General features: G+C 48.4%; 1 long non-coding RNA gene across 2 annotated transcripts; it reads left to right on the top strand.

The window, feature by feature from the left end:
• Window positions 1-267: 267 nt before the first annotated feature.
• LOC141215268 (uncharacterized) lies at window positions 268-33,774 on the top strand. 2 transcript variants are annotated; one of them, XR_012284339.1, is made up of 3 exons: window positions 268-545; window positions 5,211-5,308; window positions 32,237-33,774. It is a non-coding gene; the product is annotated as an uncharacterized lncRNA (long non-coding RNA). The 2 variants fall into 2 exon arrangements; XR_012284338.1 differs by having other exon boundaries at window positions 268-982.
• Window positions 33,775-61,015: the final 27,241 nt, after the last annotated feature.

Raw genomic sequence — 61,015 nt, 5'->3', positions numbered from 1 at the left:
TTGCTGGGGGGAATAAGTATTTTGGGAGAGTATGGACATTTTATGTTTTATGCTGGACATTTTTGCTTTATGTATACTGGACATTAGAATTTTGGACTTGTTGGGGTTTCTTTTGGTTTGTGATTTGTTGGGGTTTTCGCATTTTTGTTCTTTGTAATGTGTATTTATGGCTTGTTTTCTACTTTTATAATAAAAAGAGTTCCAGTTCTGTCTGCTGCAGCTTCTGACAGGAAGGAGAGGAGGCGGAGCCTGCAGTGTGCTGTGTGCTGAGTGTGCTGTGTGTGGAGAGAGCTCCTGGGAAGGGAGGTAATTTTTTTTTCCATCTGGGACTTTTTGTCTGCCCCCTTCCCGGGAAACAAGGCTCATAGTGGGACTGGCCTCCGGGGCTGAGCCCCTGGCTCCCACCTCCCAGTCTAAGCCAGCGGGGGGTGGGAGGAACACCAACCCGGCTAAGGCTGCAACATCAGGCCGAGGCAGCAAGGGATCCGGCATGAGGACCCGGAGGACCCCCGAGGCTACGACCGCGTCGGCTCCTCCCTCCGGAGGTAGGTCGAGTGCCAGCAGAGGTGCTGCAGCAGTGCCCCTTGATTGGGGTACCAAGGTGGCGAGAGAGGCAATCGTCACATATGCCTCCCGTATCCATGCGCACCTCTGCGAGTATGAGGACACCTCAAAAAAGCTAAGTTCCCTCTGGGGGGAGTTGAGGGTAGCTCAGGAGAGGTCCGAGAGGGCCTCTGGCAGCAAGAAGCCTGAGCTATCTGCCGCGGTCCGGAAAATCAAACGGGCCATGCAAGAGCTGGAGGACCGCAGAAGTACCATCTTGGCGGGCAGTGGACCCTTTCGGGAGAAGCTTGTGAACGATGACCGGTTCAGAGCCATGACCGGTGGGGCTCTGGAGGGGTCGCAGGGCCCCGGCCAGGCGGTGGAGGAGGAAGAGGTATGCGTGGAGGAGGTTGCGCCCTACCCACCGCCTGATGGCCTGGTAAGTGATCTCCAGGCATCGCATAGCGGGATAGCCCCTGAGCAGATGGCTCTCCCGTCTGATTCTAGACCTTAGGAGGGCAGCGGGAGCGAGGGGGAGGATGAGGAGGATGGGAGTAGTAGTGAGGGGGGCTGCCTTATCATGCAGCAGATCCAGCAGATCGAGTCCCCGGTACGTTTTGGTCAGCTTACATTCGGGGATGAGATCTGCGAGGATGAGGCACCTGGGAGGGGGATGAAGAGAAAAGCAAAAAAAAAAGAGGAGAAAAATATCTGTTGCACACAAGCTTGTGTATGTCCCCCTCTCTGGGGCCCCCCTGTCCCATTGTGCGGCACCCGCCACCCACCCCGGCTTGGACTCTGTTGTGGGTCCACAGCGGAGAATATAGGCCATGGCACGCTGCCTCTGTTTGTGGTAATGGAGGCAGTGGATCAGAGGTGTCTGATACGGAGCATGGCTCGGAGGGCGGCCCGACTGTGGGTGTCATCAGTGGTGGGGCTCGGGCTGGATCCCCTGTAAGAGGAGGATCTGGCCTGGCACCTGGTGCGCCTGCTGGCATGTGGGGGGTGGCGTGTACATCTGCCGCTGCCTCCTGCGCTGCCGGCGGCGCACCGACAGCCGGGGCCGCATCTCCGGCGGCGTGTGCTGGGGTGTCTGGGTCCCTCACACACAGATCCGTTAAATCTGGATCACTTTTAGGGACCCAGACACCTGGTAAGGTAAAGGGCTCGGGGCCTGCGGCTCCGGCAGAGCCGGCTCATAAGGGTAAGGTGGGGCTTGCTCCCCTGGCAAAATCCGCGGCGAGGTCAGGGCCCCCTGCGCAGGGGCCCAGTAATGGGTCAGCGCGGGGGGCTCCACCGCCGGTGGGTGCCGAAGGGGAGTGGCCTAGCCTGGGGCCGGAGCTGGGGTGGCCAGGCTTTTTGTGGCTGTGACGGTAGGGGGTGCTATGCCCGAGAGCTGGTCCAGGGGTCCCTGTGAGTAGACCCGGTTCCGGGTCGGCTTCGGGGGTCCCGGCGCAGCCAGCTAAGGGGGGCGAGGCCTCCCGGCCGTCCACGGCGCCGGTGGGAGTGGCCTCTGGGGTCCCCACCGTGCTGCCTGGTGTGGGGGGCGAGGCCTCCCGGCCGTCCACGGCGCCGGTGGGAATGGCCTCTGGGGCCCCCACTGTGCTGCCTGGGGCGGGGGGCGTGGCCGCCCTATCATCCATGGCACCGGTGGGAGTGGCCTCTGGGGCCCCCACCGTGCTGCCTGGTGCGGGGGGCGTGGCCTCCCTGTCACCCACGGCACCGGTGGGAGTGGCCTCTGGGGCCCCCACTGTGCTGCCTGGTGCGGGGGGCGTGGCCTCACATGTAAAACCCACCCCCAGGTGGACGTGGCTCCACCTGAAAAGGGGCGGGGCTTAGCGCTGGCAGCTGCTACTGGGAGCAGTAGTGCCACGGCTGTGGCAGACAGCAGAGGGGGTGCCTGCCTGTCGGTGTCCACTGTGCCCGTGGGCTTATTTGGGGCAGGGGCGCCGGCAAAAGTGTCAGCAGCACCTGCCTCCCAAAACCCCCTGGCAGGAAAGGTGCTGCCAGCAGGTGGCAGCAGTAGTAATGCCGGGGAAAAAACTGCTGGCAAAAAGTGTGTGCAGAAAACAAAAAACTGTGACCCCAGTGTGCATGTGAATGGGAGTGGGATGAGTGGGGTGACTGTGGGTACGGATGTGGCTGTGGTTGAGGATGCGAGTGTGGGTATGTCTGTTGGTAGTGGGGGGAGTGGGGACAGGGCTGGTCCATCTGCCCCCCTGGCTGCTGGTCCCCGGAGTTTTGCGGGGGTAGTAGCCGGGGCCTCGGGGTCATCTTGGGGGGCTTCCTCACCTCTGGACCTCAGGGATGGTGACTTGAGACGCCGTTTCCTGGAGGCCCTCAAGAAGGGAGAACGGACGATCCAGGTAGAGGGAAGAGAGGTGCACCTGGCCTTTTGGCTGGATAGACATGGCTTGGCCACCTTCCAAGATAAAAGGGAGGGGGAGACAGTGTGGTCCCTTCCGACAGCCGGGCAGGGGGTGGCCAGGAAGAATGTGGTCCGTCTTCAGTGGAGGGGCAGTGAAGCGTGCCCGCCAAGAGCGAGGGTCATGGAGCTCCTCCTGAAGATGAACTTCAGGGCGACTGACATCTTTGCCCTGATCCATCCTTTTGGTACCCCCATCTTCGACATCAGTTTTGTTCTGCCAGAGGGCCTTGAGCTTTTCTGGTCGAATTTTGAACTGGTGAAGGGGGAGCCCGGCTGGCGAGACTTTGCCGTGCAGGCGGTGTCTCGCCAAAACGGAGTAAAGAGAGTGACCGTTCTAACCAATAACGAGTCACTCTCTGGTATTGACATTGTGACGTGGCTTTCTCGCTATGGGGAGGTCACGGACGTCCCAAAGAAAAACAGGGACGAGTTTGGTATTTGGTCAGGGTGCTGGACCTTCATGATGAGGTTCAAGGTCTCAGGCGGTTCTGTCACCCACATCCCCTCCTCAGCATTTCTGGGGAGGGACAGGATCCTGATCTTCTACCAGGGGCAACCGAAGGTCTGCCACAGGTGCGGTGATCCCCACCACTTCAGCGCGGGCTGCAAGGTGCAGAAATGTGCCTTGTGTGGCGGGGTAGGTCATATTGCCGCGGCCTGTGGTGACATTAGGTGTCACGTGTGTGGTAACCTAGGTCACCCGTATAACCGCTGCCCCCGCTCCGTTTCTAACACCATCTCTGGTCAGGCGAGGTAGAGCTGTGGGGGGGGTCCCCGGTGGTGCATCCTCTGCTGGAGGTGGGGGAGAGGAGCTGAGGGGCCCTCACGGAAGGCGAGGCCAGTTCATCTGCCCACCAGTGGCAACAGGTGAGGCGCCGTGGGGGTAGGGGGCAGGATAAGCCTCAGGCGACTGGTGTGATGTCTGTCCCCACCCCAGAAGCAGCAGCTGGAGCCCCTGAGGCCCTGGGGGAGGAGGCGGTGAACGAGGAGATCAGGAGGATGGAGAGGGAGGAGATGGCTGCTTCAGATGACTCCTCCCAGTATGAAAGTCTGGACGAGGAGGTGATGGAGCAGCCTAAAAAATCAGGTGACAGTAAGACCAGTAAGAGTCGGAGGAGGAGGAACCGAAAAGGGGCAAAAACATCTAAAGCCCCCCTCCGGCCACTAAGGTGCCTACGGAAGGGCTCACCGGCTCCCCTCTGATCCCCCTCTCCAACCGGTTCCATGCCCTCGATGACTCTGCTGTGTCGGAGGTCGGGGGTGAGGGACCGGCTGTAGCATCTGAGGTGCCTTCAGGGAGCGGCGGGGTCCGTCCTCCCGGGGGGCTCACTTTCCTCTGGGGGGGGGGCGGACTTTCCCGGGGTCCAGAGGTGAGGAACCCAGTACTGGGAAGGAGGTGTCAACTACTATGGACACCTCTGTATCACTGAAGAGGAGGGGAGAGTCTGGCTCCTCCTCTGAAGGTGAGAGAAAAAAATCGGGAGGTACGGTCAAAAAGAAGGCCGTCTAACTCAATCACCCATGATGGCGGAACCTACCCCGTTGACTCTGGCGTTGATTAATGTCGCCAGTATAAAGTCAGATGCGGCCAGATTTATGGCCTTTGATTTTTTCAACCAAGTTGAGCTTGCCATTTTATTTTTGCAGGAGACCAGACTAGCGGACATGGGGGCCATTTACAAAGCAAGGAGGGAGTGGAGGTGCGGGCCCTCATACTGGTCTCTTGCGGCCGAGCCGTATAGCGGGGTAGCGGTCCTTTTTAAGGCCGCTTCGGTGGAATGCAGATGGGTGATCGAGGTAGAAATGGGGAGGTGCTTGGTCCTTGACGTCTTCATGAGGGGACAGGAGCTCCGGCTCATTAACATCTATGGTCCACAGTCAAAGTGGGACCGTAAATGTCTCTTCCTGAAGATCAAGCCCTATCTTTTTACGAGCCGGCAGGTGGTCTTCAGTGGGAACTTTAATACTATAACTAGATCCCGTGATAGGGGAGGCCCCAGACACCGAAGGCTGGCTTTTGATAGTAATACTCTTAATAGCATAGCAAGCGAAGCTCGCCTGGTGGATGTCCACATCCGGCACACCCCAGGTCACGGGGGTTTCACCTTTCATAGGGGTAGTTGTAGGTCTAGGATAGATAGGTTTTTTTTAAAGGAAGAAGCCGTCTCTTCTGCAGTGTCTGCTGTTAAGGTGGAATTCTCCGATCACTGTTTCATTTTCTTTTCCTTGAATGTTACAGAGACTCCCCGGATAGGGAGAGGCCTATGGAAGCTGAATTCGTCCCTGTTGGAAGAGGCGGATGTAAGACAATCCTTTGAGGAATTTCTTCAGAGCCAGGTACCTCTCTTGGGTCTCTGTAGCAGTAAGTCTGAGTGGTGGGAGATCTTCAAAAGAAGGGTTGCGGGGTTCTTCCGTCAGCTCTCGAGCCTCAGAGGCCTGAACAGGTACCGCCTGTATCGGGAGCTGGGGAGGAAACTCGAGCAGCTTGTCTCGACTGGAGGGGACCGTGAGGAAATCTCCTGGGTGAAGGCCTTGCTCAAGGGGTGCCAGTATGATAGGCACACATCCATAGTTTTTGAGAGGGATTTCGGGAGGTACCGCTCGCCCGACCCCTACAGGAACTGCAGGATGTCAGTGAGTTGCAAGATGGTAACAGGACTGATCGACAGTACGGGTTCCCTGAACAGATCCAAATCAGGGATCCTGGAGGTGGTCAGATCCTTCTACTCGCACCTCTTGGGAAGGAGGGATCCAGATCGAGATGAGATGTCTGCTTTCCTGGCTGAAACCATCCCTGAGCCAGGGGATGACCCCTCTCTTCATGTTTTGGCAGAAGCAATCAGGGAAGAGGAAGTGAGACGGGCCATTGATGGGCTCCGGCCCAAAAAATCGCCCGGTCCAGATGGCTTAACATCCGAGTTTTACAGGACTTTTAGGGACTCTTTGGTCCCCCTCATGACTGAGGTTTTTAATGAATGTCTCTCCTCGGACATTCTGCCCGGTTCAATGAGGAAGTCCGCCCTGATTATTCTGTCGAAGGGTAAAGACTTGTCCCGTATTGAGATTTGGCGTCCCATAGTGCTTCTCAATACGGACCGAAAGGTTCTGGCAAAGGTGCTTTTTAATCGGTTGGTGAAGTTTGCGCCCCGGCTCCTTTCGGGGGCCCAGCACTGCTCTGTTCCAGGCCGCAGTACTTTTAGTGCTGTGCTCGGTGTCCGAGAGGCAGTGGAGCTGAGCAGGGCAGGTCACTGGAAGGGGGTACTTGCTGTCCTTAGACCAGGCGAAGGCCTTTGACCGGGTTAATCATGAGTACCTCTGGTCCGTCCTTCTGAGGTACGGTCTGCCCGGGAGGTTTGTTGATTGGTTGAGAGTGTTATACAATGGGGCAGAGACTTTTCTGCTTGTGAACGGTTGGGTCGGACACCCTTTTGAGGTGAAGTCTGGTGTCCGCCAGGGCTGTCCACTGAGCCCACTGTTATATGTGTTCGCGATCAACCCCTTTCTAAGGAGAGTGGAATGCGGACCGTTGGTGGGAGTCGGGATGGACCGGGCGGAGCCAGAGGCCACCTTGAGGGTAGTGGCGTACGCCGACGACGTTTCCCTCTTTGTGTCCTCGAGAGAGGAGGCAGACTGGGTCATGTCTGAGGTTGAGCGCTACTCGGTGGCATCTGGGTCCATGATCAACCGGGACAAGTGTGAGAGTCTCTGGCTGGGAGGGGGAGATCCAAGTTTTGATCTCCCGGACACCCTTCCAGGGCCTCAGGCTATCCCCAGCAAAACTGGGAGGGCAGACTTAAGATTGGCGCCCAGAAGGTGGATCAGTGGAAGAGTTGGTCCTTGACCCTGAGGGAAAGGGTTAACCTGGCCAAGGGGTATTTGCTCCCTTTATTAATATACCTGGGCAGCGTCTGCATCTTGCCAGAACCTCTTTGGACACGGGTCTACAGCCTGTTCTTCCAACTATTATGGGGGAATAGGCTGAACCTAATCAAGAGGGAGGTCACGTACCGCACGAGGAGACTAGGAGGGTTGGGTATGGTCAACCCAGTGGTGTTTCTAGTAAACACCTTTCTTAAGGCAAACATCGCCAACCTCTTGTTAGAGAGGGCTCCTCCGTGGGTATTCTCCTGTAGGGGGTGGTTTCGGCCTTTCTTCCAGGAATGGGAGACAGGAGGGCGGGTGAAGGACCTTCGAACGCCTCATGGGCATCTTCCGGGTTATGCTACCCTCGTTGTGAAGGTGATCCGCCTGTGGGGTCTGGGAGTGTAGGAGGTCAGGACCTTGTCAAGGAGGTTACTTGACAATAAGGTTCTGTTGACCCACTTCCAGAAGCCCCTGGCCCTCAAGGATTGCCCAAGCCGGGATCTGGAGGTGGGGCTCGGGTTATTAAACTCTAAGCGGATCCCCTTGAAGTTTTGGGACTTGTCTTGGCGCTGCTTCCATGGGAATGTGAGGGGCAACCTGAAGTACAAGAACTCTGATGACCGGGATTGTCCCCGCGAGGAGTGTGGCGGCATGCTTGAAAGCATGGAGCACTTCCTGCTTCAGTGTCCCTTTAATACAGAGGTCTACAGTAGGGTGGGTGCTTCCATTGGCTGGCCTAGGCTGGCAGGCCTTTCCTATGCGGAGTGGGCCTATGGGGCATTCAGGTCCCTTGGTGGCCGAGATCGGGGCACTGTTTTCTTAGTTAGTTTAGTGACTAGGTTCTACACGTGGAACGCACGGTGTTTAGTGTCCACCCAGCAGAAAGTCCTCCCCCGGGAAGAGGTGATTAGGAACATCCTGGGTGACCTGGCAAAAGTGCGCTCGCTGGAGTATGAGAGGCTGGGTGCAGGGAGGGCCTCCCTTCTATGGAGGGGGTTCTCATTTAATGTGCCCTAGGGAGAGTTAGGTTCTGTGTGCTTGTGATAGGGTGAGTTTAGTCTTTTTATCTTTATTTGTAGGGACAGGGAGGGACAGATAGGGACAGTCTTTAGGGACAGGTAGTTAGTATTAGGTTGGTAGTGAGGGACAGGTAGGGACAGGTAGGGAAAGATTGGTAGGGTGGTAGGGACAGTTTTTTCTTTTTCTTTATTAGAGAGGGATAGGGTGCTGTGTGGTATATTGGGGTGAGAGCCTCTGTAGTCTCCAGTTCCCGGTGGTGGGCTGTTACCCTCACGTGTAGTTTTTTGTTTTGAGATATTGGAAACCGGAGTATGGGGCTTGCAAGCACCAAACTTGGGTCTGATTTTGGTTATAAGATTATGTTGTCTAGATATATTGTTTTGTTATGTTGTCTAGAGATATTGTTATGTTGTGTATTGTACTGTTATGTTGCATATCGTTTATTGTATGTTTTTAAGTGGTATGTGTATTATGATGTGTGTGGGGGGGTTCGTTTAGGTTGGGCGGGGGGCTTTAGGGGGGAGGGGTTGTGGTGGTTTTTAGGTGTGCAAAAATTGGACTTCCTGCGGGATGCCCGAAAAGGCAAAAGGACCTTTTAGTGTGTGAAATGGCCACAAACTTTAGTGGGACCTTGTTGTGGTAAGGCCACAGACTTTCGTGGGACCTTGGGTGTTAAAAAAAATGGTGGTGGGGGGAAAAAAAAAATAAAAAATTAAAATAAAATAAAAATAATTAAAAAAAAAAAAAAGGGTGAGGCTTTTTTAGTTTTTCCTATTAGGGGATTAGGTGTGAATGTGAGCGAATGTTGGGGTAAAGTAAGGAATATATAAGGTATTCCCTTGCCGGGGGGGGTCCTTGGAAACGTAAGGACATTTTTGAGTGCGAGTTGTTTGCTGGACTCTGGAGAGTCTTGGACTCGCTGGGGTTCTGGGACTATATTTTGCTGGGGTTTTAGTTGTTCTTGTACAGTGTCTGTATTTGTGTTGTGTATCTGTGTTTTTGTACTTTTTATAATAAGAGTTCCAGTTCTGTCTGCTGGTACTTTTACAGATATTTGTATCAGGGGCCAGGAATAATTTATTTTTTATCTTAATCCTGATTATTTTCTTAAAAAGCAATCCAGAGAACACCGTCTATCTGCGTCATTTGCTTGTTGGCACTGCAGAATACAGCCAGGTCCTTTCCATATTAAAACGCTAAAAATCCAGCTATTTAAAACTGTGGTTTGTCCGTCACACGGATCACATATAATTGCGCTGAATATACTGACATTTCTGGCCTCCATTGAAATTTTGTTGCAGTGTGTCAGTGAACTTATTGACACGAGGTCGATGCTGTTAAAAATAGTTACCTACAGGCCAGCAATTTAAAACTGTGGTTTGTCCGTCACACGGATCACATATAAGTTTGCTCCAAATTCAGCCATTTGTAGTGAGCGTGGAAGATATTGTCCTCCATTTAAAATGGGCAAGGCACGTGTCAAGGGACGGGGAACTGGAAGTGATGGTGCATGCTGAGGCCGTGGGCAACGTGAAATTGTGCCACAACAAACACCCACACCTTCTCGCTCGACCTTCTTGTCCCAATTAATAGGGGACCGCAATACACCACTATTGAACACAGAGCAGTGTGAAAAGGCTATTGGTTGGATAGCAGATAATGCTTCCGTCACTTAGCCACCACCACCACCCTGTCTTCTACATGGTCAAGTCTCAGTAGCTGTGAGTCTGGACCGCATATTCCTCACCCTGAACCTCCTTCCTCCCACCATGCCGAGTGCCCAGAGACAACTGATCCCACACTTGGACACGCCGAAGAGATGTTCACTTTTCCATTTATAGATTCGGACGTCTCGCCTGGTCAACTTTAAGCGGGGCAAGAGGAGATCGCATGTAGCGATGCCCAAATATTTGAGCAGCCACGGTCATACGAAGGTGACGGTGGGAAAGTGTCGCAAGAGGTGGACGATGATGAGGCACAATTGCCAGAAAGTCAGAAGGAAGACCAGGGTGCGGAAGTGGAAGACAAGGTGGTGAATGATATAGTAACTGACCTAACCTGGCAGGAGGACATGCAGAGCAAGGACAGCAGCACACAGGAGGAGAGAGGCAGAGCACCCCAACAGGCAGGAAGAAGCAGTATGGTAACCACAGACAGAAGGCGAGCAACACCAACACGACTGAAGTTGCCAGTACAGCTGTTAAATCTTCCCGAGTCTGGTTGTTTTTTAAATACTCTGCGGATAACCCCAAAAAGGCCGTTTGCACCACCTGCCTGGCCAGCATCAGCAGGGGTAGCAAAACTACCAGCCTGACCACCACCAGCATGATCGGGCACATGGCAGCAAAGCACCCGACATTGTGGACCGAATCCCAGGGTCCAGCAACAGTGTCTGCGGGTGACACCACTGCTTCTTCTGCTGTTGTGCGTGCAAGCCAATCCCCTGCCCATGGCGCATGCCATGCGAAGATGCCTCCTGCCCTGCACCTGTCGTTGCACACTCTCAACTAGCACCATCAGCAAGCATGTCCTTGTCCCAGCGCAGCGTTCTGTTGTCCATACCCCAGTCCTTGGAATGTAAGCGCAAATATGCAGCCGACGCCCCACAGGCCACACTACTAAATTCCCACATTTCACAACTGCTTGCGCTCGAAATGTTGCCTTTTAGGCTCATGGAGACGGAAGCTTTCTGCAACCTGATTGCAGTGGCCGTCCCTCGGTACTCGGTCCCCAGCCGCCACTATTTTTCCCGGTGTGCCGTCTCCACAAGCACGTGTTCCACAACATTAGCAGTGCCCTCAACAATGCAGATACAAGGAAAGTCCACCTAATCACGGACACGTGGAAAAGTGCTTCTGGGCAGGGACAGTACATGTCGCTGATGGCACACTGGGTTAACATAGTGGAAGCCAGGACCCAGCCAGACCTTGGGACTGAACACATCCTCCCGACACCGAGGATTGTGGACCCTAGGTCAATCAGGGTTGCCCCCATAGTCTACAGCTCCTGCACCTCATCCTCCTCAGCCTCCTCCTACTCTTCAGCCTCCATCTCCGAAATGACCACATCAGTCACAAGCTGGAAGCACTGCCTCGGCCAAGCGGCAACAGGCTGTGCTGAAGCTAATACGCTTATGTGACAAACCACACAATGCTGAAGAGTTGTGGACAGCTCTGAAAGAGCAGGCAGATCTGTGGCTGACACCGCTGAACCTACAGCCAGGCATGGTCGTGTGTGACAATGGCCGGAACCTGGTGGCGGCTCTGAGGTTAGGCGAGCTCACACATGTACCATTCCTGGCCCATGTGCTTAACCTCGTGTTTCAGCGGTTTCTCAAAAGCTACCCAGAGCTGCCGGATTTGCTTGTCAAAGTACGCCGCCTGTGTGCCTATTTTAGAAAGTCGGCTACAGCTTCCGCTGCCCTTGCCGTGCTTCAGCAGCGTTTGCAGCTTCCGGCTCACTGATTGGTGTGTGATGTCCCAACGCGTTGGAACTCTACACTGCAGATGTTGGAAAGGATTTGTGAGGAGAAGAGGGCAATTGTTGACTACCTGCATCAACAAGGCCGTCGGTATTCAGTTCAGACTCCACGCATAAGACCTCAGAAGTGGACATGGATGTCAGACATCTGTACCATCCTCCAAAACTTTGAGGACTCCACCAAGATGGTGAGCGCAATGACGCCATAATTAGCTTCACCATCCCACTTCTCTGTCTTCTGAAACGCTCTCTGCTCACAATCAAAGAGAATGCATTGCAGGCGAAGCACGATAAGATGGAGCAAGGAACCATACAGGGTGATTACACACAGCCCAGCCTCATCTCGTCCCAACGTCGATTGGGTGACAATGAGGAAGAGAAGGAGGAAGAACAGGAGCTAGTTTCATGCGCTATAGACGGTACTACCTGTACAACTGTCATACCGTCTGTTCAGCGTGGATGGCCTGATGACAGGGAGGAGGAGGAGGAGAGCATGGTCAGTCGTCCGCTTGGTGAGGACATGGAAGTCTTACCTGTTAGCAATTTGGCACGCATGGCTGAGTTTATGTTATGCTGCCTTTCCCATGACCCTCGCGTTCTCAAAATTTTGGGTGACAGTCATTACTGGTTGGTGACACTTCTAGACCCATGCTACAAGGAGAACTTTATATCTCTTATTCCTGAGGCGGACAGGTCTACAAAAATGGGGCAGTACCAGAAGGCCCTTGTTGCGGAACTATTAAAAAATTTCCCATCTGAAAACGCTGGCGGCAGAGGTCACAGTTCATTGGACAATCAAGGAGTACAGTCGAGAGAGACACAACTCCAACAGAGGCAGGGGAACACTGTCAAAGTTCTGGGAGAGTTTTCTCAACCCCCTCCTATCGCACAGGCCCTGAGGCGCTGGTTACTCTCAGAAGGAGTGCAAAGTTTGGGAAGATGCTGAGGAAGTACCTTACCGACCGTACCAACGTCCTCCGTGATTCCTCTGTGCCTTATAATTATTGGGTATCCAAGCTGGACACGTGGAATGAACTGGCTCTCTACGCCTTGGAGGTCCTGGCCTGCCTGCTGCTAGCGTTTTATCAGAGCGGGTTTTTAGTGCCTCTGGTGGAATTAAAACTGATAAGCGCATCCGCCTGTCAACTGAAAATGCTGACAGGCCGACTCTTATAAAAATGAACAAGGGCTGGATTGGGCCAGACTTCTCAACATCACTGAATGATAGCAGCGTAACATAAACTCAAATCCAGTGTCTTTTTTTGGAAGGTGTATTCCCATGCACCTTTTCACACCCACACATGGGTATACGCTTCCTGATTTTGGCTATTTGCTCTTGTCCTCCTCCTTCTCCTCATCCTCCACCACATATCACCAGGGTGACTGTGGTCCGTGATGCAACAACCATCCAATTTTTTTAAAGGGTGTTTATGATGCCTGTAAAAAAAATTTTTTATACAGTATGTTCATTTATACCCCCCAGGGGTAAATGTTTGTCAGCCCACACACTCATACACTTAGTGCATAGGCATTACAAGTATAGGAGACCCGCTCCATTCTAATGGGAACATTTTTTTATGAGGCCCTCCTCCGCGTCTCTTCCAAGAGGCATTGGAGTGCTTCCCAATTTTTGGCAGCCCTTGCATTCACTGCATAGGGAAACACAATGGGAAACCCACTTCCTAATAATGGGAACATTGTTTTGAGGAGGCCCTCTGACCTCCGCGTCTCTTCCAAGGGGCATTGGAGTGCCTCCAAATTTTTGACAACCCTTGCATTCACTGCATAGGTAAACAGTATGGGAGACACACTTCCTAATAATGGGAACATTGTTTTCAGGAGGCCCTCCTCTAATTTGCTTCAAAGGGGTATTGGGGTGCGTCCAAATTTTGGGCAGCTCTGCCACTCACTGCATACGCAATAACAGTATAGGAGACACACTCTTTAGTAATGGGAACAACAAAGCATAGCCAGCTGATGGCTCTCAAAGAATAGTGAGGGCCGACTGCTGGCCCTTTAAGAATAGTAAAGGCCGCCTGATGGCCCTATAAAAATAGTCTTTGTGACTTTCAGAGTCCCTCCTTCATAAATGAAACAGGATGTGTCTGATCATGTCTCACACCCCACATGGCCAGATAATGTTGTAAAATGTTAAAATGACATTTACTTGTGAATGCATATGTCAAGGTTGAAAGCAATACAAAAGTGCAAAAACGCATCAAAAACGCTACGTGTGAACATAGCCTATGGTGTGGATGAGTATTTTTGTTTATGGTTATTTATTTTGCCTTATATACAAGTCATTGTAATGGGTCTGGGAGGTGGAACCTCTGAGCTACTATACAAAGGGACAGTCCTTGTAAGGAAGCGGGTGGCTCCCAGGGAAGGCGGGCAGGTAGTCACAGCAAGTGACAGGAACAGTCTCTGGGTAGAAGGGCAGGAGGTCACGGCAAGTAACGGGAACAGTCTCTTGACAGGCGGGTGGTCACGGCAAGTGACAGCAGGGTAAGAGTCTCTAGACAGGCAGGTGGTCACGGCAAGTGACAGCAGGGTAAGAGTCTCTAGACAGGCAGGTGGTCACGGCAAGTGACGGCAGAGCCTCCAGGTAGGCTAGCAGGCGTGTAGCAGGTGAGCGCTCCCAGGTGAGTGGGTAAGAGTCTCTCGGCTGGCTGGCAGGTGGTCACGGCAAGTAACGGCACAGCCTCCAGGTAGGCTAGCTGGCAGGTAGCAGGTGAGCGCTCCCAGGTGAGCGGGTAAGAGTCTCTCGGCTGGCTGGCAGGTGATCTCAGGCAGGTATCAGGCAGGTGCTTCCTGATCCGCAGGCGGACTGGTCCATAGACAGTAGCCGTCCCGGGTGTTGAATGCAGTCTTCCATTCATCCCCCTGACGGATACGAACCAGGTTATAGGCCCCATGGAGATCCAGCTTGGTGAAGATTCTAGCACCCCTCAGACGGTCAAATAATTCAGGAATGAGCGGAAGGGGGTATTTATTCTTCACCGTGATCTGGTTAAGGCCTCTATAGTCTATGCAGGGACGGAGTGAGCCGTCCTTCTTTTTAACAAAGAAGAAGCCTGCTCCCGCCGGGGAAGTAGATTTCCGGATAAATCCCCGGGCCAGGTTCTCCTCGATATATTCAGACATGGACCGGGTCTCAGCAGCGGACAAAGGGTAGATACGCCCACGGGGCGGAGTAGCGCCAGGTACCAAGTCGATAGGGCAATCGTATGGTCTATGAGGAGGTAATGTCTCTGATTCCTTTTTTTTAAAGACCTCAGCATAAGACCAATAGGGTACCAGCAGGCCAGGTAGATTGGCTGGGGGAGGAGAAGGAGAGGCAGGACGAACGGGAACTAAACAAGTCTTATGGCAGTCCTGTCCCCAGCGAAGGACTTCTCCGGTCTGCCAATCAAGCACGGGTGCATGTCTCTGGAGCCAAGGTAGGCCAAGCAAAAGGGCATGAGAGAGACCAGGTAGAACATGAAAGAAGATGCTCTCAGAGTGCAGCATTCCCACCTGCAGAGTTATGGGTTCGGTGATAAGTTGGATGGGATGCGGTAAGAGACCCCCATCCACGGAGGTGACAGATAAGGGTTCGGCCAGAGGTTTGGTGGGAATGCGGTATTTCTCTACCAGGGACTGAGAAATAAGATTTCCAGCAGCTCCAGAATCAAGTTGAGCTAGTTCAAAGTAACGGTTCTCCCCGCAGATGATAGAGACCGACAGCATCAGAGATGGAGAGGGTTTATTCTTGTCTAGGACGACCTCTCTGAGCGATCCTAGACACAGGCGTTTCCCGACCTCTCCGGGCAGGAACGGATCCGGTGCTCCTTACTGCCACAGTAGAAGCAGCTCCCCTCGGCACGGCGTGACTCTTGACGGGATTGACCATCTAGGTCTGGTCGACCTGCATAGGCTCGGGTGAGTGCGCCTGGGGAGTAACCGAGGAAGTGACGGGATTCTGGAAGGTAGGAGCAAGGCGAGGAAACCTCCTCTCACGGGTGACCTCTTTGGTACGCTCCTGGAACTGGATGTCAATCCGGGTGGCAAGTGTTATTAAATCATCGAGAGTGGTAGGAATGTCCAGACCGGCAAGTTCATCTTTAATCCGGCCGGATAGACCTTCCCAGAAGATGGACACCAGGGCGTCGTTATCCCAGGCAAGCTCAGAAGCAAGGGTACGGAACCGTATGGCATATTGGCCCACGGTGAGACTCCCTTGACGGAGGCGCAGCAGAGATGAGGCGGATGAGGTCTTTCGTCCTGGTTCGTCGAAGACTTTCCGGAAGGCCGAGAGAAAGGCTGGCAGGTCGGACACCAGGGGGTCTCCTCTCTCCCATAGAGGATTTAGCCAAGCCAGCGCCTCCCCAGTGAGATGGGACATGATGAAGGCCACTTTGGCTCGGTCGGTGGAAAACTGGTGTGCCAAAAGTTCGAAGTGCAGGGTGCACTGGTTAATGAAGGCCCGTGCCTGACCGGGATCTCCACTAAAACGAGGCGGGGCGGAAAGGCGGGGACCGGGAAGGGATGCCATGGTATTGATGGGCAGCGGCGCTGCCGGGGTAGTAGTTGTGCGAGTGGAAGCAGCTCCCGACGAGGCAGTCAGTGTGTCCAGGCGGGAGTGAACACTACACAGGTGGCCCAAGATGGAGTCTTGTTGGGACCTCTGACGGGAAAGTTCATGACATAGGTCCGAGAGCGAGGGAGCTTGGGTGCCACCGGGTTCCATGGCCCGAGCAAACTGTAATGGGTCTGGGAGGTGGAACCTCTGAGCTACTATACAAAGGGACAGTCCTTGTAAGGAAGCGGGTGGCTCCCAGGGTAGGCGGGCAGGTAGTCACGGCAAGTGACAGGAACAGTCTCTGGGTAGAAGGGCAGGAGGTCACGGCAAGTAACGGGAACAGTCTCTTGACAGGCGGGTGGTCACGGCAAGTGACAGCAGGGTAAGAGTCTCTAGACAGGCAGGTGGTCACGGCAAGTGACAGCAAGGTAAGAGTCTCTAGACAGGCAGGTGGTCACGGCAAGTGACGGCAGAGCCTCCAGGTAGGCTAGCAGGCGTGTAGCAGGTGAGCGCTCCCAGGTGAGCAGGTAAGAATCTCTCGGCTGGCTGGCAGGTGGTCACTGCAAGTAACGGCAGAGCCTCCAGGTAGGCTAGCTGGCAGGTAGCAGGTGAGCGCTCCCAGGTGAGCGGGTAAGAGTCTCTCGGCTGGCTGGCAGGTGATCTCAGGCAGGTATCAGGCAGGTGCTTCCTGATCCGCAGGCGGACTGGTCCATAGACAGACTGGCGGATGCAGGTAGACAGACTGTCGGACCGCAGGAATGCAAGCAGGTAGACAGAGCTGGAAAGCAGACTGGCAACGGGACCTGAGGGGTGAAGCAGAGGTGAAAGGCTTTGCAACAACTTTGCTCGGGCACCTCCATTTTGGAGGAGGTGCCTTATATATGGGAGCTCCACCGGCAATTGGCCGGGGACTCCTTAGGACGGCGCGCGCGGCCCCTTTAAGAGAGAGGGAGCGCGCGCGCCCTAAGCACAGTGCCCGGGAAGCGGCGAGCGCTGCCAGCGGGAAGAGGACGCCGAGGACGGAGCAGGGAGGTGAGAGGAACGGCATCTCTGCCTAGCAGGATGCAGGGACGCCGACGCTACAGTCATTACCCTGGAAAGGATGTTCCTTAACATATTTCCCAGGAAAATCCATTTTGGTTTCGCTTTTGTTTTATTGTGAGTCCGTAAAAGTGGCATAATACCTCTGACAACATTGTTGACAGCAGTGACCTGGGAGTCATAAAGGCTTCCAGGGGTCTTCCCCATGCTTTTCCCATGCCATTTGAGCACTGTTCCCATCGATTTGGGCAATTTTTAGGCCCTCTGCAGACCGCTGGGGGGAGCCGCCTAAAAAATGCTCAAGTTTCCCATAGACTTACATTGGGCTCGTTGCTCGGGTTGAGCACCCGAGTATTCCAATGTGCTCGACCCGAGCAACGAGCACCCGAGCATTTTAGTGCTCGCCCATCACTAACATTCATGTCTGTTAATTTCCAAGAAATTTTAACTTTAACCGGTCAGGTTCTCCAATCTGTAACCACATATTTATTGATCCCTTTATACCCTTCTTACAATGCTTTTTTTGGGCTTATTAATTGCTGCCTATGCATAAAATCAGTTTTATAACAGGGCTTGCAATTTGCTAAGTAGTGGGGGACTAGTTGTGGGGGTGTTGTTTTCCCAGACTAATTGTCCCACTAATCACGTTATACCCCTGTGATCATGAGTCACATTATTTACAAGAGCGTTGTTACCACTGGCTCTTTGACATTGCGCAGTAAGACAGGCGTATGCACCCCAACTTTATCAGGGCACAGTGTATTAACTGCAGGCAATGATGACAGGACCCGGCATGCTCAGTGTTCCGATGAAGCCAAGGTGCACACCTGGCTTATTGTGCAATATCAGAGATGCTGAAATTACAAAGAGCTGTTATTGGCACCGCTCTTGCAAATAATGTCACTTAAACCCACAGGGCATGATAACATGATTAGGGGGACTGTGGAACAATTAGTCTAAGGAAAACAACGCCCACCAGACCAGTCACCCATTAGTTATCATATTTCAAGTCCAGTTACAAAACTGATTTCTTGGGTATGCAGCAGCAGATAAAAGATATAAAGGTGTCATTGGATTTAGGTTTCAATGACCTGCATGCCTATATATGTGGTTTGGGCCAGGTTCTTATTATTAAACGATTACCTTTAAAGAGGAACTAGTTACTTCACATTCAAATGACTGAAGATATGAATAAAACATAGTTTCTTTTATTTCTCATCTCCATTGCAGAGATATTTACTTGTAAACTTTACTCCAATTTCCCCTTCAACTAAGGGGGCATTTACTTTTCCCCTGTATGACATTGTCCAATAATATGCAGGAGGTGTCATGCAGAGGATAAAGAGCACACCCCCAGAGAATATCAGAACTGGCTTTCTCTGTATCTGATATAATACAAGTCTAACTAGTTAAAAAAATCTCACTTCCAGTGATTACTATGCAGAGATGTGAGATTCCATATACTGCTCTGCATCCGTCCCAGGCTTTGGGGAATAACTTCCTGGTATCTGGGATAAATGCTGATCGCACACTACAGCTCTAGTCTCACAGCAGCAGGACAGGACTGAGATGAGAGCTGCAGTGTCCGATCAGCACCTGTCACATACAGCGCTCAGCGTTTACCCCAGGTCCTAGGACATTATTCCACACAGCCTGGGATAGATACAGAGCAGTACATGGAATCACACTCCTCCGCTCTCCTCCCCTGCACAGTAATCACCGCTAGTGACAGTTTTGTGACCTGGTTAAAGCTACGGTCTAGTGTTTTGTTTTTTATTTCAGTGCTGGAATGGTGCAACTAAACGAAGGTCCTGGAGTAGTGCTTCAAACACGAGTCTTCTATTACACAGGAAAGGTCAGGTCTTACCTAATCTGGGGGGGGGTTTCTTTTTCCCTCCATGTTGCCTCCAGTTTATGATTGGTCAGCATCATACAGGGGAAAAGGGTAACGCTTCCAGAGACAAATCTCTACTAAGTCCCCTTGGGTGAAGGTCAAATTAACCTATAAAATGTAACAAGTAACAAACCCCAAACTATCTGCTGAGCTTGAGCTTAGGCTTAGTGAGAGGACACTTTCTACAGTTTATGGTCCTGGCAGCTTTATGAAATATATATAGATTTATTTTACATTATACATTTGACACTTTATTATTGATATAATGACTGATGTTGCTATTGTAATGGAAATGTGATAGTGTAAATGTTTTCTACAGTATTATGTGTTTGTGCTGCACTATCGATATGAAAAGCTTGTGACAATTGGAAAGAGACTTGTTACATATTACAATTGGTCTGTTCAATACTATGGCTTCAACAATCCTTTAACTGTAGGTAAATTTTATGTTAATTGATTTTTTTTGGGTTATAGTTTCACTCAGCAGCTATTTTTTCAGAAATAATCTGTTTCAGGTATATGATGACCCGTCACGTGACCCCTCGGGGGTCCACACAGTCTGAAGTGCCCAGGGCCTGGCTATCCGTAACCCACCCCTGGATATATACATTTGAAACCAAAAGTTTCCATACACTATATAAAAAGACACATCTGCATGTTTTACTCAATATCTGACATGAAATCAGAATAAACCTTTCCCGTTTTAGGTCAATTAGGATTACCATCATTTTTAACCCCTTTACTACCCAAGGTGGTTTGCACGTTAATGACCAGGCCAATTTTTACAATTCTGACCACTGTCACTTTATGAGGTAATTACTCTGGAACGCTTCAACAGATCCCCCTGATTCTGAGATTGTTTTTTCATGACATATTGTACTTCATGATTGTGGTAAAATTTCTTCGATATCACTTGCGTTTATTTGTGAAAAAAACGGAAATTTGGCAAAAATTTTGAAAATGTAGCAATTTTCAAAATTTGAATTTTTATGCCCTTAAATCAGAGAGATATGTCACACAAAATAGTTAATAAATAACATTTACCACATATCTTCTTTACATCAGCACAATTTAAGAACCAACATTTTTTTTTATTGGGAAGCTATAAGGGTTAAAAGTTGACCAGCGATTTCTCATTTTTCCAACAAAATTTACAAAACCATTTTTTTAGGGACCACATCATATTTAAAGTCACATTGAGGGGTCTTTATGACAGAAAATACCCAAAAGTGACATTATAAAAACTGCACCCCTCAAGGTGCTCAAAACCACATTCAAAAACTTTATTAACCCTTCAGGTGCTTCACAGGAATTTTTGGAATGTGGAAGAAAAAAATTAATATTTAACTTTTTTCACAAAAATGTTACTTTAGACCCAATTTTTTTTATTTTCGCAGGGGTAACAGGAAAAAATGGACCCCAAAATTTATTGTGCAATTTCCCCTGGGCATGCAGATACCCCATATGTGGGGAAAAACTACTGTTTGGGTGCACGGCAGGGTTCGGAAGGGAAGGAGCGCCATTTGACTTTTTGAATGTAAAATTTGCTTGAATAATTAGCGGACACCATGTTGCATTTGGGGAGCCCCTGATGTGCCTAAACAGTGGAAACCCCCCACAAGTGACACCATTTTGGAAACTAGACCCCTCAGGGAACTTATCTAGATGTGTGATGAGCACCTTGAACCCCCAGGTGCTTCACAGAAGTTTATAACATTGAGCCGTAAAAATAAAATTTTCACATTTTTCCCACAAAAATGTTTTTCAGCCCCCACTTTTGCATTTTCACAAGGGTAACAGAAGAAATTGCACTATGCAGTTTGTTGTGCAATTTCTCCTGAGTTAGCCGATTCCCCATATGTGGGGGAAAACCACTGTTTGGGCGTGCGGCAGGGTTCGGAAGGGAAGGAGCGCCATTTGACATTTTGATTGGAAAATTTGCTTGAATAATTAGAGGATGTGCCCCTGATGTGCCTAAACAGTGGAAATCCCCCACAAGTGACACCATTTTGGAAACTAGACCCCTCAGGGAACTTATCTAGATGTGTGGTGAGCACCTTGAACCCCCAAATCCTTTACAGAAGTTTATAACATGGAGCCGTGAAAATAAAAAAATCTAACTTTTTCCGCAAAAATGATGTTTTAGCCCCAATTTTTTTATTTTCACAAGGGTAACAGGAGAAAATGGACCCCAAAAACTTTTTTGCAATTTCTCCTGAGTACGCCAATACCCCATATGTCGGGAAAATACAGTGTTTGGGAGCACGGCAGAGTTCAGAAGGGAAGGAGCACTGTGTGACTTTTTGAACGCAAAATCGGCTGGAATCGAGAGCGGACGCCATGTCGCGTTTGAAGAGCCCCTGATGTGCCTAAATAGTGGAAACCCCCCCACAAGTGACCTCATTTTGGAAACTACACCCCTCAAGGATTTTATCAAGGGGTATAGTGAACATTTTGAACCCAGAGGTATGACACAGAATTTGATGACATTAGGTCATCATATTGAATAAGTTGTCATTACTCTTGAGTGCAAGTGCTTACTACTTGAGTTTGCATCGGGTACTCAGGTATGCACCATGTATCACGAGTGCTCAAGTGAAATGCTCGAGTCCCCGCCCGCATGTTTCACGGTTATTAGACACTCCAAAAAAAACATGCGGGGATCGCTTGTGCATGGCAGGCAACCCCCGCGAGGTTTTTTTGGCCGCGAAGCATATGGGGCAGAGACTCGAGCACCCACGATACTCAATGCATACCCGAACACCCGATGCAAACTCAAGTATCAAGTAGCGAGCACTTGCGTTCAACACTAGTAACCATATCGTCATCTTATTTATTTATTTTTTTAAAAACCAACCCTAACCCCAACATTAGCACAACCCTAACCCCAACCCCAGCCCTAGTGTTTATTTTTTACGCCGTTCCTAGTGCGGTATAAGTGATTAGACGACCTTATTCTTTGGGTCGGTGCAATTACAGAGATACCAGAATCATATCGGGGTTTTATGATTGACAGCTGTCACACACTAAAAGACACATATTTTGTAAAATCTAGTTTTTGCATCGCCATATTTTGAGAGCTATAATTTTTCCATATTTTGGCCGACAGAGTCATGTGATGGCTTGTTTTTTGCAGGATGAGTTGACGTTTTTATTGGTGTCATTTTCAGGCACGTGACATTTTTTGATCGCTTTCTATTCCAGCTTTTGGGAGGCAGAATAAACAAAACCAACAATTCAGGAATTGTTTTTTTTTTTGATTTTTTTTTATTCTACTCCGCGTGTGGTAAAATTGATAAGTTAGCTTTATTCTTCGGGTCAGTACGTTTACAGCGGTACCACATTTATATTGTTTTTCTATGTTTTTACACAATAAAAGCTATTTTATAGAAAAAAAATATTTTTTTGCATCGCTTTATTCTGAGAGCTATAACTTTTTGATTTTTCGGATGATGGAGCTGTTTGGCGGCTTATTTTTTGCAGGACAAGATGATGTTTTCAGCGGTACCATCTATATTTATATTCGTCTTTTTGATCGCATGTTATTCCATTTTTTGTTTGGCGGTATGATGATAAAAAATGAAGCAAAAAACAATGCTTTATTTTTTTTTTTTACCGTGTTCACTGAAGGGGTTAACTAGTAGGACAATTTTATAGGTCAGGTCGTTCGGACGCGGCGATACCAAATATGTGTACTTTTATTGTTTTTTTTTATTTTCATAATAATATTTATTGATGGGTACATTATATTTTTATTTTTGGTGGATTATTATTATTTTTTTTTTTATATTTTTACAATTTTTTTTTTCACTTTCTGACAGTTTTTTTATTTGTTTACTTTGTCCCACTATGGGACTTTCACTTTTTTTTATTCTGATCGCCGGCATAGCATAGGGATGGAGCACCATCCCTGTGCTATGCAGGCTGCCAGTGCTGCACAGTGAGAAGATAGTTTGGTCATGTACTGCGCATGACCAAAAAATCTTCCTGCTGTCTGGTGACCCGGATGTTGTCATGACGACATCGGGTCGTCATGGCAACATCGGGGAAGCCGCGGCAGACAGCGCTGGAGGCCGGAAGAGGAGGTGAGTATACCGATCACCTCCCCTTAGCCACCGCAATGCTGCGATCGACTTCGATCGCAGCATTGCAGGGGTTAATGTGCCGGGAGCGGTGCGGGACCGCACCCTGCACATAGTACCGGGTGTCAGCTGTGACAATCAGCTGACACCCGGCGGCAATCGCGCCCGCACAGCCTGTGTGCGCGCGCGATCGCCATGACGTACTAATACGGGTCAGTCTCTTAAAGCCCAGGGCACTGACGCGTATTAATACGTCATGGGCTTTAAAGGGGTTAAGAAACACTAAAATGAATCAAGATTAAAAATGTGGTACTCAGTAAGGGTAATTTTTTTCAGACCAAGCAGAGGGAAAAAATTATGGAATCACTCAAGTCTGAGGAAAAAATTATGGAATCATGAAAAACAAACACACAAAAGAACACTCCAATACATCACTAGTATTTTGTTGCACCACCTCTGGCTTTAATAACAGCTTGCAGTCTCTGAGGCATGGACTTAATGAGTGACAAACAGTACTCTTCATCAATCTGGCTCCAACTTTCTCGGATTGCTGTTGCCAGATCAGCTTTGCAGGTTGGAGCCTTGTCATGAACCATTTTCTTCAACTTCCACCAAAGATATTCAATTGGATTGAAATCCGGACTATTTGCAGGACATGACATTGACCTTATGTGTCTTCTTTCAAGGAATGTTTTCACAGTTTTTGCTCTATGGCAGGATGCATAATCATCTTGAAAAATGTTCTATCAAGACACCCTCAATAAAGGAGACCGGATAGTACACCAGGAGACATGGAGGGGGCCGTAGGAGGGCAACAACCCAGCAGCAAGACCACTACCTCCGCCTTTGTGCAAGGAGGAACAGGAGGAGCACTGCCAGAGCCCTGCAAATTGACCTCCAGCAGGCCACAAATGTGCATGTGTTTGCACAAACGGTTAGAAACTGACTCCATGAGGGTGGTATGAGGGCCCGACGTCCACAGATAGGGATTGTGCTCACAGCCCAAAACCGTGCAGGACACTTGGCATTTGCCACAGAACACCAGGATTGGCAAAGTCGCCACTGGCGCCATGTGCTCTTCACAGATGAAAGCAGGTTCACACTGAGCACATGTGACAGACGTGACAGAGTCTGGAGACGCCATGGAGAGCGAACTGCTGCCTGCAACATCCTTCAGCATGACTGGTTTGGCAGTGGGTCAGTAATGGTGTGGGGTGGCATTTCTTTGGAGGGCCGCACAGCCCTCCATATGCTCGCCAGAGGTAGCCTGACTGCCATTAGGTACCGAGATGAGATCCTCAGACCCCTTGTGAGACCATATGCTGGTGTGGTTAGCCTTTGGTTCCTCCTAATGCAGGACAATGCCAGACCTCATGTGGATGGAGTGTGTCAGCAGTTCCTGCAAGATTAAGGCATTGAAGCTATGGACTGGCCCGCCCGTTCCCCAGACCTGAAACCGATTGAGCACATCTGGGACATTATGTCTCGCTCCATCCACCAACGTCACACGTTGCACCACAGACTGTCCAGGAGTTGGCGGATGCTTTAGTCCAGCTCTGGGAGGAGATCCCACAGGAGACCATCCGCAACCTCATCAGGAGCATGCCCAGGCACTGTAGGGAGGTCATACAGGCACGTGGAGGCCACACACAATACTGAGCCTCATTTTGACTTGTTTTAAGGACATTAAAGTTGGATCAGCCTGTAGTGTGTTTTTCCACATTAATTTTGGGGGTGACTCCAAATCCAGGCCTCCATTGGTTAATAAATTTGATTTCCATTGATGATTTTTGTGTGATTTTGTTGTCAGCACATTCAACTTTATACAGAACAAAGTATTCAATGAGAATATTTCATTCATTCAGATCTAGGGTGTTATTTGAGTGTTTTTTGAGCAGTGTATATATACACAGACACAAATACATATATATTTGTCATATCTCCAACTCTGCAGACCACATGCTGCTTTTGCATTTGGCAGGCTCTGACCAGACAGTATGGAGATGAATGAGGGAGACCAAAGTTCAAAACTAAACTTTTCAACACTTTATGAATGCTTCTTCTGCATTATGCAGAGTCAGGAACTTTACGGTTACATGTAGCGGTACATAACTTTGTTACAAGCTACAACAGTCCAGTAAACTATTATGGGAAGGCCCATCATTCCTTGTGGGGACCATACAGGTTGAGATGTGTCGCTACGGCCCCTCAGACCTACTCTCAGCTCCCAGTTGATTTGTGAGGACCTCACTGGCTGAGGTGCATCGGTACGACTCCTCACTAGTAATGTGAAAGTCCATTCGATGAGGGCCACATACTCCTTTCTATGTCACTGGATCTTCAGTTCTCCATACTGTGGCTTCCTCTCTAGTATAGACAATTGATTGCTTAAGATATGGAATCCTTCCTTAACTTAATCTTCTTTAAATAGGCCTACTGTCCACTCAGGGCAAAGTTCTGTACCATCTAAGTAGGCCTCCTGGCCCGAGTTAAGGACCTTGTCCTGCTCTTTGTCTCCACTATGCTCCCTGCCTGGAATCCAGATTCACACTGCCATTATATCTTTGCTTTCCTTCAGAACATACTATTTGATGTCTCCCTCCTGCACACAACACCATATCAATTCAAGTCTGCAACCAGATGGACTGAATGAACTGACTGAACTCACTTATCCCTGATCTGACTCATCACCAGGAAATTGTTCTCATGTGTGCCCATCTAGCCCAGAATGAGGGCTCCCAGACAGTATGATTGCCCCCACAGACACTACAAAGTATGATTGCCCCCCCCCCCAATTACTGATATTAAAAAACAAAACCACACACACATTACTCAACCAACCCCTTTCCGGAGATGCGCTGCTCCAGTCTGTGCAGTGTGAGTACTGAGGCTCCGTACTACAGGATGATGTAGTGACGTCTTTGTGCCTGCAGTGCACGGAGCCTCAGACTCACAGGTGAAGGCTGAATGGCGGATCGGGGAGCTTTCAACTTCCTGATTTACTATTCTAATCAATGGTATCACCGTCACGGGAATGTGGATATCACTGAAATTGTGATGATGGGTAAGGAGAGCATGCTCGGTGCTGAGCCTTCTCAATTCATGGGCACCATTGCGGCCGCAAGGACTGCCACTATGGATGATACGGCCCTGCTACCTATTGTGTGGCAAATATCTCATAGGTCCTGGGTTCATTAGTATCTGCACCAAGAATGGGCTCAGTGAGTATTTATTCATTAGCTGTGGGGTAGTAGGTGGGGTGGATGGTACCATATTGTGTGTGTAGGGGGCAATACTGTGGGAAAACCCCTCTAAAATGAAATCTTAAACCTTTTTTACATATATGCATTGAAAACTGGACTAACAATATATTATATAAATATATATATACTAGCAAAATTACAAGCTCAATGGCTTTCTGTGGATGTATATAAACAGATGTACACAATGATGCTGCTGAATAATTGATACAGTCACTACCTTACCCTACCCCATACCTAAACAAAGCAGATACTGCCTAGCTGCGGAGGTTGGCACCCTAAGGGACGATAATGGTGCCCCCGCTCACTGGTGGCTGTACCTCAGAAACCCTAGTTAACTGTGATATACACTACCGTTCAAAAGTTTGGGGTCAACCAGACGATTTTGTGTTTTCCATGAAAGCTCACACTTTTATTTATCAAATGAGTTGCAAAATGATTAGAAAATATAGTCCAGACATTGACAAGGTTAGAAATAATGATTTTTATTTGAAAGAATAATTTTCTCCTTCAAACTTTGATTTCGTTAAAGAATGCTCCCTTTGCAGCAATTCCAGCATTGCAGACCTTTGGCATTCTAGCTGTTCATTTGCTGAGGTAATCTTGAGAAATTTCCCCCCATGCTTCCTGAAGTCCCTTTCACAAGTTGGATTGGCTTGATGGGCACTTTTTGCGGACCATACGGTCAATCTGCTCCCACAACAGCTCAATGGAGTTGAGATCTGGTGACTGCGCTGGCCACTCCATTACAGATAGAATACCAGCTGCCTGCTTCTTCCCTAAATAGTTCATGCATAATTTGGAGGTGTGCTTTGGGTCATTGTCCTGTTGTCAGATGAAATTGGCTCTAATCAAGCGCTGTCCACAAGGTATAGCATGGCGTTGCAAAATGGAGTGATAGCCTTCCTTATTCAAAATCCAATTTACCTTGAACAAATCTCCCACTTTACCAGCACCAAAGCAACTCCAGACCATCACATTACCTCCACCATGCTTGATGGCGTCAGGCACTCTTCCAGCATCTTTTCAGTTGTTCTGCGTCTCACAAATGTTCTGTGTGATCCAAATACCTTAAATGTTGATTTGTCTGTCCATAAAACTTTTTTCTAATCTTCCTGTCTAATGTCTGTGTTCTTTTGCCCATATTAATCTTTTCCTTTTATTAGCCACTCTCAGCTATGGCTTATTCTTTGCCAATTTGCCCTGAAGGCCAGCATCCCGGAGTCGCCTCTTCACTGTAGACGTTGACACTGACGTTTTGCGTGTACTATTTAATGAAGCTGCCAGTTGAGGAGCTGTGAGGCGTCGATTTCTCAAACTAGAGACTCTAATGTACTTGTATTGTTGCTCAGTTGTGCAGCGGGGCCTCCCACTTCTCTTTCTACTCTGGTTAGAGCCTGTTTGTGCTCTCCTCTGAAGGGAGTCGTACACACAGTTGTAGGAAATCTTCAGTTTCTTAGCAATTTCTCGCATGGAATAGCCTTCATTTCTAAGAACAAGAATAGACTGTTGAGTTTCACATGAAAGTTCTCTTTTTCTGGCCATTTTGACAGTTTCATAGAACAAAGAAATGTAATGCTCCAGATTCTCAACTAGCTCAAAGGAAGGTCAATTTTATAGCTTCTCAAATCAGCCAAACCGTTTTCAGCTGGGCTAACATACTTGTGCAAGGGTTTTCTAGGGTTTTCTAAACATCCATTAGCCTTCTTACACAGTTAGCAAACACAATGTACCATTAAAACACTGGAGTGGTGGTTGTTGGAAATGGGCCACTATACACCTATGTAGATATTGCAATAAAAACAAGACGTTTGCAGCTAGAATAGTCATTTACCACATTAACAATGTATAGAGTGTATTTCTGATTCATTTAATGTTAGTTTCATTGAAAAAAAAATGTGCTTTTCTTTCAAAAATAATGAAATTTCTAAATGATCCCAAACTTTTGAATGGTAGTGTATATAAAAAAATACACAGACACATTAAATAGAAACAGATATATCTCAAGGTATATATAAAGGAAAGGGTATGGTACTCATCAGAGAATGTTTCAATAATCCGCCTCATTGTGTTTCCCCAACAGGTTCATCAGGCGGCTTGATACAAGGATGATAATTCATGATGTTCAGCATAGTGTGCCTAATAGCCAGGTGTCCATGTATAAATATCCCACTTCATCCAAAAACCCCTCCCAAGACTAGGAGACCCATTCCCATTCCTAAAGGTGAAATGTCATAGGATATACAGAATGGAGTCAGTCTACAATAATGTACTGCACCTGCGCTACTTCTCATGAGCTAGAGGTCCTATAATGTCCATCCCCTAGTGTGCATGTCCGGAAGTGACATGGTTTACACTGAAACGCCAGATAAACTGATTGCCGCCGCGCCACTCGTACCCGTGACTGCGCATTCCCGGAGTTATGTGTTCCACACCGCAGAGCATAATGGCCTATATGTGTCCGCTACCCTTGTCAGTAGATAAAGTAACATACGATTAGAGGGTATGTGTTTGTCTGTGCGTTACATCCAGCTAAGCTAACTCAATGGTCTCAAACATGCGGCCCGCGGGCCCCATGCGGCCCCTGAGGCGGGCATCTGCGGCCCGCGGTGCACCACATGTCTGACCCTAGCAGAGAGGAGGAGTGCGCCGCTCCGTAGTGGCTGTGGCCCTGCGTTATGACATCCCTCTGGCGCAGCGTGATGACATCACACCAGCGCACAGAGAGCGGAGGTGTGACTTCCACCCCCATTGCTGGATTTTTCAGGTGACATACGCTGTGGCTGTACGTGTACAGCAAGATGATAGCGCCGGCTCACATGCAGAGTCGACACTATCATCCGCTGAGGTAAGCTGTACATCACAGCTGACAACCTACTTTAACGGCCACGATTGGTATTAACACCGATCGCGGCCGTTTAACCCTTTAGATACCGCCATCAATTGTGACAGCGGCATCTAGATGGCTTTTTCAGGGGAGGGGCTTACTCATAAGCCTATGGTAACCTGAGGCCAAGTAATGGCCTTTGGGTTAGCCATCTTTGGGGCCTGGAATATGCTGGGTCCTACATGCAAACTGTCAATATAAGACAGACAGACCTAATATTCTGCAGTACAGAAGTATTGCAGGATATTAGATCAGTGACTATAAAGTAAAAGTTAAAGCTAAAAAAAAAAAATCTAAATAAAATATGAAATAAAAGTATTCTGCTACTAAACTTGAAAGTGAAAAAAAAGTCCACATTTGTGGTATAAATCTGTACCATATCCCTGCCTTCACATTAAGCTCAATGTCCCCATCGGGACATGCGTCCGGACCCCCCCACAAAACGGGATTCAGACATATGTGCCTATGGGGCCATATACTGTAATGGTGCCGACAGAGCGAACGTGCGTTCTGCTGGCATCACTTTCGGAAGTGTACACATACTGGAAGCAGACATTCAGATGCAGTCTATTATGTCTGAGTGTCCGCCTCCTGTAGGCGTGCACTCCCGAAAATTATGCAGAGCGCACGTTTGCTCTGCCGGCATCATTACAGTCTATGGCCCTGTAGGCACAAATATTCGTATCCCGTTTACTTGCAGGGTTCGAACGTATGCTCCAACGGGGACATTGAACAAAAGCGTTTTTGCAGCGTTTTTCACCCATAGCAATATGAAAGTGGGAAAACACTGATTTTGCAGTTTTTTTGGCGAATAAAACTGACTTTATTAAATGTACTGTAGATTCCTATAATCTCCACCAAAAAACGCCACAAAACCTGTTTTTTAGGCCGGTTTCGCATATATTTCCGTTACCGGAGATATCCGTTTTACATGTTGCATCCGTGTGCGCCCATGTGCTGCATCAGGATCACACATACCGGCACCAGGGAATCAGCGTACAGCTAGCGCTGTTCCCAAGCGCCAGGTGCTGAACGCTGCCCTCATCATGATTCCTTGCCTGCGCTGCAATCAGCACCAGCAGGGACAAGGATGAGGGTAGTGGTAGTGTCTTCTCCCGCTGTGTCCCTGTGTAAAACTAAGAATAAAACAATAAAATCCATATACTCACCTCTCCTAGGTGTCCCCCGCTGTAATCCTCTGATACTGAGGAGCCGGGGAGAATGAGTGGCTCCAGAGCTGAGCTCAGAAGCTGTGTCCTGTCACTCACTGAGCGCAGCTCTGGAGTCGCTCATTCTCTCCTGCTCCTTGGCAGCATCAGTCAGAGGATTACAGCGGGGGACACCTAGGAGAGGTGAGTATATGGATTTTATTATTTTTATAGGTGGACACTGCGAGATCAGACACTACTACTGTCATCATTGTCCCTGCTGGTGCTGATCGCAGCGCCGGCAGGAAACCATGATGAGGGCAGCATTCAGCACCCAGCGCTAACTGTAGCGCTGATTCCCAGGCACCGGTAAGTGTCACACGGATGACACACGGATGTCATCCGTGTGGTACATTTTGCGGACCGTGCATCTGCATAAAAACAGACATGTGTGGAAACACACTGAGATGTGCACAGACCAATTCATTTGAATGGGTCTACCTGTATCAATGTCTCCAGCACTGGAGATACTGACATGTGAAAGAGCCCTTATAAGCAAGAGCAAATTTTGGTTGCAGAAAAAACACTGCAAAAAAGTAATGTGTGATCATAGCCTTATGATGAATAAAAAATAATAAATGCACCAAAAATGTAGCTTTTCCATCATACTGACAGAAAGTAGAATAAAAAATTATCAAAAAGCCATATACCAAAAATGGTATAGCTGAAAACGTCAGATACAGGAATAATCTGCAGGTAAATAGTGTTACAACGTTTCCTGGCAGCTTTACTAAAAGTTCAGCTACTGGGAAACTGAACTATATTTCTTTCAAGAGCCATCGGCTTTCAGTCATGCATGGAGTTTCTTAAGCCTGCTTACTACACTATGAGTAGTTGCTGTAAGCACGCTCCAGCACTTGGATTGCCAGCTCAGTGTGCAGCACATCTGTGCGGAGAAAATCAAAAGTTCTGGGGCGTGCTTACAGTATAGTGAGCAGTGCTGTGAGCGATGAATGTAGCTTCTATGACTGAAAGCCCATAGCTCCCGGGAGGAAATAAGTTAATTCTTTCCTGGTAGCTGCACTTACAGTAAGACGCCATGTAGCATTGTAAAGATATTTACCTGCAGATTGACTCTATATCTCCAGGTAAATAGCGTTTTCTGACATTACAGGTTCTCTTTAATATTGACATGTATGGCATTGCTATGGTGAGAAACTACATAAAGAGATTCTGCAGGACTTAAAGGGATTGTCCATTGCTTTTATATTGATGGGCTATCCTTTATAATGGCTGCAACTGGGTAATGCAAATCTACGCCTATTCAATAAGAGTGGATATGAAGGGCTCAGCCGTGGCCACTATGCAGTTGATAGAGCTGTGTAGTTCCGCTCCGCAAGTGAGCACATACCACGGGCACCGGGAACTGCTGATCAGTGGGGGGAGCTGGATGTTGCATCCCACTGATCAGATATCGATCACCTGTCCTAATGATAGGCCATCAAAATAAAATTGTCTGACAACCCCTTTAATGATTAAATGGCCACTTCATTGAATAAACCAGTGATATGAGATCAGTGGGGTGCGGGCGCCCGGCACATCCCTTTATCAGCTGAAAACTGCTCAGGCCGTGAACTAAGCAATGTATGGGCAGAACACAGCAGCCTCATATATGGCTGACGCCCCTTTCACATTGTGTTCTTCCCCATGTTTGTTGGTCCCGTCGGGGCTTATGTACGAACCAATATAAAATGGGATTTGGACGTATGTGCCGACGAGGCCATAGAATATATAATGGTGCTGACAGACTCAATGTGTGCTCTGTCGTGCATCATTTTCGGGCGTATACACCTACTGGACACAGTCTACTATGTCCGAGTGTCTGCCTCAAGTAGGCGATGCACGACAGAGCGCATGTTCGCTCTGCCAGCACCATTATAGTCCATACTCTGCATACGCCCGCAGACTATGATGCATTTCTATGGGAGCAGGACGGAGTTGCTAACAGACATATTTTTCAATACACAGAGCACCAGTTTAACATCATAAATGGCATCGTCATCAAAAAAGCGCAAGATTGCTGATGAAAAAGGAATATTTCATGAAAAGTGGGAAAACTTATATTATGTTACGGAGGTCGGAGAGAGCCCAGAGTCTGATTTGTCTTCATTTGTCGCAGCTTAAGGACTACAATGTGCGTCGTCATTACATGACGCAGCATGGAGGACAGCATGGAGCAATGTCTGGCAAACCGAGAGGAAAAGCTTCAGCAGCTGAAAGCGTCTCTTCAAAAACAGCAAAACTTCTTCCCAAGTATTAACGGGTCAAGTGAAGCTTCTGGAAAAGCGAGTTACTCAGTAACATGATAGCAAAACATTCACGACCATTTACTGAGGGTAACAGATACTCCATACTGTGCTGTGTTCATTCGTGGGGTTGATGAAAACCTAAACATAACCCAGGAATTATTGGATTTATTACCAATGAAAGGCACAACGACCGGTCGGGACATTTTTAAAGAACTTGAAGGTTGTATTAACCCAGCAGGACCGCCATGGGATAAACTGGTGTCTGTGGTAGCGGATGGGGCACCAGCAATGTGTTCTGAAAACATTGGTGTTGTGGGATTATTGAAAGCAAAACGAAGCCAGCGTTCATTGTCAGGTCCTTTCAGTGCTATACACCGCATTCTGCATCAGGGGGCGCTGTGCGGAAAAAGTCTACAAATGAAAGAAGTTATGGACTTTGTGCTTAAGACTGGTAACTTTATACGGGCAAGAGGTCTTAACCATAGGCCGTTCACTTCATTCCTGTCTGATATGGACAGTGAATATGGAGACTTGCTGTAGCATACCGAGGTCAGATGGTTGAGTCGGTGAAGAGGGTTGGAATGATTTTTTGCAATGAGACAGGAGATAGATTTTTATGGCGCTGAAAGATAAAGACGCTTTCCAACTTTCCTTCCCAGCTTTTCTATCTGACTTAGTGTTTCTAACAGATGTCACAGAACACCTCAACGCACTCAACTTGAAGCTCCAGGGCCCAAAGCAGATGATTACAATGATGATTGCTGGTATAAAAGCAATCAGATGTAGCTGTCTATGTGGCCCAGCGGCTGCAGTCTGGCAATTTGGCTCATTTCTCAGCTATGCAGTCGCTGGTACGAGCGGAACCCGAACGCTTGAACTACTCTTCCAATATAATTTCTCAGTTACTACAAGAGTTTGATAGACGTTTTCATGGGTTTCAGGATCTTGAAGCTGAATTTACACTCTTTGCCACTCCGTTTGCGGTAGACATTGCTTGTGTTTCAGAAGATCTGCAGATGGAGATTGTGGACTTGCAATGCAACGCTGTTCTTAAACAGAAGTATATGGACATTGCTGTTCCAGATCTCTATAGGTTTGTCGCACGAGAAAAATTTCCAAATCTTCTTAAAGCCGCTGCCAGGATCATGGCCATGTTCGGAAGTACATACGTACAGTACAGACGAAAAGTTTGGACACACCTTCTCATTTAAAGATTTTTCTGTATTTTCATGACTTTGAAAATTGTACATTCACTCTGAAGGCATCAAAACTATGGATTAACACATGTGGAATTATATACTTAACAAAAAAGTGTGAAACAACTGAAAATATGTCTTATATTCTAGGTTCTTCAAAGTAGCCACCTTTTGCTTTGATGACTGCTTTGCACACTCTTGGCATTCTCTTGATGAGCTTCAAGAGGTAGTCACCGGAAATGGTCTTCCAACAATCTTGAAGGAGTTCCCAGAGATGCTTAGCACTTGTTGGCCCTTTTGCCTTCACTCTGTGGTCCAGCTCACCCCAAACCATCTCAATTGGGTTCAGGTCTGGTGACTGTGGAGGCCAGGTGATCTGACGTAGCACCCCATCACTCTCCTTCTTGGTCAAATAGCCCTTACACAGCCTGGAGGTGTGTTTGGGGTCATTGTCCTGTTGAAAAATAAATGATGGTCCAACTAAACGCAAACTGCATGGAATGGCATGCCGCTGCAAGATGCTGTCGTAGCCATGCTGGTTCAGTATGCCTTCAATTTTGAATAAATCCCCAACAGTCTCACCAGCAAAGCACCCCCACACCATCACACCTCCTCCTCCATGCTTCACGGTGGGAACCAAGCATGTAGAGTCCATCCGTTCACCTTTTCTGAGTCGCACAAAGACACGGTGGTTGGAACCAAAGATCTCAAATTTGGACTCATCAGACCAAAGCACAGATTTCTACTGGTCTAATGTCCATTCCTTGTGTACTTTAGCCCAAACAAGTCTCTTCTGCTTGTTGCCTGTCCTTAGCAGTGGGTTCCTAGCAGCTATTTTACCATGAAGGCCTACTGCACAAAGTCTGCTCTTAACAATTGTTGTAGAGATGTGTCTGCTGCTAGAACTCTGTGTGGCATTGACCTGGTCTCTAATCTGAACTGCTGTTAACCTGCGATTTCTGAGGCTGGTGACTCGGATAAACTTATCCTCAGAAGCAGAGGTAACTCTTGGTCTTCCTTTCCTGGGGCGGTCCTCATGTGAGCCAGTTTCTTTGTAGCGCTTGATGGTTTTAGCAACTGCACTCGGGGACACTTTCAAAGTTTTCCCAATTTTTCGGACTGTCTGATCTTCATTTCTTAAAGTAATGATGGCCACTCGTTTTTCTTTACTTAGCTGCTTTTTTCTTGCCATAATACAAATTCTAACAGTTTATTCAGTAGGACTATCAGCTGTGTATCCACCAGACTTCTGCACAACAAAACTGATGGTCCCAACCCCATTTATAAGGCAAGAAATCCCACTTATTAAACCTGACAGGGCACACCTGTGAAGTGAAAACCATTTCCGGTGACTACCTCTTGAAGCTCATCAAGAGAATGCCAAGAGTGTGCAAAGCAGTCATCAAAGCAAAAGGTGGCTACTTAGAAGAACCTAGAATATAAGACATATTTTCAGTTGTTTCACACTTTTTTGTTAAGTATATAATTCCACATGTGTTAATTCATAGTTTAGATGCCTAAGTGTGAATGTACAATTTTCATAGTCATGAAAATATAGAAAAATCTTTAAATGAGAAGGTGTGTCCAAACTTTTGGTCTGTACTGTATAAGAACAGTTTTTCTCTTCAATGAAGCTTAACAAATCAGCATTATGGTCAAGACTTACAGATGAACATCTTCGTGCAACATTGCGATTGGCCGACACTCATGATTTCAAGCCCAATCTTGACATTCTCGTATCTGGCAAATGCTGCCAACTGAGCAGCCAGATTGAATTCTGCGACACTTGAAGTGGAAAACTGGATTGTTAAAATAAGCATGTGGAGTAAGCCGGCAAATTTCCGTTAAGTTTAAACCTAGCAGTATTATAGTAACGTAATGGAGAATTGTTATAGTAGTTCAAATAGATAATTGTTTAACAATAATTTTGTACTGTATTAAATTTGAAAGGAATGCGGCCCGCCAGCTTACAATTTTTTTTTAAGTGCGGCCCATTTACTCTATCGAGTTTGAGACCCATGTACTAGTGGAAGTCACGAGTGCAAGGGTTCATGGGCGCCAGTAGTGGAAGACATAGTGCGCGAAACCCAAGAACAAGTAAGCAGACCGGCTGATCAGCACTGCAGTGCTGAGGCCGAGTTATGGCGAAATAGGGAGCGACAGTGCGCCTCACCAGTCCTGGAGTATATTACAGAGGAAGGATACTGTGTGGAAAATGCTTCATACTGTAAAGGAAACGTCCAGAACACTTTGTGCCCCCCGATATCCCTTGTATGCCGGGACGTTGCTAGGGTCCTAAAAGATCAGGGGCCAAAGCCCCAAAGTAGGTGTTTCCCCATACAACCTCCCCGCCACTTAAAAGACAACCTATACATATATAATTACAGTACACCATTGTTGCTAACTTAAAATACACAACTGAAAGACCAATATTCCCAAAATTACTTCTACACAATGCAATAATAATCCCGCTACACAATGCCCTCTACCATCAACACTACACAGTGAGTACATAGTATTATGATATGACCATTGCCTCTACATAAAAAACACACTGTACAAAGACCATCTGACTTCTCACATTTCTATTCCCACCCTGCACAACCTCCCCATGCTGCCTGCTCCTCCGACGTGGAATAGGAACCTCAATACTTCAAAAATTATGTCATTACTATGATTACCCTCCACCAATTAATGCTACAAAGACTATGTGCCAGATAGAGGGGACCTATAAAAATAATAGTGTCCCATAGAAAGTAGTAAAGACCCCACTGTGCTACCTAGCAAGTAATAATGCCAGATATGCTCTTATGAAAGTTTCAATATCTGAAGTGTTCCCTCCAAGCAACAAATACCGTTGAGTATCCCCTTTAAGTAATAATGCCCCCTTAAAGCCACAATCAAACTACACCCAACTACAAAGTTCTTCTTCAAGTCTATGGACGATGATTTCTGGGAGGTGAAAGAAGAAATTTCTGATGATGCACCCATTTAAAATAAATAATGTCCTTAGTGCCCCCATAGCACCCTGTATATTGTATGATAGTCCAACAGCTCACTACACACTGTATGATGGTCCCCACAGCTCCCTATGCACTGTATGATGGTCCCCACAGCTCCGTATGCACTGCATAATGGTCCCCACAGCTCCGTATGCACTGCATAATGGTCCCCACAGCTCCGTATGCACTGCATAATGGTCCCCACAGCTCCCTATGCCCTGTATGATGGTACCCACAGTTCCATATGCACTGTATCATGGTCCCCACAGCTCCCTACGCTCTGTATGATGGTCCCCACAGCTCCCTATGCACTGTATGATGGTCCCCACAGCTCCCTATGCACTATATGATGGTACCCACAGCTCCATATGCACTGGTATCATGGTCCCCACAGCTCCCTACGCTCTGTATGATGGTCCCCACAGCTCCCTATACACTGTATGATGGTCCCCACAGCTCCCTAGACACTGTATGATGGTCCCCACAGCTCCTTAGACACTGTACGATGGTCCCCACAGCTCCCTAGACACTGTATGATGATCCCCACAGCTCCCCCATGCACTGTATGATGGTCCCCACAGCTCCCTATGCATTGCATAATGGTCCCCACAGCTCTCTATGCTCTGTATGAGGGTCCCCACAGCTCCCTATGCTCTGTATGATGGAACCCACAGCTCCCTATGCACTGTATGATGGTCCCCACAGCTATCTAAGCTCTGTATTATGGAACCCACAGCTCCCTATGCACTGTATGATGGTCCCCACAGCTATCTACGCTCTGTATGATGGTCCCCACAGCTCACTATGCACTGTATGATGGTCCCCACAGCTCGTTGCTCCTTAGATACTGTATGATGGTCCTCATACTTCCCTATACACTGTATGATGGTCCCCACAGCTCCCTACACACTGTATGATGGTCCCCACAGCTCCTTAGATACTGTATGAGTGTCCCCACAGCTCCCTAGACACTGTATGATGGTCCCCACAGCTCCCTATGCTCTGTATGATGGTCCCCACAGCTCCCTATGCTCTGTATGATGGTCCCCACAGTGGCCATTGCACTGTATGATGGTCCCCACAGCTATCTACGCTCTGTATGATGGTCCCCACAGCTCACTATGCACTGTATGATGGTCCCCACAGCTCGTTGCTCCTTAGATACTGTATGATGGTCCTCATACTTCCCTATACACTGTATGATGGTCCCCACAGCTCCCTACACACTGTATGATGGTCCCCACAGCTCCTTAGATACTGTATGAGTGTCCCCACAGCTCCCTAGACACTGTATGATGGTCCCCACAGCTCCCTATGCTCTGTATGATGGTCCCCACAGCTCCCTATGCTCTGTATGATGGTCCCCACAGTGGCCTATGCACTGTATGATGGTCTTCACAGCTCCCTATGCATTGTATGATGGTCTCCACAGCTCCCTATGCATTGTATGATTGTCCTCATAGCTCTCTACGCACTGTATGATGGTCCCCGCAGCTCCTCGTGCACTGAATGATGGTCCCCATGGCCCCTTATACACTGTATGATGGTCCCCATGGCTCCTTATGTGCTGTATGATGGTCCCCGCAGCTCCCTACGCTCGGTATGATGGTCCCCACATCTCCCTATGCACTGTATGATGGTCCCCACAGCTCCTCAGGCACTGTATGATGGTTTCCACAGCTCCCTATGCATTTTCTGATGGTCCCCACAGCTCTCTACGCATTGTATGATGGTCCCTGCAGCTCCTTATGCACTGTATGATGGTCCTCACGGCTCCTTATACACTGTATGATGGTCCCCACGGCTCCTTATACACTGTATGATGGTCCCCACGGCTCCTTATACACTGTATGATGGTCCCCACGGCTCCTTATACACTGTATGATGGTCCCCACGGCTCCTTAAGTACTGTATGATACTCCCCACAGCTCCCTACGCTCTGTATGATGGTCCCTACAACTCCCTATGCACTGCATAATGGTCCCCACAGCTCCATATGCACTGTATAATGGTCCCCACAGCTCCCTATGCACTGCATAATGGTCCCCACAGCTCCCTATGCACTGCATAATGGTCCCCACATCTCCCTATGCACTGCATAATGGTCCCCACGCTCCCTATGCACTGCATAATGGTCCCCAAAGCTCCCTATGCACTGTATGATGGTCTCCACAGCTCCCTATGCATTGTCTGATGGTCCCCACAGCTCCCTATGCACTGTATGATGGTCTCTATAACTCCTTATAACTGGCATGATTGTCCCTACAACTACCTATATCCTGTATAATGGCCCTCACAGCCCCATATATACAGTACTGTATGATGGCCCCCGCAGCCCAATATATACTGTATGATGGCCCCCACACCCACTTGTACACTATATTATGGCCCTTACAGCTCCCTTTATACTGTATGATGGCCCCACGGCCCCTTATAAACTGTATTCTGGCACCCACTCCCCATTTTATATAATATGATGGCCCCACTGCCCCTTATATATAGCATGATGACTCTCATAGCCCCTTATAGTATGATGACACTCACACCCCTTATATATACAGGTGCATCTCACTAAATTAGAATATCATTAAAAAGTTTATTTATTTTAGTTCTTCAATGGTGAAAATGAAACTCATATATTCTATAAAGTCATTACAATCAAAGTGATCTATTTCAAGTGTTTATTTCTGTTAATGTTGATGATTATGGCCAGGGGCGCACATAGAAATCATGAGGCCCCATAGCAGAAGCTCTAATTGGACCCCCCTCCCCCACCAAAAAAATAAAGAAATATTTGTCTGTGTCACAGAAGAGCCGATCTCACAACTTTCCAGCCTTTACTTCGTTTTTCTAATGTTCCTCCTACTGAAGTCCTAGATCCCTCTTTCATTGCCCCCATGAAGTATGATGCCAATAAAAGTGCCCCCCAAACACAGTATGATACCCCATGGTGCATTCCTCCACATTAGCCTCTACATGAACAGTATAATGACCTTATTGTACCCCACTTCAACTCCCAAGGCAAAGTATGGTGACCCTAACACAGTATGATTCCCCCAACTGTGACTCCCACACAGCCCTCCATACAGTATAATGGGCCTACATACAGTATAATGGCCCACACTAGCCCTCCAAACAGTATGATGGACCCCACACAAACCTTCACACCGTATAATTGCTTTCATACAGTATAACGGCCCCCCACATAGCCCTCAAAATATCATAATGACCCCACATAGACTTCCATATAGTATAATATGCCACCCATAATCCTCCATATAGTATAATGCACCCTCCAAAATCCTCCATATAGTATAATGCACCCCCCATAATCCTCCATATAGTATAATGCACTCCCCATAGTCCTCCATACAGTATATTTCACACCCCAAAGGGTAAAATGCAGCCCTCATATAGTATAATGCACCACACAGTCCTGCAGTATTATGGGCACCACGTACTCACTGATTTTAAAATACCATATGTTTTAAATAAGACGACCCGAGTATAAGCTGAGGCCCCTAATTTTACCACAAAAAAACTGGGAAAACGTATTGAGTTGAGTATAAGCCTAGGGTAGGAAATGCAGCAGCTACTGTAAAATGTCACCATCCTGGTATGTATGGCTCCATCATCACCAATCCTGGTATGTATGGCACCCCTCATCCCTCAATCCTAGTACATATGGTACCCCTCATCCCCCAATCCTGTTATGTGTGGCCCCCTCATCCCCCAATCCTGGTATGTATGGCTCCCTCATCACCAATCCTGGTGTGTATGGCACCCCTCATCCCCCAATCCTGGTACATATGGCACCCCTCATTCCTGAAAACCCCTTTAATCTGACTTTATAGAAAAAGTCTATATCCGGCTACTGTCCTCCCCTCATGAATCACAAAATATGCCAAGTTTGAACAACTCCTGTCCCCAAATGAGGACTTGCAGGCGATCAGTTGATAGTCGGGGATCTGGCAGTGAACACCCTCAGGCCACACCACTGCTATGTAGCACGTGAGCCTCGGGGGAGCGAGGAGGATAGGTGAGTATTGGGGGGTGGGAGGTTGCGGCGGCGGAGGAGCGGGCACACTCAGTAGCGGCTGCTGTAGCTACCACGTGTGCCCGCTGCTAAAGGGACATGAATATTACCTCTTCTCCACTTCCATGGGCGTGGAGAAGAGGGAATATTCATTCTCTTTAGTAGCGGGCACGGAGGAGCGCTGAGCCGTGGCTCCTGCTTACAGTGCCTGCTACTAAAGAGAATGCATATTCACGCTTGTCAATGCTCATAGTCCCGGCGTGGAGAGGAGTGAATATGCCAACAGGTGAACGGCTCAGCGCTCCTCCGTGCCCGCTATTAAAGAGAATGAATATTCCCTCTTCTCCACGCCCATGGAAGTGGAGAAGAGGTAATATTCATGTCCCTTTAGCAGCGGGCACACGTGGTAGCTACAGCAGCCACTACTGAGTGTGCCTGCTCCTCCGCCGCCGGAACCTCCCACCCCCCAATACTCACCTATCCTCCTCGCTCCCCCGAGGCTCACGGGCCCCATAGCAGTGGTGTGGCCTGCCATCATTGGCGGTACGCCACTCATTATGGCTTATAGCCAATGAAATCACAAAAGTCATTATCTCAGTAAATTAAAATACTTTATAACATCAGCTTGAAAAATGTTTTTAAAATCCGAAATGTTGGCCTACTGAAATGTATGTTCAGTAAATGCCCTCAATACTTGGTCAGGCTCCTTTTGCATCAATTACTGCATCAATGCGGCGTGGCATGGAGGCGATCAGCCTGTGGCACTGCTGAGGTGTTATGGAAGCCCAGGTTGTTTTGATAGCAGCCTTCAGCTTGTCTGCTTTGTTGGTTTGGTGTCTCTTATCTTCCTCTTGACAATACCCCATAGATTCTCTATAATAGATTCTCTATGGGGTTAAGGTCATGTGAGTTTGCTGACCAATCAAGCACAGTGATACTGTTGTGTAAACCGGTATTGGTACTTTTGGCAGTGTGGACAGGGGCCAAGTCCTGCTGGAGAATGAAATTTCCATCTACAAAAAGCTTGTCAGCAGAGGGAAGCATGAAGTGCTGTAAAATTTCCTGGTAGACAGCTGCGCTGACTTTGGTGTTGATAAAACACAGTGGACCTCCACCAGCAGATGACATGGCTCCCCAAACCATCAGTGATTGTGGAAACTTCACACTAGACCTCAAGCAGCTTGGATTGTGGCCTCTCCACTCTTCCTCCAGACTCTGGGACCTTGATTTCCAAAGGAAAATTGGAACTCTGGGACCTTGTGGATGGTGTCAATGACTGCCTTCTTGGCATTTGTCAAGTCAGCAGTTTTCCCCATGATTGTGGAGCCTACTGAAACAGACTATGGGACATTTTTAAACACTTAGGAAGCCGTTGCAGGTGTTTTATGTTAATTATTCTAATTTACTGAGATAATGACTTTAGTGTTTTCATTGGCTGTAAGCCATAATCGTCAACATTAAAAGAAATAAACACTTGAAATAGATCTCTCTGTCTGTAATGACTCTATATAATATAGGAGTTTCACTTTTTGTATTGAAGAACTCAAATAAATTAACTTTTTGATGATATTCTAATTTAGTGAGATGCACCTGCATATGATGACTGTTGCCCCCAGTGGAATATATGCGGTGTCTATTTTGGGATATTTTAGTATACCCATGATGATACTATAGACAGCCATTATACCTGGAATGGCCCCTTCCTTGCGTGCCTTGCTTTTTTTGGCTTACATGTCTAACAATCACATATGTGTTGTGTCCCTTCCCCCATCATCCTATTCTTCTATTGCTGAATAAATATGATAGATTTTATACTCCTGGACTCCTTTGATGGTCTTTTACCCTGCGGGGTTTTCTTTCATATATGGACTCACTGTGTGGTGGTGATGGTAGAGGACATTGTGTAGCAGGATCATTTTGGCCTTGTATAGTAGTAATTTTGGGAATATTGGTCTTTGTATAGTGTATTTTAGATTAGTAACAGTGGTGTACTGTAATTATATATGTATAAATCCTCTTTTAAGTGGCAGGGAGGTTATATGGGGAAACATGTACTTTGGGGCTGGGGTCCCTGATCTCTTAGGACCCCAGCAACGCTCCTGCACTGGGGAAAAGCAGGGTCTGGAGGCCACTTTAATATCATCATTTTATGGATATGACGCCAAAGAAACTAATGAAGTGCTTTGCAAAGTGCCATAATTAAAAAAATAAAATGGCGCAATTTTACAAGACCCGTAGCGTCTCCATTTTTCGGGATCTGGGACCGGGTTTATTTTTTGCACACCGAGCTGAAGTTTTTATTGATACCATTTTGGGGTAGATCCGATGTTTTGATCACCCGTTATTGCATTTTATTGCAATGTTGCGGCGACCAAAAAACATAATTCTGGCGTTTAGAATTTTTTTCTCGTTACGCCGTTTACCGATCGGATTAATTCTTTTTTTATATTGATAGATCGGGCGATTCTGAACACGGCAATACCAAATATGTGTATGTGGGTGGTATTTTTAGAATTTTATTTTGAATGGGACGAAAGGGGGGTGATTTAAACTTTTATATATTTTTTATTTTTTTTTAATATTTTCAAAAACATTTTTTTTTTACACTTTTTGCTTGCTTCTATAGTCTCATTAGGAGACTAGAAGCAGCAACTGTCCAATCACCTCTGCTACATAGAGGTGATGAGCAGATCAGCTCTATGTAGCAGAAATGCTCCTGTGCTATGAGCGCCGACCACTAGGTGGCGCTCATAGCGTCAGTACATGACAATCACTGGGGTCTGCTGCAGACCCAGAGTTGTCATGCCCACCCATCAGTGACCCGCGATTACGTGACGGGGTCACCGATGGGCGGGGTAAGTGATGCGCTTCCGGCGCAGCGCTGTTAAATGCCGCTGTCAGAGATTGACAGCGGCATTTAACATGTTAACAGCCGCGGGTGGATTGCGATTCCACCCGCGGCTGTTGGGGGCACATGTCAGCTGTATAAATCAGCCGACATGTGCCCGGTTCAGTGGGGGCTCAGCGCCGGAGCCCTCACTGAACCGGGGGTGATAGCCTAGTGCGTACTATTACGCCCCATGCTTTAAAGGGGTTAAATGGAGTATAATATTTGACAGTTCCCAAAAATTTCAGGATGTTTACGGCAGTAATATGAGATCACGTCTGATGACCACGGTTTTAGGCACTGGCCTTGTAGTGTGGTATTGGTCTGCGACCAAGTGTGAATAGGTTCAAGAAAACACAGCTGGCAGACTTTAAATGGAGAGTAGTATTTGGCACGCTCCACAAAATGTCACGGTTATTAGGTAAGGTGTGTATAGGAAAATGTTATTTAAGGAAATAAAATGTACATTTTATTGGGGATTCCACCACAGTCAGTGATTTTAGTCCAGTGTTTTCCTGTAACTCACATAGCAGTAGAAGACAAAGACAGAAACACAATACACAAATCCCCTGCAGTAAAATAAACCGCAATAGTGCATGAAAATAACAAAGGGGACTTAGTTAACAGAATTGTGATCAAAATAATGTGAAAGCCATCGGTAAAGTTTTAAATATTAGAGTTAGGACTGTCCCATAAGGGTCGCCGTGACGACACGGGATGGCTTTCGCATTATTTCAATCAAAATTATGTTAACTAAGTACGCTTTATTATTTTCATGCACTATTGCGATTTATTTATTTACTGCAGGGTGTTTGTGTATTGTATTTCTGTCTTCGTTTTTTTTCTGGCTAGTGGCCATGTGTGAACATGCTCTTACATGCTGCATGCACGACAATTAAAATTCCAGTTCAGGTCTCGAGTGTTTTTCATATAGCAGTAGATTATATGGATTAAAATAAAGGTTCATTTAAATAGCTGTCATGAATTATAACATGGGGCTGTGGGATATTTGCAGTCTGTGACTTTTTTGTTTAGTAATTTATTTCCTGAAGTGTAAACTTGATACATAAAACAGCAGTGTCCGTTATGATGACATCACAAAGCACATGACAGCACCGAGAACATGACATCATAGACCTCACATGACATCATAACTGCTACAGAATGTACAAAGTTCTATTCCTGAGCCATCTTGTGTCACAGCTTGAAGAGGACCAGTCCAGGTAAGTAGCTCATCACTGAACGCTGGGGATCGGGTCACATCGGAAAGGGAGGAGGACTGGCTGCACAGCATTGTGTCACAGCACAAACAGCAGAGTAGGATCAGGAAGAGATCTGCAGTGTGTGCTGTATGGACTGTGTCCTCATCCCCATGATATTTCCAGATGATTATTAGCTGCATTGTTTTCTTTCTTCCTGACCTTCCTCAAGGCTGTTCTGAGATCTGTGGAGTAACTATCATACGTCTGGCAATTATCAAGTGAGTAGACTTTTTGGGATTCAGCAAGAAGGTAGGTGTGCGTGCATGTGAGTGTGTGTGTAGGCACAGCATTGAAGGTTTGTGTGACCCCAGATCTAAAGGGAAGTGTGTCTGTGACCCCAGCACTAAAAGGATGTGTGTCTGTGACCCCACCAATAAAGGCATGTGTGTCTGTGACCCCAGCACTAAAAGGATGTGTGTCTGTGATCCCACCAATAAAGGGATGTGTGTCTCTGACCCCACCAATAAAGGGATGTGTGCCTATGACCCCACCAATAAAGGGGTGGCTGTGTGATGGTTTGTGTGTCCCTGCACTAATGGGGTGTGTGTTTGTGTCCTCAACACTGCAGCACTGAAGGGGTGTGTGCACGTGTGTTTGGCACATGTGTACATGTCCCTGAAATGCAGCACTGAAGGGATGTGTGTGTGGCCCCAGCACTGAAGGTGTGTGACTGTGTCTGTTTGTGTGACCTCAGCACCAAAGGGATGTGTGTCTGTGACCCCAGCAATAAAGATGTGTGTCTCTATGGCCCCATCAATAACGGGGAGGCTGTGTGATGGTTTGCGTGTCCCTGCACTAATGGGGTGTGTGCTTGTTTCCTCAACACTGCAGCACTGAAGGGGTGTGTGCACGTGTGTTTGGTACACGTGTACATCTCCCCTGAAATGCAGCACTGAAGGGCTGTGTGTGTGGCTCCAGCACTGAAGGTGTGTGTCTGTGTCTGTTTGTGTGACCTCAGCACCAAAGGGATGTGTGTCTGTGACCCCAGAAATGAAGGGGTGTCTCTGTGACCCCATCAATAAAGGGGTGCATGTGTGATGGTTTGTGTGTCCCTGCACTAATGGGGTGTGTGCTTGTTTTCTCAACACCGCAGCACTAAAGGGGTGTGTGCACGTGTGTTTGGCACATGTGTACATGTCCCTGAAATGCAGCACTGAAGGGATGTGTGTGTGGCCCCAGCACTGAAGGTGTGTGACTGTGTCTGTTTGTGTGACCTCAGCACCAAAGGGATGTGTGTCTGTGACCCCAGCAATAAAGATGTGTGTCTCTATGGCCCCATCAATAACGGGGAGGCTGTGTGATGGTTTGCGTGTCCCTGCACTAATGGGGTGTGTGCTTGTTTCCTCAACACTGCAGCACTGAAGGGGTGTGTGCACGTGTGTTTGGCACACGTGTATATTTCCCCTGAAATGCAGCACTGAAGGGCTGTGTGGGTGGCCCCAGCACTGAAGGTGTGTGTCTGTTTGTGTGACCTCAGCACCAAAGGGATGTGTGTCCGTGACCCCAGCAATGAAGGGGTTGTGTCTCTATGGCCCCATTAATAAAGGGGTGGCTGTGTGATGGTTTGTGTGTCCCTGCACTAATGGGGTGTGTGTTTGTGTCCTCAACACTGCAGCACTGAAGGGGTGTGTGCACGTGTGTTTGGCACATGTGTACATGTCCATGAAATGCAGCACTGAAGGGATGTGTGTGTGGCCCCAGCACTGAAGGTGTGTGACTGTGTCTGTTTGTGTGACCTCAGCACCAAAGGGATGTGTGTCTGTGACCCCAGCAATAAAGATGTGTGTCTCTATGGCCCCATCAATAACGGGGAGGCTGTGTGATGGTTTGCGTGTCCCTGCACTAATGGGGTGTGTGCTTGTTTCCTCAACACTGCAGCACTGAAGGGGTGTGTGCACGTGTGTTTGGCACACGTGTACATCTCCCCTGAAATGCAGCACTGAAGGGCTGTGTGTGTGGCTCCAGCACTGAAGGTGTGTGTCTGTGTCTGTTTGTGTGACCTCAGCACCAAAGGGATGTGTGTCTGTGACCCCAGCAATGAAGGGCTGTGTCTCTATGGCCCCATTAATAAAGGGGTGGCTGCGTGATGGTTTGTGTGTCCCTGCACTAATGGGGTGTGTGTTTGTGTCCTCAACACTGCAGCACTGAAGGGGAGTGTGCACGTGTGTTTGGCACACATGTACATGTCTCCAGAAATGTAGCACTGAAGGGCTGTGTGTGTGGCCCCAGCACTGAAGGTGAGTGTCTGTGTCTGTTTGTGTGACCTCAGCACCAAAGGGATGTGTGTCTGTGACCCCAGAAATGAAGGGGTGTCTCTGTGACCCCATCAATAAAGGGGTGCATGTGTGATGGTTTGTGTGTCCCTGCACTAATGGGGTGTGTGCTTGTTTTCTCAACACCGCAGCACTAAAGGGGTGTGTGCACGTGTGTTTGGCACATGTGTACATGTCCCTGAAATGCAGCACTGAAGGGATGTGTGTGTGGCCCCAGCACTGAAGGTGTGTGACTGTGTCTGTTTGTGTGACCTCAGCACCAAAGGGATGTGTGTCTGTGACCCCAGCAATAAAGATGTGTGTCTCTATGGCCCCATCAATAACGGGGAGGCTGTGTGATGGTTTGCGTGTCCCTACACTAATGGGGTGTGTGCTTGTTTCCTCAACACTGCAGCACTGAAGGGGTGTGTGCACGTGTGTTTGGCACACGTGTATATTTCCCCTGAAATGCAGCACTGAAGGGCTGTGTGGGTGGCCCCAGCACTGAAGGTGTGTGTCTGTTTGTGTGACCTCAGCACCAAAGGGATGTGTGTCCGTGACCCCAGCAATGAAGGGGTGTCTCTGTGACCCCATCAATAAAGGGGTGCATGTGTGATGGTTTGTGTGTCCCTGCACTAATGGGGTGTGTGCTTGTGTCCTCAACACTGCAACACTGAAGGGGTGTGTGCAAGTGTGTTTGGCACACGTGTACATCTCCCCTGAAATGCAGCACTGAAGGGCTGTGTGTGTGGCTCCAGCACTGAAGGTGTGTGTCTGTGTCTGTTTGTGTGACCTCAGCACCAAAGGGATGTGTGTCTGTGACCCCAGCAATGAAGGGCTGTGTCTCTATGGCCCCATTAATAAAGGGGTGGCTGTGTGATGGTTTGTGTGTCCCTGCACTAATGGGGTGTGTGTTTGTGTCCTCAACACTGCAGCACTGAAGGGGAGTGTGCACGTGTGTTTGGCACACATGTACATGTCTCCAGAAATGTAGCACTGAAGGGCTGTTTGTGTGGCCCCAGCACTGAAGGTGTGTGTCTGTGTCTCTTTGTGTGACCTCAGCACCAAAGGGATGTGTGTCTGTGACCCCAGAAATGAAGGGGTGTCTCTGTGATCGCATCAATAAAGGGGTGCATATGTGATGGTTTGTGTGTCCCTGCACTAATGGGGTGTGTGTTTGTGTCCTCAACACTGCAACACTGAAGGGGTGTGTGCACGTGTGTTTGGCACACGTGTACATCTCCCCTGAAATGCAGCACTGAAGGGCTGTGTGTGTGGCTCCAGCACTGAAGGTGTGTGTCTGTGTCTGTTTGTGTGACCTCAGCACCAAAGGGATGTGTGTCTGTGACCCCAGCAATAAAGATGTGTGTCTCTATGGCCCCATCAATAACGGGGAGGCTGTGTGATGGTTTGCGTGTCCCTGCACTAATGGGGTGTGTGCTTGTTTCCTCAACACTGCAGCACTGAAGGGGTGTGTGCACGTGTGTTTGGCACACGTGTATATTTCCCCTGAAATGCAGCACTGAAGGGCTGTGTGGGTGGCCCCAGCACTGAAGGTGTGTGTCTGTTTGTGTGACCTCAGCACCAAAGGGATGTGTGTCCGTGACCCCAGCAATGAAGGGGTTGTGTCTCTATGGCCCCATTAATAAAGGGGTGGCTGTGTGATGGTTTGTGTGTCCCTGCACTAATGGGGTGTGTGTTTGTGTCCTCAACACTGCAGCACTGAACGGGTGTGTGCACGTGTGTTTGGCACATGTGTACATGTCCCCTGAAATGCAGCACTGAAGGGCTGTGTGTGTGGCCCAGCACTGAAGGTTTGTGTCTGTGTCTGTTTGTTTGACCTCAGCACTAAAGGGATGTGTGTCTGTGACCCCAGCAATAAAGATGTGCGTCTCTAGGGCCCCATCAATAACGGGGAGGCTGTGTGATGGTTTGCGTGTCCCTGCACTAATGGGGTGTGTTCTTGTTTCCTCAACACTGCAACACTGAAGGGGTGTATGCACGTGTGTTTGGCACACGTGTACATCTCCCCTGAAATGCAGCACTGAAGGGCTGTGTGTGTGGCTCCAGCACTGAAGGTGTGTGTCTGTGTCTGTTTGTGTGACCTCAGCACCAAAGGGATGTGTGTCTGTGACCGCAGCAATGAAGGGCTGTGTCTCTATGGCCCCATTAATAAAGGGGTGGCTGTGTGATGGTTTGTGTGTCCCTGCACTAATGGGGTGTGTGTTTGTGTCCTCAACACTGCAGCACTGAAGGGGAGTGTGCACGTGTGTTTGGCACACATGTACATGTCTCCAGAAATGTAGCACTGAAGGGCTGTGTGTGTGGCCCCAGCACTGAAGGTGTGTGTCTGTGTCTGTTTGTGTGACCTCAGCACCAAAGGGATGTGTGTCTGTGACCCCAGAAATGAAGGGGTGTCTCTGTGACCCCATCAATAAAGGGGTGCATGTGTGATGGTTTGTGTGTCCCTGCACTAATGGGGTGTGTGCTTGTGTCCTCAACACTGCAACACTGAAGGGGTGTGTGCAAGTGTGTTTGGCACACGTGTACATCTCCCCTGAAATGCAGCACTGAAGGGCTGTGTGTGTGGCTCCAGCACTGAAGGTGTGTGTCTGTGTCTGTTTGTGTGACCTCAGCACCAAAGGGATGTGTGTCTGTGACCCCAGCAATGAAGGGCTGTGTCTCTATGGCCCCATTAATAAAGGGGTGGCTGTGTGATGGTTTGTGTGTCCCTGCACTAATGGGGTGTGTGTTTGTGTCCTCAACACTGCAGCACTGAAGGGGTGTGTGCACGTGTGTTTGGCACACGTGTACATCTCCCCTGAAATGCAGCACTGAAGGGCTGTGTGTGTGGCTCCAGCACTGAAGGTGTGTGTCTGTGTCTGTTTGTGTGACCTCAGCACCAAAGGGATGTGTGTCTGTGACTCCAGCAATAAAGATGTGTGTCTCTATGGCCCCATCAATAACGGGGAGGCTGTGTGATGGTTTGCGTGTCCCTGCACTAATGGGGTGTGTGCTTGTTTCCTCAACACTGCAGCACTGAAGGGGTGTGTGCACGTGTGTTTGGCACACGTGTATATTTCCCCTGGAATGCAGCACTGAAGGGCTGTGTGGGTGGCCCCAGCACTGAAGGTGTGTGTCTGTTTGTGTGACCTCAGCACCAAAGGGATGTGTGTCTGTGACCCCAGCAATGAAGGGGTTGTGTCTCTATGGCCCCATCAATAAAGGGGTGGCTGTGTGATGGTTTGTGTGTCCCTGCACTAATGGGGTGTGTGTTTGTGTCCTCAACACTGCAGCACTGAAGGGGTGTGTGCACGTGTGTTTGGCACACGTGTATATTTCCCCTGAAATGCAGCACTGAAGGGCTGTGTGGGTGGCCCCAGCACTGAAGGTGTGTGTCTGTTTGTGTGACCTCAGCACCAAAGGGATGTGTGTCTGTGACCCCAGCAATGAAGGGGTTGTGTCTCTATGGCCCCATCAATAAAGGGGTGGCTGTGTGATGGTTTGTGTGTCCCTGCACTAATGGGGTGTTTGTTTGTGTCCTCAACACTGCAGCACTGAAGGGGTGTGTGCACGTGTGTTTGGCACATGTGTACATGTCCCCTGAAATGCAGCACTGAAGGGCTGTGTGTGTGGCCCAGCACTGAAGGTGTGTGTCTGTGTCTGTTTGTGTGATCTCAGTACCAAAGGGATGTGTGTCTGTGACCCCAGCAATGAAGGGCTGTGTCTCTATGGCCCCATTAATAAAGGGGTGGCTGTGTGATGGTTTGTGTGTCCCTGCACTAATGGGGTGTGTGTTTGTGTCCTCAACACTGCAGCACTGAAGGGGAGTGTGCACGTGTGTTTGGCACACATGTACATGTCTCCAGAAATGTAGCACTGAAGGGCTGTGTGTGTGGCCCCAGCACTGAAGGTGTGTGTCTGTTTGTGTGACCTCAGCACCAAAGGGATGTGTGTCTGTGACCCCAGCAATAAAGATGTGTGTCTCTATGGCCCCATCAATAACGGGGTGGCTGTGTGATGGTTTGTGTGTCCCTGCACTAATGGGGTGTGTGCTTGTTTCCTCATCACTGCAACAAGGGGTGTGTGCACGTGTGTTTGGCACACGTGTACATGTTACCTGAAATGCAGCACTGAAGGGCTGTGTGTGTGGCCCCAGCACTGAAGGTGTGTGTCTGTGTCTGTTTGTGTGACCTCAACACCAAAGGGATGTGTGTCTGTGACCCCAGAAATGAAGGGGTGTCTCTGTGACCCCATCAATAAAGGGGTGCATGTTTGATGGTTTGTGTGTCCCTGCACTAATGGGGTGTGTGTTTGTGTCCTCAACACCGCAGCACTAAAGGGGTGTGTGCACGTGTGTTTGGCACACGTGTACATATCCCCTGAAATGCAGCACTGAAGGACTGTGTGGGTGGCCCCAGCACTGAAGGTGTGTGTCTGTTTGTGTGACCTCCGCACCAAAGGGATGTGTGTCTGTGACCCCAGCAATGGAGGGGTTGTGTCTCTATGGCCCCATCAATAAAGGGGTGGCTGTGTGATGGTTTGTGTGTCCCTGCACTAATGGGGTGTGTGTTTGTGTCCTCAGCACTGCAGCACTGAAGGGGTGTGTGCACGTGTGTTTGGCACACATGTACATGTCTCCAGAAATGCAGCACTTAAGGGCTGTGTGTGTGGCCCCAGCACGGAAAGTGTGTGTCTGTGTCTGTTTGTGTGACCTCAGCACCAAAGGGATGTGTGTCTGTGACCCCAGCAATAAAGATGTGTGTCTCTATGGCCCCATCAATAACGGGGTGGCTGTGTGATGGTTTGTGTGTCCCTGCACTAATGGGGTGTGTGCTTGTTTACTCAACACCGCAGCACTAAAGGGGTGTGTGCACGTGTGTTTGGCACACGTGTACATGTCCCCTGAAATGCAGCACTGAAGGGCTGTGTGTGTGGCCCCAGCACTGAAGGTGTGTGTCTGTGTCTGTTTGTGTGACCTCAGCACCAAAGGGATGTGTGTCTGTGACCCCAGCAATGAAGGGCTGTGTCTCTATGGCCCCATTAATAAAGGGGTGGCTGTGTGATGGTTTGTGTGTCCCTGCACTAATGGGGTGTGTGTTTGTGTCCTCAACACTGCAGCACTGAAGGGGTGTGTGCACGTGTGTTTGGCACACGTGTACATGTTCCCTGAAATGCAGCACTGAAGGGCTGTGCATGTGGCCCCAGCACTGAAGGTGTGTGTCTGTGTCTGTTTGTGTGACCTCAGCACCAAAGGGATGTGTGTCTGTGACCCCAGCAATAAAGATGTGTGTCTCTATAGCCCCATCAATAACGGGGAGGCTGTGTGATGGTTTGCGTGTCCCTGCACTAATAGGTGTGTGCTTGTTTCCTCAACACCGCAGCACTAAAGGGGTGTGTGCACGTGTGTTTGGCACACGTGTACATATCCCCTGAAATGCAGCACTGAAGGACTGTGTGGGTGGCCCCAGCACTGAAGGTGTGTGTCTGTTTGTGTGACCTCAGCACCAAAGGGATGTGTGTCTGTGACACCAGCAATGAAGGGGTTGTGTCTCTATGGCCCCATCAATAAAGGGGTGGCTGTGTGATGGTTTGTGTGTCCCTGCACTAATGGGGTGTGTGTTTGTGTCCTCAACACTGCAGCACTGAAGGGTTGTGTGCATGTGTGTTTGGCACACATGTACATGTCTCCAGAAATGCGGCACTTAAGGGCTGTGTGTGTGGCCCCAGAAACTGAAAGTGTGTGTCTGTGTCTGTTTGTGTGACCTCAGCACCAAAGGGATGTGTGTCTGTGACCCCAGCAATAAAGATGTGTGTCTCTATGGCCCCATCAATAAAGGGGTGGCTGTGCGATGGTTTGTGTGTCCCTGCACTAATGGGGTGTGTGCTTGTTTCCTCATCACTGCAACACTGAAGGGGTGTGTGCACGTGTGTTTGGCACACGTGTACATGTTCCCTGAAATGCAGCACTGAAGGGCTGTGTGTGTGGCCCCAGCACTGAAGGTGTGTGTCTGTGTCTGTTTGTGTGACCTCAGCACCAAAGGGATGTGTGTCTGTGACCCCAGCAATGAAGGGCTGTGTCTCTATGGCCCCATTAATAAAGGGGCGGCTGTGTGATGGTTTGTGTGTCCCTGCACTAATGGGGTGTGTGTTTGTGTCCTCAACACTGCAGCACTGAAGGGGAGTGTGCACGTGTGTTTGGCACACATGTACATGTCTCCAGAAATGTAGCACTGAAGGGCTGTGTGTGTGGCCCCAGCACTGAAGGTGTGTGTTTGTGTCTGTTTGTGTGACCTCAGCACCAAAGGGATGTGTGTCTGTGACCCCAGAAATGAAGGGGTGTCTCTGTGACCCCATCAATAAAGGGGTGGATGTGTGATGGTTTGTGTGTCCCTGCACTAATGGGGTGTGTGTTTGTGTCCTCAACACTGCAGCACTGAAGGGGTGTGTGCACGTGTGTTTGGCACACGTGTACATGTTCCCTGAAATGCAGCACTGAAGGGCTGTGCATGTGGCCCCAGCACTGAAGGTGTGTGTCTGTGTCTGTTTGTGTGACCTCAGCACCAAAGGGATGTGTGTCTGTGACCCCAGCAATAAAGATGTGTGTCTCTATAGCCCCATCAATAAAGGGGAGGCTGTGTGATGGTTTGCGTGTCCCTGCACTAAGGAGGTGTGTGCTTGTTTCCTCAACACCGCAGCACTAAAGGGGTGTGTGCACGTGTGTTTGGCACACGTGTACATGTTCCCTGAAATTCAGCACTGAAGGGCTGTGTGTGTGGCCCCAGCACTGAAGGTGTGTGTCTGTGTGACCTCAGCACCAAAGGGATGTGTGTCTGTGACCCCAGCAATGAAGGGCTGTGTCTCTATGGCCCCATCAATAACGGGGAGGCTGTGTGATGGTTTGCGTGTCCCTGCACTAATGAGGTGTGTGCTTGTTTCCTCAACACCGCAGCACTAAAGGGGTGTGTGCACGTGTGTTTGGCACACGTGTACATGTCCACTGAAATGCAGCACTGAAGGACTGTGTGGGTGGCCCCAGCACTGAAGGTGTGTGTCTGTGTCTGTTTGTGTGACCTCAGCACCAAAGGGATGTGTGTCTGTGACCCCAGCAATGAAGGGCTGTGTCTCTATGGCCCCATTAATAAAGGGGTGGCTGTGTGATGGTTTGTGTGTCCCTGCACTAATGGGGTGTGTGTTTGTGTCCTCAACTCTGCAGCACTGAAGGGGAGTGTGCACGTGTGTTTGGCACACATGTACATGTCTCCAGAAATCTAGCACTGAAGGGCTGTGTGTGTGGCCCCAGCACTGAAGGTGTGTGTCTGTGTCTGTTTGTGTGACCTCAGCACCAAAGGGATGTGTGTCTGTGACCCCAGAAATGAAGGGGTGTCTCTGTGACCCCATCAATAAAGGGGTGGATGTGTGATGGTTTGTGTGTCCCTGCACTAATGGGGTGTGTGCTTGTGTCCTCAACACTGCAGCACTGAAGGGGTGTGTGCACGTGTGTTTGGCACACGTGTACATTTCCCCTGAAATGCAGCACTGAAGGGCTGTGTATGTGGCCCCAGCACTGAAGGTGTGTGTCTGTGTCTGTTTGTGTGACCTCAGCACCAAAGGGATGTGTGTCTGTGACCCCAGCAATAAAGATGTGTGTCTCTATGGCCCCATCAATAACGGGGAGGCTGTGTGATGGTTTGCATGTCCCTGCACTATTGAGGTGTGTGCTTGTTTCCTCAACACCGCAGCACTAAAGGGGTGTGTGCACGTGTGTTTGGCACACGTGTACATGTCTCCAGAAATGCAGCACTTAAGGGCTGTGTGTGTGGCCCCAGCACTGAAAGTCTGTGTCTGTTTGTGTGACATCAGCACCAAAGGGATGTGTGTCTGTGACCCCAGCAATAAAGATGTGTGTCTTTATGGCCCCATCAATAACGGGGTGGCTGTGTGATGGTTTATGTGTCCCTGCACTAATGGGGTGTGTGCTTGTTTCCTCATCACTGCAACACTGAAGGGGTGTGTGCACGTGTGTTTGGCACACGTGTACATGTTCCCTGAAATGCAGCACTGAAGGGCTGTGTGTGTGGCCCCAGCACTGAAGGTGTGTGTCTGTGTCTGTTTGTGTGACCTCAGCACCAAAGGGATGTGTGTCTGTGACCCCAGCAATGAAGGGCTGTGTCTCTATGGCCCCATTAATAAAGGGGTGGCTGTGTGATGGTTTGTGTGCCCCTGCACTAATGGGGTGTGTATTGTGTCCTCAACACTGCAGCACTGAAGGGTTGTGTGCACGTGTGTTTGGCACACATGTACATGTCTCCAGAAATGCAGCACTGAAGGGCTGTGTGTGTGGCCCCAGCACGGAAGGTGTGTGTCTGTGTCTGTTTGTGTGACCCCAGCACCAAAAGGATGTGTGTCTGTGACCCCAGAAATGAAGGGGTGTCTCTGTGACCCCATCAATAAAGGGGTGGATATGTGATGGTTTGTGTGTCCCTGCACTAATGGGGTGTGTGTTTGTGTCCTCAACACTGCAGCACTGAAGGGGTGTGTGCACGTGTGTTTGGCACACGTGTACATGTTCCCTGAAATGCAGCACTGAAGGGCTGTGCATGTGGCCCCAGCACTGAAGGTGTGTGTCTGTTTGTGTGACCTCAGCACCAAAGGGATGTGTGTCTGTGACCCCAGCAATAAAGATGTGTGTCTCTATGGCCCCATCAATAACGGGGAGGCTGTGTGATGGTTTGCATGTCCCTGCACTAATGAGGTGTGTGCTTGTTTCCTCAACACCGCAGCACTAAAGGGGTGTGTGCACGTGTGTTTGGCACACATGTACATGTCTCCAGAAATGCAGCACTTAAGGGCTGTGTGTGTGGCCCCAGCACTGAAAGTCTGTGTCTGTTTGTGTGACATCAGCACCAAAGGGATGTGTGTCTGTGACCCCAGCAATAAAGATGTGTGTCTTTATGGCCCCATCAATAACGGGGTGGCTGTGTGATGGTTTATGTGTCCCTGCACTAATGGGGTGTGTGCTTGTTTACTCATCACTGCAACACTGAAGGGGTGTGTGCACGTGTGTTTGGCACACGTGTACATGTTCCCTGAAATGCAGCACTGAAGGGCTGTGTGTGTGGCCCCAGCACTGAAGGTGTGTGTCTGTGTCTGTTTGTGTGACCCCAGCACCAAAGGGATGTGTGTCTGTGACCCCAGCAATGAAGGGCTGTGTCTCTATGGCCCCATTAATAAAGGGGTGGCTGTGTGATGGTTTGTGTGACCCTGCACTAATGGGGTGTGCATTGTGTCCTCAACACTGCAGCACTGAAGGGTTGTGTGCACGTGTGTTTGGCACACATGTACATGTCTCCAGAAATGCAGCACTGAAGGGCTGTGTGTGTGGCCCCAGCACGGAAGGTGTGTGTCTGTTTATGTGACCTCAGCACCAAAGGATGTGTGTCTGTGACCCCAGCAATAAAGATGTGTGTCTCTATGGCCCCATCAATAAAGGGGTGGCTGTGTGATGGTTTGCGTGTCCCTGCACTAATGGGGTGTGTGCTTGTTTCCTCAACACTGCAACACTGAAGGGGTGTGTGCACGTGTGTTTGGCACACGTGTACATGTTCCCTGAAATGCAGCACTGAAGGGCTGTGTGTGTGGCCCCAGCACTGAAGGTGTGTGTCTGTGTCTGTTTGTGTGACCTCAGCATCAAAGGGATGTGTGTCTGTGACCCCAGCAATGAAGGGCTGTGTCTCTATGGCCCCATTAATAAAGGGGTGGCTGTGTGATGGTTTGTGTGTCCCTGCACTAATGGGGTGTGTGTTTGTGTCCTCAACACTGCAGCACTGAAGGGGAGTGTGCACGTGTGTTTGGCACACATGTACATGTCTCCAGAAATGTAGCACTGAAGGGCTGTGTGTGTGGCCCCAGCACTGAAGGTGTGTGTCTGTGTCTGTTTGTGTGACCTCAGCACCAAAGGGATGTGTGTCTGTGACCCCAGCAATAAAGATGTGTGTCTCTATGGCCCCATCAATAACCGGGAGGCTGTGTGATGGTTTGCGTGTCCCTGCACTAATGGGGTGTGTGCTTGTTTCCTCAACACTGCAGCACTGAAGGGGTGTGTGCACGTGTGTTTGGCACACGTGTACATGTCCCCTGAAATGCAGCACTGAAGGGCTGTGTGTGTGGCCCCAGCACTGAAGGTGTGTGCATGTGTCTGTTTGTGTGACCTCAGCACCAAAGGGATGTGTGTCTGTGACCCCAGCAATAAAGATGTGTGTCTCTATGGCCCCATCAATAACCGGGAGGCTGTGTGATGGTTTGCGTGTCCCTGCACTAATGGGGTGTGTGCTTGTTTCCTCAACACTGCAGCACTGAAGGGGTGTACGCACGTGTGTTTGGCACACGTGTACATGTCCCCTGAAATGCAGCACTGAAGGGCTGTGTCTGTGGCCCCAGCACTGAAGGTGTGTGTCTGTGTCTGTTTGTGTGACCTCAGCACCAAAGGGATGTGTGTCTGTGAACCCAGCAATGAAGGGGTGTGTCTCTATGGCCCCATCAATAAAGGGGTGGCTGTGTGATGGTTTGTGTGTCCCTGCTCTAATGGGGAGTGTTTTTCTGTCTTCAACACTGCAGCACTGAAGGTGTGTGTGCACGTGTGTTTGGCACATGTGTACATGTCCCCTGAAATGCAGCACTGAAGGGCTGTGTGTGTGGCTCCAGCACTGAAGGTGTGTGTTGGTGTCTGTTTGTGTGACCTCAGTACCAAAGGGATGTGTGTCTGTGACCCCAGCACTGAAGGGGTGTGTATCTGTGACCCCTTCAATAAAGGGGTGGCTGTGTGATGGTTTGTGTGTCCCTGGACTAACGGTCTGTGTGTTTGTGTACTGAGCACTGCAGCACTGAAGGGGTGTGTGCACGTGTGTTTATTGTATGTGCATAGAGGTGAGTGTGTATTTGTGTCTGTGTGTTTGTGTGTGTATGTATGTGTGTGTTGAAGTGAGTGTGTATGTGTGTGAATATTCATGTATGTATTAAAGGTAACCCATCACTTCATTTCAGGCCCCTAAACCACCACCATTGTGAAATACCACTGTGTAATGAGTTTATAAAGATGCCCCTGTATAAATCATTCATTTCTACATTGTGTAGAAAATGAGCTTATAATGAACCAACAGTTTATACAAGGACATATTTATTATTCTGTTGGTGCCTTGGTGGTGATTTCATTCCCAGTCCCCTTAAAGGGTTATTTGGGACTTAAGAATTGATGACCTATCTGTAAGATAGCTCATCAGTATGAGATCGGAGGGTCTGACACCGGGCACCCAAACGATCAGCTGAAATCTTCTCCGGCAGGTGCCAGACACATGATAAGCATACTTGATAGGACGCTGCTTCTGGTCTATAGGACGCACACAATACTGAGCAAGATTTTTTGTTGTTAAAAAGTGCTTCATATAGTCTAGAAAATACAGTTAATGACGGTCACTCTTTAACTCAGAAATGCATCTTAACTTATGAAGGACTATATCCGTCATAATTCTGCTCCCCGCATTTCTTGCAGGCTCACACGCCGAGTCTGCATCTTTCTCGGCAGATGATGGCTGTGTTATTCAGCAATCATATGCCTCTAACAGTCGCAGGTTGAGCGGAGCTCTGCCCACGACAGTTAGCCTATTAAATCTTGCTATCAGTGTGTGACAGCGGCATTTAATGTGCGCCAGCAGGGGGTGCACCATTCCATCTCTTCATTGGCGCACCCGTGACTTGATCACTGAAGATCCCTGTGTCTGTCATCACTGGATTCCTGTGACAGCCAGCCTGTTGCTAGTGTTCATAGGAGACCGTGATTTCTGCTATATATAGCAATGCTGTATATAGCACAAGCAATCAGATGATCGCAGGTTCAAGCCCCCTAAAGAGACGAACAAATACAGTGAAAAGTAAAAAAAATTAAAAAAGTATAAAAGTTCAAATCATCCCAGTTTTCCCCCCATTAAAAATTAAGAAATATAAAACATTTAAACAATACACATATTTGGTATCGCTGCGTTTGTAAAAGTCAGATCCATCAAAATATAAAATAAATTAATCCATTTAGTAAACGGCGTAACTAGAAAATTACATAAAATGCCAGAATTACAGATTTTCAGTCATTGCAACAAGAAAAAAATATATAATAACAGACAATCAAAACATTGTATATACCCCAAAATGATATCAATATAACCATCAGTCTGTTGTGCAAAAAACTAGCCCTCACGCAGCCCCATTCCCGAAACATGAAAACGCCGCGGCTTTCAGATCTCGGAAAGTGGCGACACAAGCAAATTATTTTTCATCACTTAAATATAAATCCTATAAATCGTCACTTACGTAGAAGAGATGAAGCTTTACTACCTCCTGCTCCAGCTCCAGCACTTCACCGCTGCCGCTGATCTTTAGTCACTGGCTTCAAGGGTGACATCATGACTGCAGCTCTGCAGCCAATCACTTGGCTCAGTGGCCACGCTGACAGAGCTTCTAAGCTCAGTGATTGGCTGCAGCAATGATGTATGCTGAAGTTGAGCCATCACCCCTGCAGCCTGTCACAATAGAGCACAGGAAGCGCTGAAGATCCAGAGCTGGAGCAGCAGGAGAAAGTAAAGCTCTGTGTGTTTTCTCTACCACTGGGACCCTCCTATATATTACATAAAAACATTCCTGAAAACCCCTTTAATCTGACTTTATAGAAAAAGTCTATATCCGGCTACTGTCCTCCCCTCATGAATCACAAAATATGCCAAGTGTGAACAACTCCTGCCCCCAAATGAGGACTTGCAGGCGATCAGTTGATAGTCGGGGGTCCGGCAGTGACACCCTCAGCAATCAGCTGTGTTTTGCTGGATGTAGTGGCCTCTACAGGACACATGTGGTATTACATGGTGCTCTTTCAGAATAATATGTAATATATAATACATGATATCTTGAAGTCTTCCAGAAGAAGATATTGGCAGACAGGTAATGACTTATTACCTACCAGCCATTGTCTCCTTTATCACTCGCTAGTTCTTATACACATTTGGATGATGTCACATCTTCGTTGGAAGCCGTATTAGGAACCTCCATCGCAGATTTTATCATACAGGACGAGTTCTCAGCCAACAGCTATTTGGCCATTGTTCACATGACGTAAGCCTATGTTATATACAGCAATATGCAGCAGGATACACGAGATCCAGGGAAACATCCGATCGCCAGAAATGGGGTCAGGAAGGAATTTTTTTCCCCCCTGAATCAGAATTCTTTTGGGGGGGTTTCTTTGCCTTCTTCTGGATCTTTGGGTCCCAATGACTCTCAGGTGGTCCCCAATGACCGCAGCTCGTTTTGTGGTCTCCACCGGGGCCAATCTGAGAGTGACTGTGACCATAGTTTAATTTCTTAAAGGACCAGTAATATTTTCATTACAATGTTGCTTATTGCTATTTCAATAAAAAAATTTATTTTATATATATATATATATATTGTTTTGTGTGTTTTTTTCTTGGATTTCACCTTACACAGTGAGAATGATAAGAGTAATCACAAAATATGGGGGCTCCATACACAGAGAGAACTCTGGTACCAAATTCCATGACAATTGTTCTGGGGTTCAGTCTGTGATGGAGCAGTAACATTGTATCCAGGACGTCGTACACACCATGCTACAGAAAGAAGACTGAAGAACGGGACGCAGCCGCAGAATACAGGAGACACAGGGTCTTGTGTAACGGTAAAAAACAGGAAAGATGTTCAACAAGTGGCCGGGGGTCTCCAGGACCAAACCAGGAGGGAGGCCTCAGTCATCAGTGGCCAATATTCGCATGAAGTGGCCACATTTACCAACCGTTCTGCAGCCAC

The sequence above is a fragment of the Phyllobates terribilis genome, unplaced genomic scaffold (genome assembly GCF_046119375.1).
Source record: "Phyllobates terribilis strain yellow unplaced genomic scaffold, ASM4611937v1 Scaffold_235__1_contigs__length_3068650, whole genome shotgun sequence".
Classification (NCBI taxonomy): Eukaryota; Metazoa; Chordata; class Amphibia; order Anura; family Dendrobatidae; genus Phyllobates; species Phyllobates terribilis.
Note: the sequence above shows the minus strand (reverse complement) of the source record. Positions and strands in the feature narration are given on the sequence as shown.